Raw genomic sequence first — 72089 nt, forward strand, 5'->3', positions numbered from 1 at the left:
AAAAGGTCTATACTATTTCACATTGTTAGAAGTGTTTACTTTTAGGATAAGGGATATTAATGTGCAATTAATAGGCTTATGTAGCTTACCAGTGGAGAAGAAACTCAGAATTGCAGCAATAATATCATGTTTGATAATCTGTCCTGTTTGCTTAAAAAAGAAAGCATTGTATCCATTTATACTTGAGATTTTGTCATTTCCAATGGATTTTAACCCTGTATATATCTCCTCATCTGTAATGTCAGCATAGAGATTAATTATTTGTTGTCTAGACAATTTTGGTCCTCTCCACATTATCTGGACATCTATAGCTGGTAGGTTAGTTTCTAGGGTTCCCATAAGACCTTTATAGAACTAAACAAATTCATTTTGAATATCCTTAGGCTCGTACACACTCTGTCCTGAGAGGGATGTTATGTTCCTGATTTGCTTTTTTTGAGTTCTCTCTTTTATGATAGAACTGAAGTACTTGTTATTAACATCCCCTTGTTGAATCCATTTTATGTTACACTCGGTAAAATTATCAAAATACCGCTAGATGAAAGAACGCTCCTATAACGTATTATTCCTAACTTTTTTTGGCCAATTCGAGGTCGTAATATAGATCAAGGAAAAATCATGTGGAAAAGTGATATCGATTGAATTTTAGGCCAATCGGATGAAAAGATAATTTTTTGTGGCAAAATTTATAATTCGAGAAGAGTGCGCGACAAGTCCGCGGTGCGGATATGCCCCAGCATAGTTCATTTTATCATTTCTTCATAAAACGCATTCGTTAAATGTGATTTACCTTTTTCTTCATAAATTAATTACATGGAATGTGATTTATGTGTAATTTTTTTCGTATGTTTTTCAGTTTCAGTGAGGAGCATTTTAGTCTTTTTTCCATCCCTCCTATACTTAAGTCATGAATGATATATGCCATTTATGACCTTATAAGGGAATCTAAACACATTTCTTTGACTTTTAACGCATTCAAGCAAAAGAAACTAGGGCTAAGGATAGCAGAAAGCTAGGGTTCAAGAATTTCAAACCAGAATCTTGCTAGTTTGATTGTCCAATCTTCATCCCAGGTATGTAAGGCTAAACTAAATCATAGACCTTGTTTTTTCATGTGTCCCATGATTGTGATAGATTAATTTGTGAATGAATTGAGTCCCCATGATTGTGTTTTTTTTAGAATTTCCTTAAATTTAACATATTTTACATAATATTGCGAAATTGATGTTTTCTACAAACTTGTTCTTGAACAAATGATTTAAACTAATTATTTCATAAACTCTAATAGTATTTTGACTAATATTAAATGTATATGCCTAAGGATTGAGTCTAGAGAGTTGAACTTGTGAATGCATGATTGTGATTGAGATGTGAGTATGATGATAGTCTTGAGGAAACTTGATAGTCCTTTATATATTCATAATGAACTCAATTGAATGGTCTCAACTAGTGTTGTAATAAATGATTGTCCCAACTACTCTTAAATGATTGGGAATGATTAAAAGATTGATTGGCTTAAAGGATTGATTGGATAGAACTGATAAATTGATAAAAGTCCATATGAGACTTGTTGATTGGAATTGATTCTCTTATGAGCATTAAGTATTGGGAGGAGTATCGAGCACTGAATTGGGTAAGAGTAAGTAATAACTCGAACTCAATAACTACATAGCCAGTGTATGGGAGGATTGAGGTGTTAAAGTTGGATGTTTCCTTCTATTTGTCCTGAAAAGATAGGACTTGATTGATTGATTAGATGATTTGTCCTTTACCCTGAACGAGCATGTTGTATGATCATTGTCTCATAAATGATTTTTGTCGGATAAGAGAAACTCTCATATATGTCTTGATAGTACTCTGATTGGATTGAATTGGATATGATTGATCTCTATCTAAACCTTACTCTTGCTTTAGACTTATGACATCTTAATTGAGTTTCTTACTCTTGATTGAGGATCTGTTCACATTCAACCAATTGGTGAGTCCTCCCCTTTATTCGGAGGATACCACTTATGTTACTCCTACTTAAGTTCAGTCTTTTCATTCTAATTTGAGGTAGCCATAAACCTGTCATTGGCACCACTTAGACAGTTGATAGAGGCTTCATAGACTAGATTATTGATGTGTTGATTGGATATTATCTTTTGGCTAGCTTCATTCATACTAGTCTTGTTGATTGGATGAGATAGATTGTATGCCTTTGGCATTATTCTATAAGTTATCTATTTGATTATCATGTTGAGTTATTTTTTTTTGATGAGTTAAGTCTTCCATTGATAGAGTGTTGATTGAATGAATGTGTGAACAGGACAAGTGGTTCGCTTGGGGACTAGCAATAGTCTCTAAGTATCGACCACGCCTAGGGTATCCTCCCGGGGCGTAACATTTTATTCTTGACTTTTGCCTTAATGCACTCTCCTTTATCATAGACCATTTTTATAGCTTCACCAGGGTCTCATTTTCTTGGTCTATTAGTTCATTAGTAACTTGGATGGCTATCTTCTCTTGTATTCTATTAAGCTCGGCTATGGCCTTATCAATCTTCTGACTTACATAGTTGAATTCATTATTATTCAGCTGCCTTAACTCAAGTTATAAAGCCTTTAGTTTGGCCCATACATTCTTTATATTATTAGTGTCATATTTCTTCTTTCATATATTTTCAACCTTAGTTATAAAGGAATCATGTTCAACCCATACATTGAAGAATCTGAAATTCACCTTACCACAGGATTGAAGTGTTTGTAAGATAATCATTATAGGGCAGTGATTAAGCATATTAGGGTTTCTATAATCAATGATAACATGGCCCCATTGTACCCCATCCATTCATAATTTGGAAAGGCTCTATCTATTCTACTCGATATCCTATCTAATCCATGTTGCTTGTTAGTCCATGAATAGTAGCTTCCTTCCAAAGTAATTCAGTAACTCCAATATTTTGCACACATTTCCCAAAATCTCTAACATTATTTAGGGTAACTGATGCTCCAGCTAGCCTATCCTGAGGAGATATTAAAGCATTAAAATCACCAGCTATGAGCCAAGGTTGGGTAATCCCTCGTGTTAGTGTGTTCAACTCCTGCCAAAGATTTTTTTCTCTGTTCTATAGTATTTAAGCCATAGATAACAGTGAATTCAACCTTTTGATCTTTGGTTCTGTCTTTGATTAGCCAGTGTAGTAACTGTGAAGTACTTTTAATTACATTGGCTTCATAATGACTCTTATCCCACATCAGCCATATGCTCCTATTAGGAGTTGCATTATAGTTATTTAGTATCCCCCATTTTAGTGCTATGCCTTTTATTGTAGCTTTCATATTGTGTTCCTTTACTCTTGTTTCAATAAGGGCAACAAGGCTTATTTTATTGGTCTACAGGTCTTGAGCTCCTTCTGCTTATATCTTTTATTCACTTCCCTCAAGTTTCAGAATACCCACTTCATTAAAAAAAAATTATGGCTCCACCTCTATCAATAGGCAGTGAAGTGCTGTACAGGCCAAACTGATAAACCGCATCAAACTGACAAACCGAACCAAACCGGAAAAAAAACTCGACTAGTGATTTGGTTTGACTTGGTTTGGTGTTTGGAAAAAACAACCGACCATTATAGGGTTGGTTTGGTTTTAACTAAAGAAAGCCAACCCGAATCTAAACCGACCCGATTATAGATATATTACTTTTAAATTATGTTATACATAAAAATATTTATTAAAATGTAATTTATAAATATTTTTAAAAAAAAATTCATAGTTTTTTTTTCTTTCTTACATTTAGATTTGGACTTGAGAATCCATCTAAATAATATACAAAAAAACCCATCTTATAAAGTTATATTATAAAGTTAAACTTCAAACAGTGTTCTGCCTCCATTTTATATGTTGATATTTTGTACTAGAACTCTTTTTAAGAAGCATTGCTCTGTTCTTTTTATTAGATACTATGAAAAACCCAAAAAAACCCGAAAAACTTGAAAAATCCGAGAAAAATTGATATCGAAAAACCCGACTTTTATTGATTTGGTTTGGTTTATAAATTTAATAACCCGACACAAATAGTTTGATTTGATTTGTAAAAAATTCAAACCAACCCGATCCATATACACCCCTAGCGGCCTGCATAGGAAAGTTGGTAAGAATAAACTCTCGATTGGTCCTTTCTGAATTTAGTCTTAAATTGTACTGCTTTGTCCCTTCAGGAGTTTGTTTGGTAGTTTCTTTCACTATCTCTTGTTAGCCCATATTCTCCACTATGGTATTATATTTTTAGGGACCTGATCTTGCTCTATAGCATCTTCATTAGATTGCTCCTGCAATTGAATCAGACTTTTATATTGTCAAGTCTGAGTTACCTTCTTACTTGACCTTTTCTTCTTTGGGGGTTCTTCCTTGGCTATTATAGTGTTATGGCATTGATGGTCAATTCTCTGCATTTGTCACAGTACTGGGGTCTCCATTCAAGAACCACTTGTTGTTGATAAACTGAGAAAAAAAATTAATTTATAATTTTTTTAACACTAATTCTCCAACCAAAATTAGTTAGCAATAATTTAGTGAAAACTCGATTAATGAAATCCAATCAAATCAAACTTATCAATATTTAATTATTCAAATTTGTATATGTAATGATCAAATTATTCGATCATATATAAGCGGCTAAGTGAAGCATGTGTTGGACGACATGTCTGCTTCCTAGTCAAGGATAATTTTGATATTTCATTATTTTTATGTTGAAACAATATTGTACTTCAGTGCTTTGTAATTGTGCTTTACTTATCGTTGGAGATACCAACATGGGTTGTGGTGCAGTGATGAGATTGTTTCACCCTTAATCAGAGGTCTCGAGTTCGAGCTCTGAGAATGAAAAAAATCTTATTGGGAGCGTCACCCCCGAATGGGCCCTGTAGTGCGCGATCCGAATTTAATCAAAGCTCCACAGACTCCAGACACCGGGTGAAAAACCAACAAAAAAAATTTATTGTTGGACATAAAACCCCCTATTATTTCATGCTTTTAAAAAAAAATTGGCATTTATTCCAACTCCCTTTTAATACATATGGATCCCACCATTTGAATGCAATTCTATTTTTTTCTCTTATTTGTGCCTCACAACTTTTCTTTCACTTTGTTCATTCTGTAATTAGATTTTTGAATGTTAATTATTATTTTATTACATATTTAAAAATTACGTAAAGTGTTATAAATCACGATAATTAATAATTTAAAATATTTTCACTATCTAATAAGAGGCTACAAGCACACAACTATGAAAAGTACATTATATAATATATATATATATATATATATATATAAAGATTACTTTAAATTTATTATAAATCATAATAATTAACAGCTTCAGATATTCAATTGTCTATTTAAAATGACATTAAAAGTACTATAAATCACAATAATTAATAACTTAAAATATTTTTAAAAATATTAAAAAATTTAGTTGACTCTCAAAATTCTACAAGATAATATAAATTACAATAATTAACAACTGAAAATACTTAAAAATCATATAACAAATTTGATTAACGCTCCAATTTCATATGTGTCACTTATATTGGAATAAGAGCAAATATATTATTTTTTGAAAATGACATAAAAAATACTATAAATTATAATAGATTAACAAATGAAAATATTTAAGAATCATGTAAAAAATTTGGTTGACTCTCTTAAATCCATCTACGCCACATAAATTGGTACAGAAGGATTACCATATATTATTTGAAAATGACGTAAAAAGTACTAAAAATCAAAATAGGTTAACAACTTAGAATATTTTATTAAAAATACATAAAAAATTTAATTGATTATCCAAATTTGATTTGTGTCACATAAATTGACACAAAGAAAATAACATATATTAGATCTGTGCTGGCACGGGCACCTAATGTCTAGTATAATAATAAAGTTATATTTTAGTGTTGATGTGAGAATAAATTTTCACACTTGTAGCTAAAAAGATTGGAAAGCTACATATAAGATATATTATCTCTTAATGGTGTGAGTCAGTTTTGCAGAAAATCGTATTGGTTTGACAAAAACCAGACAATAACACACCTTGTGTATATTATAATATGAAAATCTAAATTTATGCTGAGGAGAAATTATTTGTTATTTCAATGTCAAAGACATTTTCAACTACTTATGATTTTTTTCACCTGATTTTCGATATCCACATTGAAGGACGATTAAATCTGGATTCGTTCCGAAAAGTCCACATTGAAAAGTAAAAAGCTCCTTAATGAAGACAACTTTGTACCAAGGAGGACTTGAAACCCAAGACCTCTAATTAAGGATGAATAAATACTTACCACTACAATACAATCGTTATTGGTCACTTATGTTTTTCTTAAAATGCCAAAGGATATTAAAGACCATCAAATTTGAGTACAAAAGTTAAAACAACACCAACCAAAATTGGGGCATTTGTGAATGACCCTTTCTCTAGTGCATCATTTTCTTAGATGGATTTAAAATAGACAGTATAATTGATCAATTTACCATAAGTAATATTTTTCAGTTTTAATTTATTTGAATTTATTTTCTTTTCAGTTAATTTTAAAATGAATGGTTCCTTTTTAAATTTAAAAAATAATTTGATTTAATTTTTTCATTCATTCGTAATGATAAATATTTGTAGTCACATAAATGTTGTGACATGTTAAAAAGATTTTAAAAAAATATTCTTTTTAAAATTTTGTGTCTAATCAAATAAGTTGAAGCAAAGAGTATATATTTTTGTTAATTGAGGAAGACACTGGAGACCAGAGCTTGAAGATTGCAAGAAACTTCCGCTCAAATTTACAATAACAACATATTCAGTATAATTTCACAAGTGGATTTTAAAATGAGTCGTGTGTATGTAAACTTCTTGATTATTTATCCATAGAGTCGTTTGTCTATTTATTTATAAGTACTGCTCCCTCCGTTCCAATTTTTTGTTCTATTTTGACTTGGCACGAAACTTTAAAAATTAAAAATACTTTATTTCTGTGGTCTTCAAATTAAAGACATGTAGAACGTACCAAATGTCTTTTAATTTTTTGATTTAAACATGTCAAGTGAAAAGTTTAAAATTAAAGAATTGTTAAAAGAAAATAAATATTCTTTTTAAAACTAACTTAAAAAAAAATTGAAACGAAAGAATGGAGAAGTATTAAGCATCAGAGTATGATTAGGTTCCTTTGTACCTAATTAAAAATTGACATGGAAGGAATAATATATATGTCCAAAAGACTACAAAACATTTTAGGAGTCATCGCCGTCCCCCTTCTGCTAATTAAAAGAATTCATACATACTATACTAGTTGTTTGTCACATTCATGGTTCACCCAATAGATGAAACATTAAGCTAAAGACAACACTTTTTAATTTCTCCTATTACCAGATTCTCAATTACACACTTAGATTTTACGGGAATCCTATTACACCACTGAAATACTCTAAAGTGGAATAAATAATCTTTTATTGATCGTGCAGCGATGGCGGAGAAATAATCGACGCAGAAGAAGAAACTAAAAGACTAAGAAGATAAATTTGTCGGTAACTTTTTCATCTTAGTTTACCTCACTTTCCACCGATTTCATATATACAAATCAATCTTTCAAGTTATCCAAAAATAAACGTTAAATCTGTAGCTTTATTTACACACAATTTACAATCAGAAAAGAAATAAAATAAACTCAATTTCTCGTTCATTCTTTGCATAAACTCAATTTCTCGTTCATTCTTTGCATAAAGATTGATTTTTTTTCTTCAACCCATTTGATGAATTTGTATTTTTAGCAAAATTAATTAATGATTTTTGTTCAAATTCATCATTAGAAGAAGATTCTTAATAAGATTTTTCAAAAATCTGGCCCTTTTTTGATATTTTTAGCCATCACTAGAAGAAGCTTTGATATTATTTTAATGGTGAAAAGATAGTGGAAGGTGATGAAGAGAAAAAGAATGAGAAAGAAAGTAAATAAAAAACAAATTTAAATAGAAAATACACATGTTAAATATAGATCGGTGTGTGTATTTCACCGCACACAATAAATCTGAATATTGCAGTTTAGGGTGCAATTAATATCACTTTGAAATAGTGTAGGGGGTAACAGGACCAGTGAAATATAAGTGAGTAGTTGGAAATCCGGTAAAAGAACCTTTATTTAAATTGCACATCTTCAATCTATTCTAGCAAACTTAAACACATAACACTTCTTAATATATCTCAACTTCATGGAGTTCTCTAAGATTTTAGTTTCATTTTTTGCTCTTCAATTCTTACTTTTTCTATCATCAATTTATGCAGCACCTGGAAATTCCAATATTTTCAGGGAATACATTGGAGCAGAGTTCAAAAATGTCAAGTTTAGTGATGTCCCTATTCACTCTGGCGTTGAATTTCACTTCATTCTTTCCTTTGCCATTGACTACACAACATCTTCTTCTTCTCCATCTCCCACGAACGGTCAATTCAACATCTTCTGGGATACAGATAACCTTACCCCTTCAGCTGTTTCCACGATTAAAGACCGACATTCTAATGTTAAAGTAGCGTTGAGCTTAGGAGGGGACAGTGTTGGAGGAAGCAGCGCCTATTTCAATCCTTCTTCAGTTGATTCTTGGGTTTCGAATGCTGTCTCTTCTCTTACAGATATCATTAAACAATACAATTTGGATGGAATCGATATCGACTATGAACATTTCCAAGCTGACCCTGACACCTTTGCAGAATGCATAGGCAAGCTAATTAAAACTCTGAAAAACAAGAGAGTTATTTCATTTGCCTCCATAGCTCCGTTTGATGATGATGAAGTTCAGAGTCATTACAAGTCGCTGTGGAAAAGCTACGGTCACCTTATAGACTATGTTAACTTTCAATTTTACGCATATGATAAGGGAACGACTGTGACTCAATTCATGGACTATTTTTCCACTCAAAGATCTAATTATGAAGGGGGAAGGATCTTGGCTAGCTTCGGTACGGATGGGAGTGGTGGATTATCTCCAGAAAACGGATTTTTCACAGCGTGTAGTAAGCTTAAAAGTAAAGGAGAGTTGTCTGGAATATTTGTGTGGAGTGCTGATGATTCAAAATCAAATGGTTTCAAGTATGAGAAGCAATCACAAGCATTACTAGCCATACCCCACTAGTGCTTTCAGTTTTCATATCCTATACAATATTGTACTATGTCACATCCTTTTTGTTTGCATAAAATTCTGAGAATTTGAATCAATATATACATACTGCTATTTGGTTTATGAATATATTGTGCATTAATCTGAAAAAGAAACTATTCTTTTGGTCGCTCCATTTCAGACTTTTCAGCAACAAGCAACTTAACACTCCTTGGAAAAGCTCCTTTTACAACCTCCCAGCTGCATCAGTTTCAATAATATGCAAGTACATAATGGCCTCCATGCCTGTTCCTCCCCAGCTACTCGTACCCTTGGTCAAATAATCCATCTCCAGCTCGCCTTCTTCATTCCCCATCTGTTCCCGGTGTAAGAGAATAGCTGAGAAGAAATGGAGGTGCTCAAGGAATGTAGCTCGGTATCAAAAGTATTTGGAGCACCATTCCCACAAAAGCAGACCCCATTCAAGAAAGCCTGTTGAAATTACACCACAACGACATGCTTGTCCCCCTTATGGGGTCAAATCAATACGTTATAAGAAGAAAGATTGGAATATCAATCTTATCAATTGATTGCAAATGCTATTAGTGGTTCTTCCTCCTTCCTATCTCATCTATATATAAGAGTTGCTTGATTCACCCCATCTTTAATAGGACTGATGGTCGTTTTTTCAACATCTCTTTTTATTTTATTCTTCTAATGTAATGCTATAAGTCATCTTAGCTAAACTCCTTCATACTCGTCAATCAATATCAACCAAATGTCATGACTACTTAGGCTTGGTTTACTTTGGTTTGAATGTAAACAGCAGCACCTCCCAAACCTTTCAATGATCACTCTCTTCAAATCCCATCTGTGCAACTCTCTACTCCTTACTGTGACGAAACCAGGTGCATTGAGTAGTTATGGCAAGGAAACAGGACTGGCACCATCCCTGTCGTTGCTTGTAACCAGCAACATTTGCAGCAACTCATCTCCTGGAAATGGGATTCAACAATAACCACATGACTAAACAGTACACATCTAATAGGAGTAGTACTGGCCAGCATTTGCCTCCTTACAAGACAGAACAACTAAGGACCTATTGGATTCTGAGAGTGTAGTGATGAAGTAACTCTGTTCTTGAATGAGTTCAACACCAAGTGGTCCTTTAGGTGAAGTAAACACTAACAGTCCCATCTTTTGTTCAATTCCAATTAAGTTTCTTTCACTCATATTGCAATGTTTTTCATTAGCTACCATCTCTTCTTCTCTTTATATATATACACACAACAGAATCTCTGTGATTAATTTCGAGGAGAAAACAAGACATTTGCACAGAAAATTCAACAAATTGATAGATCGAATAGAGAAAGATAGAGCAATTTTCATTAATTTAACACTAATATAATTACATCAAACAAAAACTCAACACTGAATTAAAATCCACATTCGCCAATTTCCGCCACTCATTTGTCTTCTCTTATGAACAAGAATTCTAACCACCGAAACCATAGAGAGTCCTTCCTTGCCTCTTGAGAGCATAGACAACATCCATAGCAGTCACCGTCTTCCTCCTAGCATGCTCTGTGTAAGTAACAGCATCACGAATCACATTCTCCAAGAAGATCTTCAGAACCCCACGAGTCTCCTCATAGATAAGACCACTTATACGCTTCACTCCTCCTCTACGAGCCAAACGCCTAATAGCAGGCTTTGTGATACCTTGAATGTTATCACGGAGAACCTTGCGATGTCGTTTTGCTCCTCCCTTACCCAATCCTTTGCCTCCCTTTCCACGGCCTGACATCTTCAATTCACTGCAACATACAATCAAAATTAACAAAATAATCAACAAGGGGTAGCTAAAATTATATTATTACATTTTCACGGGATTCAGAGAAAACCCAACAGAAACCTTAAACAATCAGATAAATTAAGGAAGAGGGTGAACCTGATGAATAATTGGAAGCTTAAAAGGCTGATTACTGAAGAATGTGGAAATGGAAGGGGACACGGTTGGACTATTTAAGGGAGAAGTTCGATCCCTGTGAAGTAATGGGAGATAATATTGGCCGTTGATGAGTCTATTCTACGGTTAAGATGATATGTGATGAAAATGACAAAGATCGATGACGTGTCTGTAATTGAGGTTCCAAAATTTGAGTTATTTCGTCATATGGGCGGGGACTAATTGGTGATTACCGCCATGGATGAATACTTAAATATGGGCCACAAGTAAGGCTTTACGTTTTGGGCTACCATAAGTACTTAAAAGAAGTTGAGTAAGAGCCCGTTTGGATTGGCTTTAAGTTGGTCAAAACCAACTTAAAGTCCATTTTCAACTTTTGGACGTGTTTGCCTAATGCTAACTTTAAGCCAGAAAGTTCTTAAGGTCAGTCAAAAATAAAAAGTTAGGATTCCTAACTTTTTTTTTCTAAGTGCTTAAAGTCATTTTCTTTGACCATGGAAATTACTTCTATATCCCTTATATTTTAACTAAATTCCCAAATTACCCTTTTTATTCTTTTAACCCTAAAATTCACATAATTTTCCTCATTTAAGCACTTTTATCCAAACACTCAACTGCTTATTTATAAAAATAACTTTCAGCACTTTAAAGTTCTAAAAGCACTTCATACATAAAAGTTACTTTTTTTAAGCTCATCCAAACGGGCTCTAAATCACTTAAATGTATCATATTCAAGAAATATTTATCACATATAGCAATATAATTATTTTAATTATATATCGCAAATTATTTGAATTAAATTAAATATGATCGTTACTCTTATAAAATTTTCACCCGTGATTTTCTCTTTTTCTGTTTCTCTCCAAATTTGCTACACCAATATTCTCTCCAATCTTCTCATCCACGATTTTCTCACAAATTAGGGTAATACTTACCTTCTTAGCTTCTCAACCGCGACTTTCTACAATATTAATACTCTAATTTTGGAATTCAGTGATGTGTATTCGGTGGTTATTGCAGAAGAATTGTGAATTTTAGGTGAACGCAGATATGAATCAGTTGAAGAATTGTGATTTCTGAGTACAGATATGTGATTACATAAAGTTTTGAATGGTTGAATGTTTAATTGTTTGAAGGTTTGAATTAGATTGCGCGCCTAATTCATTAGCGATACATGTCTTTGTCCTACGATTTTTATTCAGTTGTGATTCAATATGAAGGTTTATTTTTGTTTCTACATTTATCACAATTACTTTTTTTACTTGTTTAATGTGTGTGTAATACATTTGTTGTTCAAGTTTAATTCATTTTTGTGGCCTACAGACACTAAAGGCTGGTTTATTAGCTACATGTTTCATTCGTCTCTAATTCTCTTCTAATTCAAGTTTAATGTATGTGTAATATATTTGTTATTCGAGTTTAATTCATTTTGTGGCCTACAGACACTAAAGGCTGGTTTATTAGCTACATGTTTCATTCGTCTCTAATTCTCTTCTAATTCAAGTTTAATGTATGTGTAATATATTTGTTATTCGAGTTTAATTCATGTATAAATAGTATAATTTTCCGCCGAAGGGGGTTCGGATTAACCCCATCGGCACAAGGTAGGTCCGCCCCTGGGGCTAACCAATCAATACTCGATAAAGGAGTAATTTGAAAATAAACAATCTTAAAAGTCAACTCAATCTTATAAGAAATAGTTTTCATAAAAACAGACTAGCTGAAAAGGACCTCAACTCCAGTCTACTCAATCTATGTCTACGAAGTCTCTATTACTATCAAGAAGGTACTAAGACAAGCCACTGCTACCTTAAAGAAACTACTCATAAGCAATTAATGAAATAAATATGATTCCTCCAAAAGCAAAGATGTCTCAACACTATCAGAAAGGGAATAGATCTTCAACGGAGTGCCTATTAATGATATCTAGCACCTATATCTGCATCATAAAATGATGCAAGCCAAAATACGTTAGTACATGAAATGTACAAGTATGTAAAATAGCTGAGAGGAAAATACAATCAACAATAGTCAACCTCAACTCAAAGGACTCAACCCTGAAAATACTCAATTCAACTCTGAAAATACTCAACTTAACTCACTAAACATGTAGTTAAAAATTAAACAGTGCTTGAAAATGGTCTCAATAGTATGCAACTCAACCAAATCATCAATTCATTTTTAGAGAGTTTCTCTAAACGATAACCATCACTTATGAGCTAGTGATGATACAACGCTTTGCACTACCGTTGTCGTAGCTGTCCAATACCTTGCTAGGGTAAGGGATGCTCAACTCACTGGATCCACACTCAATCAAGTCCATTATTTTGGGACTTAAAGGCATAGCCTCTATCCTACGCCGGCTACGTAGTTTAGGGGCTCACCCCATATCGGTGCTCAATACTACTCCCAAAATACTTTATTATGCTCATATACATCAAGTGAGTAAAATACTCATTTAGTCTCTTTTGGAATTAGCTCAAAACTCAACATATCTCTTCTTTTTAAATTTTATACAATTTCAACTCAATGAATGCATTTAAAACATAGTTTTATCTCCTCAACTCAATTTCAAAATAGATGTTTAAATGTAATAATGCTCAACTCGTTTATACTCAAAATACTCATACTCAAAATAAAAATTAAGAGACTTCACAATCTCATTCATACCTTTCCAAAACTCCATCTCAAACAATCATTTATACTCAAAATACTCATATCCAAAATAACAAAATTTAAGAACTTCTCAAACTCAATTCATTCTCAAATATATGTTTTAAAAGAACATATATAAATTCTCAACTCTTTCATACTCAAAAATGATAGTTGTGGGAATCCTCAAAACTCAACTCTTTCACATTCATAAACCTTTACAAATCATATTTTAAAACTCCATCACTTCATAATATAACAAAAAATGAAATCTCAATTTGGGTTCATGTAAATGAAGACATGAATGTATACCTCAAATAGTCAACTCAAAGACAACTTCAATATATATGAATTTATAAGCAAAAACTCAATAGAAATTATAAATAACTAAAGAACCCATTTCATGGAACCTCAAAACGTAATCAACTCCCCAATAAAGATGTAGGGCACGAGATTGAACTCAATCCAACGTTATAAGTAGTCTTACATACCTGGAATGAAGATTATCTCACTTAAAATTAAGGATATAGCTTCTAGATCTTGAATCTAAGCTCTTCTTCTACTTTCTAGTCTCTTCTCTCAAAGCTCCTAAGGTGAATGAGAGTAAAAACTTTTTGGGAGCTGATAAGAGGTGGATTTTTGTCCCCAAATGTAGTGAGTTAGGTTGGGAAAGGTGGAGAAAAAAACAAAAAGCCTATCACAAAAAATGAAAACGGGCAAAAATTTGAACTAGGGTGGAACAAGTTTGCGTCCCGAGGTTGTTTCCTCATAGTTCATTTTTTCTCGAAATTTTAAGTTGAACCAAGATTGGCCAAATTCGCGATGCGGACTTATCGCTCACCCTTCTGGTTAACTGCACATAACCTTTTACGCCAAACTCCAACAACTATAATATTGGTGGCGTTGGAAAGAAGACTCCAAGACCTTTAATTTGATAGGTCATGTGACAGTAATTCATTATATGCTAGGAGATATGGTCATTTGAAGTTGATAATTATACGGACTCATAAAAAAATTTAGCCGATTGAAATTCTTTGTATTGGGCTTGGTGTTAGAGATCCTTTATGACCCTAAACCACTTAATGCACTTTAAATACTTAAGAATTGATCCTAACGCATATATACAATTAGAATTCATCGATTTCAAGCCAATACGCATATGAAGAATGGTTCGGATCTTGGCGGAAAGTTTTGGGGTGTTACAGAATAACTATAACAGATTAAAGGCAACATTTTTAGGATTTTATCTTGCGAAAATGTATGAAAAAATTCTACAGCATAACAAAACTTCATCGGAGAAATTAAGGCTATGGTATCTGTAAAAAAAATTTGCTAATATTTTTTCTTTTGATTCACATCTAACATCTTTCTTACTTATATTTATTCTTATTTTTCATTGGTTAGGAAGATAAATGAATATTTGTATACAGTACTTGATGATATTATATGATTCACGGTATGTCTTCAACAACGTATATGTACATGTGGGAGATTCCAATTGGATGAGCTGTCATGTCCACATGCTTTGACTTTTTAATAATAAAACACACTGATTATGAAAAATATTATTCTGATTACTACACAAAAGGGAATATATTGTTGACATACAAGTTTCACTTGAATCCCCTCTAGATAAAAGCACCTGCAATATACCAACACACGTTCTTGAAGAGGTTGTACTTCCACCATTTGAAAAGAGACCTCCCGAGAGGTCAAAATATAAAAGACACACGCAATTGAGAGAAGATGAATTCAAAAAATTAAAAATAACATGCAACAATTGTGGACAACAAGGTCACAAGAGGAAGACTTGCAAGAAAGTTAGGCCTTTGGATAAAGAATGACATTTGAAATAAAGAATAAACTTTGTTTGTTTTAGGTCATTAGTTTTCTACAAGAATTCATTTTTTAGTTCAAATTTAATTCATTTTTGTGGTCTATAGATCACTGAAGGTTTTTTCATTAGCTACAATTTTCATTCGTGTCTAATTTTCTTCTAATTCAACTTTAGTGTGTATGTAATTCATTTTTAGTTCAAGTTTAATTCATTTTTGTGTTTCTATAGATTACTGAAGGTTTTTTCATTTGCTATAATTTTTATTCGTATCTAATTCTCTTCTAAATCAACTTTAATATGTATATAATTCATTTTTAGTCAACTCTAATTTATTTTTGCGTTCTATTGATTACTGAAGGCTTTTTCAATAGCTACACTTTTCATTCATAACTAATTCTATTCTAATTCAAGTTTAATGTGTGTGTAATACATTTTAGTTCAAGTCTAATTCATTTTTGTGGTTTATAGATAACTGAAGACCTTTTACTTAGCTACACTTTTCATTCGTATCTAATTCTTTTCTAATTCAACTTTAATGTCTATATAATACATTTTAGTTCAAATTTAATTCATTTTTTTGGAAAATAGATTACTGAAGGTCTTTTCCTTAGCTACATTTCATTCGTATCTAATTCAACTTTAATGTCTATATAATATATTTTAGTTCAAATTTAATTATTTTTGTGGTCTATAGATCACTGAAGGCTTTTTCATTAGCCATACTTTTCATTCATGTCTAATTCTCTTCTAATTCAAATTTAATATGTATGTAATTCATTTTTTATTCAAGTTTAAGTCATTTCTACTTCAAGTTTCATTTTTGTTGTCTATATATCACTGAAAACGTGTTTTCAACACAATATTAATTCATAATGCAAGTTTAAGTTTGATAATATTACTGCAATACTTTAACATTAACGTAGCTATGTATTACATTATAAAAAAGATATATTTTACATGAACAAAAAACTATATTAAATGTGTATTTTACATGAACAAAAATTCACCTTAAAAAAGATAGCAGTACTCTCACTACCAACCAGCAGACATCATCTAGCTGGGTCTTGCCGGTATCAACAATGAGGAAGAAATAACCAGAAACAGCAACTAACTAGCATAAAACAATCTTCAAAACCTAACTAATATACCAGCTATAAACTATTTTTATACAATATAGTTTTTATAGACATATTAACTAGTATAACTATATTTCTTTATTTATGCGATTTTTCGTCTTCACTTTGAAGATTGCTCTTTTGCTTCTTCACTACATATTCTCATAGTAGAACCCTAAACCTCTTTTGGAGACTGTATGCACTTAGTTGTTGATTTGCAATATCCTGCCCATTGCTCACTAACTCCGCAAATACAATCATAAAAACTCCACAGTTCCTGCAAAATTTAAAATATAAAATTATTATAAAAATACTATTGAGTTTAATAAGACCAATACAAAAGGTAGTATCTATTTGATAAACAATTAAACTTGCAGTAAATCTTCTTGTTATCTAGGAATTCCTTCAATTATGAACTCAGATTCAATGAGCTCAAACTCATTTTTTTTTGTATTTAGGTGATGTCTTCAATTCAGAACGCTTATCATAGAACTTAACCACAGTCAAGTAGTATGGTAAAACTGATGAAATCATGCCAACAACGTTTTGAGCCAGATAATTTCCCCCCCAACCGAAAATGAATCATACACCTTCAAAGACCTTTCAACAATATCAACATAACAAAAATTCAATGATAACCCTATTTAATGTTTATTGGAAAGAAAACATAATTCACTTCGTCCCATGGGGTACTTGTTAACAAATGGCGTCCACATATATACTCAGCAATAGCATCAGAAGCTTGAATAGATAGGGCCCCACAAGTTTGAAATTCGCCGCTTGGGAATTCACACGAAAGGGAACGAGGAATTCTCAACGAAAAAAGTGCTCTCCAAATTTCTTCTTATTTTCATGAGTTTCATAAAGTTGAAAATAAGATTGATCAATCTTTGTCTTTAATGGACAATCAGTAGTTGTAAACTGAACATTATTGTTGGTTTCATACTTCCTTTTCTTTCTAATATAATAAAAATGACGTCACGTGTCAGATAATACTTCAAATCTATAGCAAGTATCAATCGATTGTTGCTACTGTTAATATGATTTCAATAGATAACAAAAATAAATTTGGAGATCCTTAAATGAACAGAGTGTTTTGCAGTAAGTGGAAGTTAAAAGAAGTAAAGACCACTCTACTAATAAACATGGGACATCTTTTACGATTGCTACAGAGTCCTAAAGATGAGGAGTTGTTGCAATTATTTGATGCACAAGTTGTTAGTATTATGGAAATATGCCTCTGAAATAAAATAAAGTAGTGCTAGTTTCTTTAGTTTAGCTTTATTACATATGTGCTACAATGTTAAAAACCTAATCATCTTGTGTTTTATATTATTTGCCTAACTTATAAATTTTAAGTCTGCATATGCCTACAAATCTATCAAACATAACAAATACATTATATTTTTCTATGCTAAGCATTGACTCTCAAGCAAAGGAACAGTTCTTTCCAAAATGAAATAAAAAATGTATTATAAATATGTTATAGATGTATTAAAAATATTTAAAGCCTCCATAGTAAGTAGCAATAATCGCCATAGATATGAATCGTGAAAGAAAAATGGGAGAAGAAGTTGATTCAGAAAAGTGAGAGTGTTCAACTAAAGTTTACATAATTAACCTCATCACTCCATGCTTGTCCAGAATGTGTCAATTTGAAAAATCATTCTTTTGCTTGTACATTGCAAATACCTAATTCAAATGCTGGCTTGAGGACATCAACAGTATCTGGATAAGGTTTCTTTCCTTTTTACAATAAAGAAAATGAAATTTTCAGTCAGTTAACTCATTTAAACTAAAGAACATTTATAACATATAAAATAACAAATATAAATAAATTACCTCTTTTTTATATCCTTATAAAGCCACAAAGTGAATGAATCTATCAAATCAGATTCATCATCTACTCCAATTACAAGTGAAAAGGGGATATTTTATCTCAAATATTTGACGTGTTACACATAAAGTCCCTCCAAATTTAAAATTCTGTACATAAGGAGATTTAATTGATTTTTCTGAAAAAGTTTTCTTCTACGCTTCTTCGGTGTCACCTTTTTTTTATTTTCATCAACAGTGACTTCCTTTTTCTTTTTGATTTCCTCAACAGTAACTTTCCTTTTTAGATATGATGTTTCTGCCTTACGTATCTAGGCAGGATCTCCAGCACACAACATGAAGTCAACAAGTGCTGGAGGAGCTTTTTGACAACCCTTTGCCGCATCGGTATCAGTAGACGCACCACTATCTAGTTCACCTTTTTTAGATGCACTACTATTAGGTTGCGGCCCAACTACGTTAAGATCAGTAGCCTCTTCACCTATATACAAAATAAATATTTTAGTAATGCATTAAGGGAGAACTAGGTAGAGTAATTAGATATCACATGGGGAAAAAAATTATTTGAACCTTTAAAATAAAACTAATACCATTTATATTAGTAGCAACCTTAGATAAAACTTGTTCAATAGCAATTCCAGCAACATCTTCATTTGTACATAACATAAACACTTTTAAAAAAGTGGAATGAAAGGATATGAAATATGTATTACATTTGTATTAAACCCTTCATTATCAATTTTGCTCTCAGAATTTCGAACGGCAGCAAATTTAATTGAAGCTTTAAGCACTTGAGAATTTTTCATATTGATTTGATTTCACAACTTGAGCGTCATGCCCTCTTAATACATGTATTGATGCATCAACACAAGGAGAAAATATTGTGTCTGTTACAAGAAAAATATGTGAATAAAAAATCAAGCTTAAACAAACTAAGTTCTTAGATATATCAAAAGAGTAAATAAACTACAACTTAGATAAGTAAAAAATCTAAATAATAAATAAACTACCATTTAACTCCCTGCCAGCAAGCAAAACAAAAAATCTACAATTATACAACTTGGATAGAAAAGTATGTTGCATGTTTCAAAACTTAAACAAATCAATTCATTATCCCATTTTAACTCAAACTCGGCCAAAGTCTTTAACATGGATTCAAGAACACCATTTTTTACTAATTCAGAAAAAGTAGAAAGAATTAAAAATATATTATAGACGTATTAAAAACATGAATAAGCCTTCATTGAAGTCTAATCCATCCGAAAATATCTCTCTAGCCTTTTTGTTAGATGATTCGCTGGCTTTTTGAGTAAAAAAACTGTTGGCGTCTCTCTTAGCAAACAACAAAGAAATATCCTTCAATAATTGTTTGTTGAAATTCATCACAATTTTTTTCATTTGAATAGATTGTAAGTTTATCTTCTCTTCAAGAGCTTTGTGATTTTCATTCGCATAGTATATAATCAAATATTAGAATAACATTTTTGAAAAAAGATAAGGCCTAAAGACATTAGCTTATACCTTTAAAAATTCTTTTTCCAACTCTATAACCTCCCTGGTCAACATATCTAGACAATGTTTTATTCCTTTCAGCCTCAATTTCAAGATTTTAGAATGGTAATCACAAGGTTCAGAAAGCCTGCATTTAGATACCTCATCTTCTTTTGCCACTATGTTCTCAAACTGAAATTAAAATACAAAAACAGATAGATATATTAACTTGAGTTGAACTAATTGTCACGACCCAAATTCGGGTGTGATGGCACTCATCTCAACCCACCGAGACAAGTCAGCCTAAAACTCAACGAAAAGTAAATACGGAAGTAATTGAGATAAAATAAGGTTTAAATTAGTCAAAAACAAATAAATAATCTCCAAAATCCCCCAAGACTGGTTGTCACGTATACAAGCCACTAATAAATTATCGAAGTACGAAAGAAAATACAGTCACAATGTCTTTGTCTCTAGAGTAGGACTAAAACATAATAAAAGAGTAAGAGGTGTCCGCTAGATTGATGTAACAGCTACCTCAACACTCGAAATGATAGCCTCAGATGTGGTGGAAATACTAGGAGATCAAACAAGTTCGGCCTCACAACCTACACAAGTGTGAAAGCAAGGGGTGAGTACCAAACAACACGGTACTCAGCAAGTGGATAACTAAAACTAAGCAAAGCTTAATAGATACAAGTACTCCTATCCTCCCAACCGAACCTCCTTAACTACAACCTGCATAAAATCAGCCTAACTATACACTTGTGCGATAACAATAGTAATACAGTCCACAAATTCTCATCAATGAATCATACCAAGTCAAGTTCAACATACACAGAGCAATATAGGGGTAAACACAAATTCACAAATGTCAGAAAGGTGCAATGCAATGCAATGAAATGATGCATGTCTGTCCTATCGGTACACATCCGCTGAATCACAGTCCGGAACCCATGGGGGACATTTCTGTCCATGTAACCTTCCACGGAATATGTGGCCCATCCCCTCAACATATATATATTGCCACGGAGCATGTGGCCCGACCCCTTTATTTCATAATACCTGCCACGGAGCGTGTGGCCCGACCCCTTTATTTCATATACCTGCCACGGAGCGTGTAGCCCGACCCCTTTTGTTTCATATCATTTTCAGTCTCAACACAATATGTCAGAACCAATGCAATCAATTCATGTTCATATAATTCACGATAATAACATGACAACAACAATAATTTTTCCTATCTCACATCAACATAGTCATTTCACATGTCCAAAATCACAACATATCAATTCCACCATTACATGTCATTAGATCACCATTTTATACCCCTCATCTCCATTTTTTAAGGTCAATCATACAGTCAATAATCCAGTCCAATTCTCATTACTTCCTAGTATATATGACACGGAAATACAAGCATCTATAAGTTTAAACTAAGGTTTAGAAATTCACTTGCCTTAATTAATCAAGCAATTACTCTGGTACTTGAGCCTTCTCTTTTCGTTGGGCCTCCAAATAAATATAATCTAATCAAATCAATAACCACAATAAGATTTCGAAACTAACAACACCCATATTATTATATGTCTAGCCTAGACCCAAAATCTACCCAAATCTATAATCAAGTTCCTAATGTTGATGTCAAATAACATGTCAACTCTCATATTTCCAAATTTTAAGCCTAGGGTTAGGTTCTAATTTCCCCAATATCATAAATTTAATAGAATTCATAAAATATGATATATCTAATATTTAACTATCTATCTCAACATATCAAAATTTGGGAACCAACTCATTCTATGTCATTGAAGTCAAATCTGAAATTTTCTTTCCGATTATATTCATTCATGATAAAATAAACTCACATGTCAAATTTCAGCTAAAATGGATCGTTATTCGACCCCCAAATCAAGATTGTATATGAAGAACCCTAGGATCATATTTTCTTATTTCAGCATTGTTTCTCTACCAATATACCCTAAAAATATGTTCATAATCATATGAAAATTTAATGGAAAAGATGAGAATAATTACCTCGATGCTTTAAAATGAAAATTCCTATTTTTCTCTTCTCCTTTATTTTTCTTTTCCCCTTTTTTTCTTTCTTTCTTCCTCCGTATTTTTTTTCTTGTTTTTTTTTCCTTTTCATCGTCGGCGTCTAGTTTAAATCTGATGGCATTTGCCATCAGATTATATATATATATATATATATATTATTTTTATTTTTTTTATTTATTTCCTTCTTTTTCTTATTAATTATGTACTAAAATAACAAACCCTACTAACCTATTTTATTAAATATAAGAAAAGTGGTATAAGTATTAGATAAATTAACACTTTAGCCCATCAATTAAATTAATTATTTAAAATCATCCATCAATTAATTAAATGAAGTTATCGAATAGTCTAAAATTTACAATTTAAATGTACGGAATGAGTCTTTTATGAAGGAAAGAAGACTAGTTCTCAAAATGACCTAACGGGTCATTACACTAATATATATATGTGTTATAAATTGTATTAACTTTGTATAGATACCTTGTGTTTAGTAGGCATGAAGATGCCATTTTCAATATGTTTTTTCCATTGACTTTCAGCAACTATTTTCCACCTCAAAATTCTTGGAATAGAATTAGAAATCCAAATAGCTAAATCTTCATCGACTCTAGAACAACACTCAAATATTCAAATTTAAAGCGCAAGAGGCAATCAATCTAATCTATAGTACTGATTGATTGAATTCAAGATAGAAATATCTATTACTAATTTGGTATTCATTTTTCTCATATGAGAACAAAAAATCATTAATAAAGAACAAAACAGCTAGTGACACTGCGAAATCATTATCTATGATTTTTTTTTGCTAAAAATAACTCGCATAGATGATTCTTTTAAACAATGATTTGTTCAGAAAAATAATTGCTCAACAACCGACAATGATTTGTTCAGAAAAATAATTGCTCAACAACCGACAAGAAAATCTGAAACATTAATAGAACAACCATCGCTAACACAATTTAAACCTGTAATTAACTTAAATTTCCTAAGCCCGAAAAATAGGCTCTTCTCATGTAATTCAATAGCAAATACATCATCTGCTGTGTATTTTAACTCCTTGTTCATAAGGCAATGAATAAGTTAAAGTTGTGTGATCACTTTCGAAAGGTCAAGAAAGTAACCAAAACAAGTATTCCTAAACAACTCCAGTTATTTTTCAGATAAAGAAAGTTTTACTTTCTCAATCACATCATTATTAGTATATGATGACCACTTACTTGAAGAATACAAAATATCTGAATGTCTTCAGAATTTACGATCCTGCATATAAATAATATCAATCTATCACTATAGATAATTATATCTTAACATGAACCCTCAAATAGGACTCAAAATCAGCAGCAATATAGTAAGCTTAATTAAAATCAGTAGTAACATAAAAAAAGCTCAATTAGAAAATCAAGAAAGTTTAAAGGCATATGAGATGTTCCATCAAAGCATTATAACATGAAGCTACAATTTTTAAAAAAGAAACCAAGCAGTTGATCATTAATAGAAACTAAGAAAAAACTATTGAAGAGAAAATATTAAAATAACTGTCAGGCAAGGAGAAAATGAATCAGATTATGACTAATAGATGAATAAAAATATGCAGAAAAAGGGCACAAAGCATAGGAGACAAAAGTAGACATGAAAAGAGCTCAAACTAAGCAAGTGATTACATATTTCAAGGTGGAATTATCAACAGTAGATAAATCAATGTTAGAAGAGTATAATATTTAAAAGAACCATAAACTCAAGACAAGCTACAATCCAATACTCAATCCTTAAACTATAACAAATTTAGAACAACATGTTTAAAGATTTTTGATTCCCAACTTTTCCAACGTAAGATTCGAAACATGTTTAACATCTGAATCAGTCACACAACAAAGTAGTCTTATTCATAGAAAATAAAAGGCTAACTAACAAAGTTCATAATACACCAAAACAATAAAAAATACACATCAACCAATAGTATCTGAAAAAATTTAAAATGACTTAATAGAAAAAGGCTAAAGAACACTAATTTCACTCCATAAGAAAAGTAAAGAATAAATTAATCTAAAATAGAATATAATGAAAGTATCAAATACATAAAAAAAAATCACTTTTGTTCTTGACAGATCACTGAATGCTTTTTTTATTAGCTACAGATTTCATTTGTCTCTAATTCTCTTCAAATTCAACTTTAATGTGTGTGTAATACACATTTTAGTTCAAAGTTTAATTCATTTTTTTGGTATACAGATCACTGAAGACTTTTTTCATTAGCAACAGATTGCATTCGTCTCTAATTCTCTTCTAATTCAACTTTAATGTGTGTAATACAATTTAGTTCAAAGTTTAATTCATTTTTGTGGTATACAGATCACTGAAAACTTTTTTCATTAGCAACAGATTGCATTCGTCTCTAATTCTCTTCTAATTCAACTTTAATGTGTGTAATACATTTTAGTTCAAAGTTTAATATGGTGTACAGATCACTGAAGACTTTTTGCATTAGCTACAGATTTCCTTCGTTTCTAATTCTCTTCTAATTCAACTCTAATGTGTATGTCTATAGATCACTAAAGTATAATAAATTTGAGCAAATAAATTTAGACTATAATAAAAGTATAAAATACACAAATTTTTCTTCAATATCTAGCACACAAGTTCAAAATAACGACTAACTAAGAAAATACACATAAACAGATTGAAAATGCTATCAGTTAAATAATGTGTTGGTAGAATAACATACCGGATATAGACTCTCCGGCAAATTCATATTTTTGCACAACATTTTTCAACTTTTTGGATTCTTCTCCTGAGCAACTGTAGATCTCACTTTTTTGACTGAAATTGATAAGGTAAGTCTTCAAAATCATCATCACTATCAACAATTTTCTTAGATGTATGCAACATCAACTCGTTTTCTTTTCGATTTAGATTTAGAACTCAACTGAGTGATTTTTTTCTTACTTCTACTGTCATTTTTCTTCACATGCATTGCTTGAAAATTTTGATTAACCTTCCACCAGCTTCTTCTAGAAATTGATTTGCAGAAATTCTCAAACTAAAACTAGGATCGACATTCACTTCGCCACCACCGGTTGAATCAACAATTCGAATTCGTGGGCTCTTCTATGAGATTTTTGACCTTCCATTAAAATTGTACACCTAAAACTACGAGTTCCGTGTGAAACAAACAAAAAGATGAAAGAATAAGGAAAGAATGATGAGCCAGAAAAATGAAGAAAAAGCCCTAAGAGAAAGAGAGAAGGATAATGACGCGCATTTTTCTTTTTCCCCAAATAAAAAAAGTGTATATAATATCTTATTTAATTAAAGTATTGTTATTGATTGTCAAAAAATAGTAATAAAATAAAAGTATGTTTAGAAATGATAAATAATTTTTTAAAACACATTCAATTAAGTAATTTTTCCTAAAAAGTTTTTATGGGTACTTAAAGAAGTTTTGATCCCTCAAATATTGGATAGGGCAAATTACACCTAGTGGTCACTCGGCCAAAGTAATTATCAAAAAAAATGTCCATTCGTTGTATAGACATTTATAGTGAGTGTATATTTTATGTGTAGTCAAGCTATATTCAGTTTTTGTGTGTATCATAATGTATATTCAGTGTATAGCTTATGTATACGTAATCTATATTGTATATGAGTGTATAGTCACTGTATATTTAGTATGATTTTGACTATTTTTTATACAAATAAAATATGGCTATATTTTTGTAAACTAAGTAGTTTATTTTATATATTTGAAATTGTCCCTATTGAATACTCAAATAATAAGGAATAATTAAGAGCGAAATTATGAAATATCCTTGTACGTGTTATACAAATTTGTACTAATTAATAATTTGAGAATAATATAATAAAAAAATTGTTTAAATGTCACTTTTTTAAAAAAATAAGGAGCAAAAAGAACACATTTTAGTTGGTTTAAAGCTAAATATATATAACCAAATCTTAAAAAGAACAAAACTACAATTCATCAATAATTGAGTGATCCAAAAATGTTACTCTACTAACTTTACTAGTCTCAATTGACATCCTCTAGCTTATTACTTTATCAGTTTTTAAAAAGAATGACATATTATTTTTTTAGTTTATTTTAAAAAATGATTTTTTTTAATTACATGTTTAAAATAATAAAATTAAAGGTTATTTTAATATATTTGATATAATTTTAATATAAAATTATAAAAAAAAATCTTTTTTTAATTTTTTTTTAATGTCAAATCAAATAAGGCCATATTTAAAAGTCTTGGATGGTGATACCCACAAGTTAAACACCAAGTAAAAACTTGGATTAGAATAGAAATGAGACCTTTTTTCTCTTAGCACATCCACCTTGAGGCTTAAGGTCACTCAGCCAATGAACACTACTACTTGCTATGCAAATGGATAACCTTAGGCTCTTGTTAGATGGTTTAAGAATCCTAAAGCAGTAATACTTTTTCTGTTTATTGTTGGAAAAATTTATCAACATAAGCAGCCAACTAAGAGTATACTTAGATGAACTTAAAAATAATAATTTTTAAATATGAAGTGTTTTTAAAACATTAAAATGCTGAAAATAATTTTTATAAATAAGCAGTTGAGTGTTTGGATAAAAGTACTTATGCCGAAAAAAATGAGAAAAATAATATGAATTTTAGGGTTAAAAGAATAAAAAGGATAGTTTGAAAATTTAGTTAAAGTATAAAAGATATATAAAAATAATTTCTATGATAAAAAAAAATAACTTTAAGCAGTTAAAAAAAATTAGTTATCCTAATTTTTCATTTTTAGCTAACTTTAAGAACTGTATAACTTAAAATTAATATTAATCAAACATCATAATAAACTAAAGGGAACTTATAAATTAATTTGACCAACTTATAATCTCATCCAAACGGGCTCTAAGTAACCCAAGTCTACAACAAGATAGACTAGATTTTGTAAATACAAAAATTGAAAGGATATTGGGCAAAAAAACAAAACACAATCAAACCAATATCAACACAAATTAAAGAGAGGAAGAGAGAGATGAAACTAGATCTGTCAATAGTATTTCATTGAATTAGAGCAAATTTCAGATCCAACTTACAAAAAACGAACTAGTAATACTACATTAACATAATCATATCCCCTTCATGAACCATAGAGTAATTACACCAGAATAGAACCACCAACCCAAACAAAAAGCAAAACAGAACCCTATATCCCTTTCTTGACACCAAGATTTTTGCAGGCAAAACAAAAGTCAGAACCCAAATCTCCCCCTTAACCCCCAAAACCATACAAAGTCCTTCCTTGTCTCTTGAGTGCATAGACAACATCCATAGCAGTCACCGTCTTCCTCCTAGCATGTTCAGTGTAAGTAACAGCATCACGAATTACATTCTCCAAAAAGATCTTAAGAACCCCACGAGTCTCCTCGTAGATTAACCCACTGATACGCTTCACTCCTCCTCTACGCGCCAAACGCCTAATAGCTGGCTTTGTGATTCCCTGAATGTTATCACGGAGGACCTTACGGTGACGCTTTGCTCCTCCCTTTCCCAATCCTTTTCCTCCCTTTCCACGGCCAGACATTTTCAATCAACCTTCAGTTTCTCTGCTTCAATCAAACAAATACAAACAAATTTAGTAACCCAAAACCACCATATAAACAAAACCCAGATAAAATATCAGTATTACTCATGGAATATAGCAAAGAACAGGATGAAATCAGAAAAATCTTGTCAAATAACATTAAATGGAGCAAGAAATCAAACTTAATTTAAATGCATGATTGATCAATGAACCTGAAATTGGAATCTTCTGAATTTGTACGAGTGATTACAGAAATTATGATGAAGAAGATGGTAGTTTGGGGTAAAGGGGGAAGTTAATTTATAGCTGGAGGACTGTTATTGATGGTGTTGGCTTCGATCCGCGTGATTGGTAAACGAAGCGATTGATACCGTTAGATAAATACAATATAAACGGTCAAGATGAAGTGTCGTAAGACTGACGAGGATTGCCAGTTTGGTTTTGTTTGAAATAAGGGTGAGAAAGACCCAAATCGATGACTACTGCGCGGGAGAATTAGCCCCTCTGTTTTAGTTTTAAGTTTTTAATTTTTCATTTTAATTTGTTTTAAAGAAAATAACTATTATATTTCCATGATTCTCTAATTTAAATTTTTCACTAGACTTGTTTAAAATTATAAGATGTAGGCATCATTTGTTATCCTTAAGATGTAGGCATCACTCGAATTCTTGTATTAATAATATTCACCATAATCACCAAACATTACCACCATCATAATTGTCAACCACCATTCGACCACCAACCAACTCTGTCATGACAACCATCATTGTTAATAACCACTATTGTCAGTTGATACAACATTAACCGCCTCCAATCATGATGATTATATTCGTTGTCACCTTCACCATTGTCTCTATAGCCGCCGCCACCTCCACCATCACTATCAACCACTATAGTTAATTTTTACTACCAACAAATTTCGCCATTACAACTATTATCGTACATTTTTCGATCACCTCTGTCACTGCCACCATCTCACCACTAATATCAGTCACTTATCACTACTGTTGAGTCTCCAGACTAGGTTTGGCTCCTGCACATCAAGTCCTTAGGGCATTTTCATCTACACTTTTTCATGGAGGTCACCATGAAGAAATGTATTATTGACATCAAGTTGAAATATGTCCCAATCCCTTTTAATAGCACAATCTACTAAGGTTCTCACAATAGTCATTTTTACTACAAGTAAGTGTGTTTTTGTATAATCCACTCCAGCTTGTTGAGTGTAGCCCTTCACTATCAATATGGCTTTAAATCTTTTTATGCTACCATCTGCTTTGTGTTTGACCTTATACACTAATTTGCAGCCAATTGCTTGTTTGCCTGTTGATAGCTTGACAAGGTTCCGTGTTTTGTTAGCATAAAGAGCCTCAAATTCTTGTGTCATGACCTTCTATCAGACAGGACTCAAATGCCTCTTCAAATAATGATGGCTCACTATCATGATAAATATTTTCAACAAGTGCATGAATATTGGATGCAGTGACAACATGGGGAACATGGTGATATTTGGTAAATAAGGCATTAAGTGAAATGATGGTATTGGTGGCATCAGGTTGTGAGGTGGTGACAAAAGCTTTCTAGGTGGGAATGGAAAAAAATGTAATCTTGTAAATATTGAGAAACTTTATTTTCCATCTAAGATCTTCTCTGTATGGAGTAGGTAATGAAGATGGAAATGCAATTAGTGGAGTAGAGTTCAGTAACACATCCGTATTTCTAACAATCTTATTTCTACAATCATTTACCAAATTATTATGAGTTCTTAATTCAGTATAATCAACAAAATCAATAGTAGGTATTGACTTAAGAATAGAAGGAAAAGTACATTTTGTGGAGTTTAGAATTAAGGGAAAAACATCCTCATGAAATGTGACATCTTTAGACATATATATCTTCTTTGTGATAAAACTCTTTACCTTTTAGCCTTTTATTCCAAAGAGATATCCCATAAAGATGTTAGGGGTGGTTTTAGGCTGAAATTTGTTTTTGTGTACTTTGGGTACAATGGGGTAACAAACGCATCCAAAGGAACTTAATTAAGTGTAGTCTAGCTTTTTATTATACAACACTTCATAATTCTTGAGGTAGTTTTAATAGATTCTATTTATAAGATGGGTAGCTGTTAAGATATATTCTCCCTAATACCTTAAGGGGAGTTTGGATTGAAACAACGAGGTTCTTGTTGTTTTTAACAAATATTTACGTTTTCTTTCTATCACACTATTCTGTTGTGGTGTATATGGATAATTTTCCTGATGTATGATGCCTTTGGTTTGGAAGAATTGGCTTGCTTTAGTATTGATAAAGTTTAGGCCATTGTCTAACCTGATACTCTTGACAGTGGTGTGAAACTAGTTTTTCATCATATTTGTAAAGATTTTCAGGACATATAAAACATTTATTTTAGTACTTAAGAGATGTGTCCAGGTAGATCTACTAAAATCATCTACTAATGTGATGAAGTATTTGTAATTGTCATATGTAGATAGATGGTATGGTCCCTATAAGTCAATATGGAGTAGTTCAAATATTTCTTTGGTATGGCTAGCACTTTGGCTAAAGGGCAATCTCATTCGTCTTGCCATGGGACGAATGGTACACAAGAAAGGTTGTTTTGTACAAAATATTGCTAGGAGTGTGGAGATATTCTTTATTTTAACAAAAGATACATGACTAAGTATATTGTGCCACAGTAAATCCACATTCTCTCTAGCAGATATATATGATTTATTATGCGAGAAAATAATCTTATTATTGAGCGTAGAAGTACACACAAAAAGAACAAAAACACGAATGGGAAAAGATTTGTTCTTGTTATTATTGAACAATCTACACTTATCTCTAAAACAAGACTCAGTAACATGATTCTTATCATTAGGAATCTTGTTTCCAACAGAAATTGAAAAATGACTGTTGTTGGGAAGACAACAACAAGTAGAAGTCATTTTGTCATGAATGGTATTCTTCAAACATTTGGTGCTTAAAAAGTAGAATCCATCCTTTCTATTACCAATCACTTGAGGCCTCTTCACTGAAGGGTCTTGTAATAGACAAAATGCATTAGTGAACAAGACTATGCATTTCATGAAAAAGGCTAGAGAATAAATTGAGACAAGATTATACTTCAATGAAGGGACATAAAATACTTTGTGTAGAATGATTTTAGAAGTAACTATTACATCACCAAATTCTGTTACCATAACTCTATATCCATTAGGAAGGGAAAATAATATAGAATAAAGCAGGGTCTTAATGTTAGTCAGGGAATTTCTATTGAAAGTCATATAATTTGATGTCTCTGAGTCTATAATCCATAAATCAACACTTGATTTAAAATATTTAAATGAAGGATTGTTAAAATCAATAGAAGAGGAGCAGACTACATTACTTGCAAAGTTGCCAACATTGACATTTGATGTGTTTGAATCTTTTCCCACATTCTCAATCTGGAAGTGTTGTAGTAGGTTCATGATTTATCCATACTACTCGTTTGTGATATTAGCATTATGGTGGTTATCTCCTTGTGATTGTTCTTCTCCATAGATAGATACCATGTCATCTGGGACACCATGTACGTTAGCTACAATTTTATTTTTCTTTGAAATTTGAGCAGTGTTTTTTCTATAATATTGGCCATGATAATGAGGATTTATTCTGTAGTTCTGATTGTTATTGTTCTGGGCATAATCATGCAATTTGTCGCACTTGTCGTTGATGTGTCCTGGTCTTTTGTAAAAATCACAAACTATGAAATTTTTATTTGCTTCCTGAGTAGTAATTGTTACCTGCATAATTGTTGTTGTTACTTAAGTTGTTGTTGTTGCTACCTCCTGCATAATTATTATTCTTAAAGTTTAATCTGAAAGTCTTTCCTATTGGATATTTGACATTGCTGTTAAAAGCATTCACATTTAAAGAAGTTGATTGACATTCAATTGGTAGGCCTAAATTCTCTTTGTTCTCCTCATGAATCAATAAGGAGAAGGCCTGTACCATGGAGGAAAATGGATTCATCATGAGGATATTACCTCTCATCATAGTGTATACCTCATTTAATCTAATGAGAATTTGAATCAAATGTCCAACCTGCTCCAACTTTGTGCATACTATCCTTAGCACCACAGATGCACAAGTAGTTGCACTGATTTTTCAAACTCAAGGTACTTAATTCTTTCCATAGATTTTTTATCCTTGTATAATAAATAGTGACATCTAAATCTCCTTATGTGAGATCATTAATTTTCTTATGAATTTGATATAGTTTTGCCCCATTGATTTGGTCATATCTATCCTCCAACTCCTTTAAAAGTTCCACAGAATGATTGACATGTTCCACACCATCTGCGATATCCTTAGTCAGTGAGGTTAGAATCCATGATGTTACCATTTCATCACACATTTGCCATTGACGAAATTGAAGTGAATTCACATATGGCTTTCCACAACTTCCATCAATTAAACCTAATTTGTTCTTCACAAATAAAGCTCGCAAAACTCCTCTCCTTCAGAATCGATATCCTACCCCATTGAAATGACCATGGACTAGCATCATCCCATCTGAGAGATGTCCATATAGAGCACTATTTGTGTCAATAGTGGTGTTGATTCCCTTAGTAGGTAGAGTATTTTCTATAGTTGCCAGGATCTATTCTTCGAATTGATTACATAATCCACTCAAGTAATGTATGCACAAAGAAAACTTTATGAACTAGATCAAACTATAAGTACCAAAAAAACTCTGAAAAGAAAAACAGAAATTCACAAATTAGTGAATGAAATAGAGTAGGAAATACAAATCAACGAACCTTGCTCTGATACCATATTAAGAATCTCACATCCATGGTGAGCAAGTGATCACAACAGAAAAAAAAAAGAAACCATAGTTCCCAATTTAGGAGAGAAAATGAATTGATAAGAAAACTAAATTTGAGTAAAAGAGAACTCATGTTGCTTGCATTGATTAGAGATGAGGTTTATATACAGATTTGTACACTTGACAATTGTATCTAGCTGAGCTAAAATCAAAGAAAAATATCCTAACTAACTACATGACTGTCCATTCTAACTAACTAACCGATTCATTTTCTAACTAACTATGTGTCAGTTAGGATAATTAAGCATAAGCATAACTCTAAACTTCAATACATGTCAAGACAGTTAAACTTGACGTCTTGTGCTATTCTCTACAAGTATATGTACTAAGTTCAAATTAATTTAAAGTCTTAGAGGGTGTTTGGATTAACTTATTTTGTAGTTTTTTCCTTTTAAACTCTTTTTATTTTTGAAAGTGTTTGAAAAAGACAAAAAGTGATTTTAAACACCTACTTTTAGATCAAAAAGTATAAATATAAGCTAAAAGTCAAAAGTTAGGTATGACTAAGGGTGACAAATATGCGGACTGAGTCGGATATGAGTCTATCAAAAATGAGTTAGGTGAAACTAGATAAAATATTTGATTTGGCTCATATTTAATATTGATAAAAAATGGGTAACCCCAATGGAATGAGTAACCATATTACCCATATTATCCATTGCCTCTTATTATATAGAGAAATACATATTTCCATTAGAATTTTTTTATTCTTTTTTTCCTTTTAGTGTGTTGTAATGACTCTCTAGGTCATTTTTCTAATACTACATCCGTTTTGTTGTTTAAAGCATTTCTATAGTGACCCAAGGTCATTCATGACCTGCTGGCACCGGTAGTGCGGTCGCTTGGTTGTTCATTTGGATTTTAGATCCGTTTTCCTATTTTGAAACCTTTATAACTTGAAAAGTTTGACTTTGGTTATAACTTCAGGAAAACGAACTCAACATAGAATTTTGACAGTTCCATAAGTTCTGGAATGGACAAATTAGGCTGTAGCATGGTCCGCACGAGTACCAAGATAATCAGTACGATTTTGAGGTCATTTGGTGCTTTTGCCTTTGGAATTTGGCCCATGGTCAACTTTGATCAATATTCTTAAAAAATGCGCTTGGATGAAAATTTCGATAGCGTGGTTAGCTCCAGAATGTCGAGTTTGGTCTAAAACGACCCTTCATTCGCTTTTCGAGGCTTCTGGTCTAATTTTGAGACCCATTGTGAAGTTTGACTTTAAAATAGCCATTGGGTGTGGAACCCACTTTTAGTCGTAAGGACCTCGTATGGAAATTTTGACTGTGCTATTGAGTTTGAAACATCAAATTTGGTGGGGTAGCATATTTTTTTTGCACGCACGAGATTCCGAGCGAATTTCGATCACTTCGTCGAAATATTTGATCTTGAGAATCTGCTTTTTAGCTGATATCTGGTGCAGAAGACTTCGTTCTCCGCGATTGTAGGCCCCTAACCATATTCGCGGAGATCTAGGAAATTGTGGCTGCATTTGCAGAAGTGTGAGAATTTTGCCTCTACATTCGTGAAGGCCAAAGTTTCTGACCTCCGCGTTCGGGGGCCACTTAGGTCGCGTTCGCGTAGGCCAAATCTTGGTCTATTAATAAAAGATCGAGTACAAAATTTCAGCATCACTTCTAAGTTTTAACCTGGATTTCTCCTTCAATACAATACCAAATTTGGTGATTTGAGGGTCATCCAAATTGAAGAGAATTTCGTGGAAAATACGTTAGTAAGCTCAGAATCTTGCGGGGAGGCTTTTATGAGGTAAATTTACGAAATTAGCTACTGATCTTAGTCATTTTCGGATTGATATTTTGTTGAATTTTGAAAGATTGTAACTTGGCCAATTTAACTCCATTTTTAGTGATTTTTTAGGCTAGATTGTGGGGGGTTTCGCATGAAACATCGTGGTATGTTTGGTTTGGGCCATGAGGGTGTTGTTTGTGAGAAATAACTGTGTAGAGGTGTTTTCATGTTCATCTCTTTAGCTTAAAATTTGGGAATTTATTGCATGATCGTCTTTCGTTGTTTTCTCACCCTGTTTTGAGATAAAGTTTGTCTCCTTCAATTTGGGTGAACCGTCTTTTGCATTTCTAAGACTAGCCAGTTGATGTTTATATTTTTGGTCCACTTTTGAACTTGTACTCGTATTTTGTTTGTAGCAACTCTGCACCTGTGATCTCCAGGTTCTGGGAGGGATCCTTAGTTGTATATATCAGATTTTGATTTTGCTTCCGCTTATCTATTTTCGCTTTTGTTAAAAATTTTCTATTCATGATTAGTTTCTGCCCTTAAACCCATTACTTGACGTTTTGGGTTACAGGTTGGTTTACCTACTGGTATGTTATAGTAGGTGTCATCATGACCTGATAAATTAGGTTGTGACATGTATGTTTGGTATGAAGGAAAATATTTTTACTTTTTCGTAGAGTTTTTTTTCTCTGAAAAATAAGAGGTCTTGAATAGAAGTCAAGAGGTCAAAATTCGAGTCTTGGATCAAGATTGAGAGTTGGGGTGGAAAGTTAGATCCCAAGTTTGGACTCGTTTCAAGTGGTGAGGTTTAAAAAAGTGTTGAAAAATATTTTCCTTATTTAAGGAAAAAATTGACCCCCCTCCCCTATCACATTATGTATGGAAGTCATTTTTTCTTAAATTAGAGGAAAATGAATCTATCAAAATATTTAAGCCAAACAAATGAGACAATTAAAAATATTTAACTAAAAAAAAAAAATCTCCATACCAATTGGTGGATATCCTTGTTTACTCATATTTTATGATGAATAATATGAGTTTATCTATATTTAACTCATTTTTAAATGATTGAATAACCGATCCATTTAAAAATGGGCCAATCAAGGAGATTACCATTTGACCTATTTTACCATCTAGCTATGACCAATTTATAGCTTTTATCCAAACATTAGAAGCCTCTGTTTGGTAGGGGTGTACAAAACAGAATCGAAAATTGAGTCAAATAAAAAAAAACGACTAGTGATTTAGTTTGACTTAGTTTGGTATTGAAAAAAAATCCAATTATACTAAGGTTGGTTTGATTTAAACTAAAAAAATCAATCCGAAATTAAATCAAGTCGATATTTTATATATAATGTTTAAATTTATTTTATACATTAAAGTATTTACTTTCATGTAATTTATAAATATTTCTTATACTTTTTCATAAGTTTTATCTTTTTAACAATTATAGCAAGTTTGAAACTTGAAATTTTAAGTGGTCTAATGAAAGTTCTAGTCCATAGATATTACTAACTCTAATAAAGCTCAAATCAATACTAATGATAGCGTAAAATAAATAAGTTATTCAGAACTAAAAGTGACAATAATGTTGAATATTTATTTTTTTAGTTTACATTGGGTTAGACAATTAAAAATATATAAAGTAATTTAGTTTTTCTTTAATGTTTAATCCTGTAATTAATATTTATTATAATTATTTTAGCATGATTTAGTATTTTTAAATTATGATCATTTTTATTATGGCATATATTTATTTTATGCGATTTTATTATTATTTTTTGTTGAATATTTTAGGATCATCATTTATCTCATATTTTGTGTTATTTTTTTAAGAAATACCTTAGATAGTTATATTGTATTTTGGCAGGACTAAAGAAATATTTAAAATACAAATTAATTATATGTTGATATGAATATTTTACCAAAAAACCGGATAACCAGATAAAATCTACAATTATCACAGACCATTATGAAATGGTGGACAACACCTTGCTGCCCGAAATTGAAACCCATATATTCATCAGTACCAGCTTTTATTATATGACATCTATGGAAGTGGAGGAACAGCCTAAAAAATGGAAGAAGGGTCTCCTACAACAGTTTGGTTCTCAAAGTTAACATGGAACTATGGAGACTGATGAAGATTCTATATCCTAGACTCCGTCATAACCCAACTGGATGGCCGGACATGGTTAACGTGTTGGAGAATTATAAGCCAAAGCTACACTTTTTGGCAGTAAAGTGGCAACTTCCAGAGAAAGGAATCCTAAAATGTAATGCAGATGGAGCCTCAAGAGGCAATCCAGGCAGGAGCTCATATGGATTTTGTTTGAGAGACTATAAGGGGGACCTGATATACGCACAAGGGGAAGAGATTCAGGAATCAACAACTATCGAGGCTGAGGCAGTGGCCATCAGAGAAGCTCTTTATCACTGTACCGTCATGAACCTCAATAGAGTCTGCATTGAAACCGACTCATTGGTTATGGTTAAGATACTATCTGGAATTTGGGAAATCCCATGGAATTTAGGGATTATAGTGGAAGACATAAAGGGTTTTGCTCAATTATGTGAGGTACAACTACAACATGTGTACCGAGAAGGAAATTGTTTAGCAGACTTCTTTGCAAACCTTGCTTTTGAGCATGAAAATAGGTTCAATTTTGCTACATTTACTGATCTTCCTACACATGCTGAGAAGATTGTAAATCTGGACAAAAAACAATTTGCTACACTAAGAATTCGCACCAAAGAATTAAAACACAGCAGCCACAAGGAAAAGCAGGAAGCATTTCACTTTCCAAAGCTACTCGGTGCCGGAGCAGAAGCCAAGAAGACCAAATATCTCCAAATGTGGAAGCCTCGACCAAATTCTCTTTTTTCTATTTAATCTCGCACTTCATCTATTTTACATCTTTAAGTATGGATTTTTGCTTAAATAAATAAAAAGTCCCAAGTGGCCAAATCATTTTTAAAAAAAAGAAGATAAAATCAAGGTTGAAAAAACCGAGTGTAATTAGTTTGGTTTGATTTATAAATTTAAAACCCTAACATAAATGGTTTGATTTGATATTTGAAAAATCTGAATCCATCCAGAACTCCCTACTGATTGGCATACGTATCCCGCTATTGAGATTTGAGGTGTGCCTTTCTGTTTCATTTTCCTAATGTACTGTGCTGACAAGGAAAGTGGAGAAGTCAATTTTTAGGATTTAATTGGGAAATGCAAGTTGGGGTCTTGAATCTTTTGTATCTCAACTTAAATTCAGTGGAAAAGGATGAACAAGAAAATGATAAGCTACCTTGAATTAACTATTTACTGATTTGTGGTTAATTTTCTTTTTCCAATGATATTGACACATAATTGTGTAACCATTTCATACAATGCAATGTCATATAACCTGGAGTTATAATTAGAGGCATAATCAGAAATTTAGCGAAGAGTGTGCAAATTACACTCATATTACTTAACATTTAACCTCTGTACACCACATAATTTTCTAGCTAAGGGCGTGCACCGGACCACCTTTCACCTAAGGTGGTTCCAGCCATGGTTGTGATGGATCACCTACTTTGGTTCCTCACACGCACACACTTACTGATACATTAAAGTATGTTCAGCCTTGGCATTTGATGTAGTCAGTATTGCATCTGAAACTCATGGGGAAATGATCTATTTGTTCGTTCAGCCTTGGCATTTGATTTGTTTTGTATATGTTGTTTCATTTTGTCCAGAATTTTAAGGTTTTGCCAAAAATTCTGCTAATAAGACTGTTAAATGAAAAGTCCCTAAGTTGAATTAACATGGAACTAGTTGAATTCAAGTAAAGTAACGCGGTCCATGATGGTGTATGTTCAAGTTATCCGAAGCTATTCATGCTCTTTATAAATTGCAGTCACTTGTGTTGTCTCTATTTTTCTCAAAATTTCGACCTGATATACGAACAATATATCTATGTTGACAGTGCTGAGTGTATTGTTGAGATTTCTTACTCTTGTCTCATTATGGATGTCCGAAAGTGGAGGCAACGATACTAGGGGAATTCTTGGTATACTACTTTTTTCTTTTTGATTAGTGTATAGTACATGGATTAAGCACAGACACAAAGCCTTATTCTGAAACTATTGGTAAAATGATTTTTTTAGTTTCTGGTCCCTATCTGTTTGAATTGTGAATTGTCACAGTGATAACGGTTGAAATCAGAAACTGTTCAGAGAAGACAATGTGTTTGGGAGATCGGAGGGGAAACCAAAGGCCTCTGCCCTTCCATCCGTTGGGTGGATAGAGAGGGAGGGCAGAACTTTTGTTTGTTTTCATGTTGTCGAAGATTTGAACAATGAAAATAGATTATGAGTGCCTGATCTAATTGATAATTGTTGCCAAGATTCTACTGACTTGGCCAAGATACATAAATTGGGAAATATAGGATTACACATTGCACATTCATTAAGTTTAGTTGAAGGAAATTGTTTGTCAAAATATTATCTTGAGAGACGTAGCAAAATATTGTTGAGAACAGTAGAAAAAAGTGTCAAAAGTTCAATATTCAGCGACTTTGGGAAGACTTTGTCTTTGTTATGGTATGTGAGATGAGTATAGGGTAAAGAAAGCATCATGTTCAACGAACTTCTGATATTAGCTTGTCGTCTAATTTCTAAACTGTCATTGGCTTCTTGCTGCATCCTTTTTCTCAGATAACGTGGTTGTGTCTTGGACCTTTTAATGTAGCAGGTTCTCCATTTCGATCTTGAATTTTGTCTCATAATATAAGAGTTGTGATTGTAATTTTATAAGATGTTTGATGTTCATAAGCTGAACTAAGTGCTCAAACTTCAAACTGCTCGCGGATTGGACAGACTTGAGGGAAGAACCTCCTTTTTTCAAGTGTCGCCCCTTGTGTAAGAGCGCCATATGATGTCGCAAACTTAATTATCATTTTTGTTCGGACTCTCCTTGGAACATACTAAAGTAGTTGTTTCCGAAAATTGTATGTGAAACTTCAGTTCTAATAAGTAGTGCTTTTTCTGACTGTGTTAGAATGTACGCATCCACTAAATTTTTGGGATCAGGTCCCATATCAGAAAAACAATGCAGAAAACTAAAGAACAGAAATATAAAATCAGACACAAGATTGTACGTGGAAACTCCTTGCTCAAGGGAGAAAAACCACGACCTGTTCCACATGATTTCACCTCCAATATTCACTAAACAACTGAGCCAAAAATTTAGATTACAAGCTCTTGCAATTTAGGAATTGCACTCACAATCTCTTCCCTCTCTATGTAACAACTCTATTACGTTCAGATTTGAAGTAATAACTCTATTGCTTGCTAAATCACTAGACTCCTAGCTGACTTAGACTTCAAGTAGTCTTCATAACTAACTCTAGTTATTTTGACAAGAGCAGCAAACAAACACAAAATGATCTAATTCCTTTATAGATTAGGAACATATCTTACAAAGATTAAGACCACGAAATCAAGACTCTAAAACAAGACCAAACTATTGATAACTCTATCAGGTCCTTCGTATTCTTCAAGAGCAGATTTCAGAAAGTATGAGCTTTAATGGTTTTCAATTTCAGTGATTCCAAAAAGCCAAATGAGAAATGTTGTAAGAAATGTATATATAAATGATATACATTATGTTGGTCATTTTCTATTGGATAGACAACTATCTCCTGCATAGGGACTTGGTCGCGCACACAACAGACCTGCAGATTTGGCAGGATCTGTTTTGTACTATTGTCTACTATCATTTTCAACTTCGAGTCCTCAAAGGGATCAAATCCCTTACCTGTTCCCTCAGTTTGTTCAATCATCAAAACCAATCACAACTAAGCATTATCAATTTCACCTTTTTAATGATGACAAATTCCTTACAACATTCTCTTTTAAAACACATTCAATTTCCACAACATACAGAACAGAACCAGAAGCAATTCCCCCTATCGCTAATATTCTCCCTTTTACCAATACAGAACCAGAAGCAATCCCCCCTATCGCTAATATTTCCTCTTTCACCAACCCAGTTCCCTAGTCCACGACAACAATACTAATTCTGAATCATCATGCAACTTTCGATATAATCCCCTTTTTAACATCATAAAAAAGGAAAGGCAGTAAACTACGATCAAAGCATGCACATTCTCAGAAAAGTCATGGCCACTAAGGGAAACACAAGCACAATGTAATCAATAATGAATTAAGAACTTAAAGGAGAAACAGAATCATTCATTCAAAACAAGATAAGGATAATATTCAATATATTGCAAAACAATTGAAAATGAAAACCATTGTGAGTAAATTAAGGGAATTAAAGGAATTTTAGAAAGAGACATTAGGAGGATGGTTTTTTTTTTATTGAGGGACTTGAGAATGAGGGGATAACTGATCAACGAAACTTTCATGATGTTGAAGCAATTTATCCTTGAGATTAGTGACCTGTGCAGCAAGATTAGCATTTTCTTCTTTAAGTGCTTGCAATTCAGAAGAACCTGGTCCCTTTGATCGTACTTTAGCTAGCTGTGCCTTAAGCCTTGCAATCACATCATCTTTAGCACTTAACAGTGCTGTCATACCTTCCAATTTGTGCTTTAACTGGGTTTGCTCGAACAACAGTTCTGATATCCTGCTTACTTGCCCAGTCTTTCCCTCCACACACTCACACTCAACTAAAGTGTTAATAGAAAATGACTATTTAACAGTCCCTCATACACCTGCATTTAGAGGAACCCTAAAATGGTTGAACACTTTAGTAAGGAAGTACCCATACCCCATTCCATGTTTGTCATCCTTAGCAATGATTATCTTATGAATGTGTTCCAAGATAAGGGCTGGCAAATTAATGTCATCAAACTTGCTCAATGCCTCCATGATGAACAAATCAGCAGCAAATGCTACTTTCCTCTTCTCAGACCTAGGAAGCACTACTTTGTTCATAAACTCAAAATACAATTAGACACTTCCTTTAGAAACTTCTTTGGAATGCCTGTTGTATTCAGTTTTTGGAGTTTCCTACACTCCTGAACAAATTTCTTTGAACAACCCATTCCACTGATGGATTGATTCCCTCTGATTTTACTTTTAGAATTTTACCAAGAACATATTCATTCAAACAAATATCCAAACCTTCAACTTTGGTGTAAAGACACCCATTATCATAAAACTCATCATTGTAGTAAAAATCTCGAACCTTTAATTCATGCAGCACTGGAACATGGTCTATGAACAAATGAGTCTTTCCTTAAATCTCCACTGCATCAGATAACTCACACATCCTTGGTTTGTCCATGATGTCAGTGTCAAACACCCTGCCATTTAATATTGAGTCTTCAAAATGACGACTCTTTCTTCTTTAGACAGTTCTTTCTCAACCTTCATATTTTTATTACTTGAACCTGGTCCTTTGTCAGGCTCAGGTTTGGATGCAACAAATAACTCATTTGTATCCATTTCATCAGTATTGGGGGAGAAATCTCTCCTTTTTGAGGATTGTTCTGGGGATGACTCTCTTTTCTGCTTGGTTTGCTTTTTTTCTTCCTTTACTTCTTCCCATTTTCTTTTCTTGTTTTTGCTTACTGGCTTCCTTGTAGAGTTCTTGATTGTGTTTGGATTTGTGACCTTTTTTCCCTCTAGGGGAACCCTTTTTTTATATTTTCTCAGCATTTTCATCACCTTTCTCTTATTCATTCTTATTGCCATTTTCTCCTTTAGACACTTTAATGATATCTTCTTCATTAGGCATGGCAGTCTCATCAATACTTGACAACCTTCGTTTCCTTCTCTCAGTGGTTATTTTGTTGCTCACTTTCATAGCATTACAAATCAATTTCTTAGAGGAACTCCTTATATTGGTTTCGAGCCTATAGTCTCAACCACTTTCTACTTCCCCTTTCTTGAAATAGGCACCATTCTTCTTTTCATTCCCCAAGATAGGGGCATATTATACTCATCGTCTTCATCGTCAAGAGCACTTATGAATGGTGGAATAATTTTTGGAGTTTTTTCCAAGTTAGCAGGAAGTTCTTCAGAGGGAGGAAGATTGGCATTACCTAGTTCTTCTTCTGAGAATAAAGGTACAACTTTGTCTTTCATGGTTGCAAGACTCTCTGTAGCCAAGTTTTCCACTTCCAATTCTTCACTCATTGCTAGGATGTTTGACTAATTTCCTTTTCTTTCAGGAAGATCCCCTTCAAAGTGTAGCTCTGTAACATCATTTAAAGGCATACCAGGTAGAGACAGGAATAACTCAGGTTCAAAGGAGAGTTTGGGCTGAATAAACTCATCTGGGGAAATATTTTGAGGCTCGTTCAAGTCCAGAGTAGGAGAGACTATGGGAAATTCTTGTTCATTGACTTGAATAGAGGCATTAAGAATAGGGTTTTCAGATACTTCACCCGCAGGAAAGGTTGAAAGAGGAGTAGAAGAAGATGGAATGTTAGAACCACTAGAAAATATAATAGGATCAATGTCTTGAAGAGCATTTCCTGAATTTTTGAACTTGGGTTAGACATGTTAGGATCCGAAGACAAGGAATAATAGATGGAATTTTAAAGAGAGATAAATTTGCTTAGAACAGAATATGATTTTGATTTTTGAAAATGAAGAACTTGTGAAGGTATATAAAAGGAAAAGAAAAGGTGTGTCAGGTCCCTTCAAAGGGTCACGACGATTGAATTTTAACTGATAGGACAACAGTTAGAAGAAAGATGACTGACATATGGTAATCACAACGGTTCACACAAGCAGTTAACAATTGCAATGTAAAGAATACTAACCTTGAGATAGGACCAGGTCCCTCTTTACAAGTTAGGAATGATTTATCCTGCTCCTCCAATTCTCCTTTTGATCAAGCTCATTTCTTGTGAGTGTATACCTGCACAGGTACAAAATTGACCTTAATAAAATAATGCAATGCAAGGATCATAGATAATTACATCCTAATCTTAGTCAATGAGGGTTGTGAGCTTTAGGAAAACCCAGATCAGTTTGGCTTCGGCAGTTGCAAGAAAAATAAAAATAACATAATTCTGTTTCTAAGTATCCGAAGAATTAAGAGACTAATCCAAAAAATAAGCCATTCCTGATGTCCTCTTTCCTATCAACCTGGTACCTAGCATACTTTGCATTTGCATCTGATTACTAAGCCACTCCTTGCCTCAGTCCCTTGGATCACTTCTTTCTTTAAGTAGCCATTATCAAATGAGACACTTCCTCCTTGAAGTGCCTTGAGTGAGAGGAAGTTTTTAATCTTTCGGGTCATGTGTTTTGATCATACACTTGTCATTGAATCAGCACTGGGTGCCACTTCCCTCACTTCCTTGCATCACATAACAATTCTTAGATTTGGAAACCCATTTCAATTTGAGTCCCCAATAGTCAGATAGAGGCACAATATGAGAGTTTTCGATCCAGTAAGGCAAGGTCTCTTTTCTCATGCTACTCTTGTTTCCAGAGTTAGGGCCAGGTCCCTTGCTCTGTTTGTCTTTCTGTTTAACTTAGTTTGAGAAGTTTTCTTGAGATGTTTTCCAAGCTGAACAGTCATCCTTCAGATGGCCATTCCTTTCACAATGATGACACATGAGATTGTCAGCTATCAATACGTACTTGCTTATGAGGATTGTGAGGAGGACTGATGTCCAGGCTTCCTAGTCCTCTGGCTATGGCACTTGAAAGAATTGTTCAACTTAAAATGATCTCACTCAGTCAAAAGAAGAGCTGAACAAGTCGCTAAAATGGACTACCTCATCAAAAATACTTGAAAACCTTTCTAGTCCTCTTCCACCACTATATCCCTGACTAGTGAGCTTTTCAAGTATTTTTGATAAGGTAGTCCATTTTAGCGACTTGTTCAGCTCTTCTTTTGACTGAGTAAGATCATTTTAAGTTGAACAATTCTTTCAAGTGCCATAGCTAGCTTCACTTTAGCTTATCTTCAAGTTCCAACTCCAAATTACTGGCTCACCTTTCCCTTTAGAGCAGCTTTTGTTGAATTTCTGAAGCTCATGATTAAGTTCTGTATTGTCAGTCATTAAAACCATTATTTGCTCTTCTAGATCAGATAGTTTCATTTCAGCCTCATTCAACTTCTCTTCAAGCTTAGCCTGTATATTTTTAGCTTTATTATTGCAATTTTCACTACCTTTGTTCGACTTCTTGAGTTCAAGGTCAAGCTTTACATTATCAGCAACTAAGACCATTATCTGCTCTTCCAAATCAAACAGTTTCACCTCAACCTCCTTTAGTTTCTCTTCAAGCTTATCCTGTACACTTTTAGCTTCAGTTTTATAATTTTCACTACTTTTGTTCAACTTCTTGAGCTTAAGATCAAGCTCTACATTATTAACTATCAGAGCCATAATTTGCTCTTCCATATCAGAGGTTTGAGAAACTAGGGCAATCTTTTCATCTTGAAAGATGTCTATAGTATTATTCATCATATCCTTCTCATTTGTTTACTATGTGACTAATTCAATCAACACAGCTGCTAAGCTTCTCAATTTTTTAGTGGAATATATGTGTAAATTCTATCTAAGGTCAGCAAGAGTTACCTCTATTTCAGCTTCTACTTCGGCTTCCTCATCATCAGACTGCGCCATGAATGCAAATAGTAAATCGAACACTTCTTCATCGTCTTTTACTGCTACCATAGAAGCATATTTAGAATGAGTAGACTCCTCAGAGTTGCTTGAGGAATTTCCCCAAACAGCAAGAGCCTTCTTGACAACAAAGTCAGCCTCAGCCTTTTTTCCCTTTTTATCAAGAACCAAGTCTCTTTTTTTGTCTCCTCCAGTTTTGACATAGTCTTTATGCTCTATCTTATGCATTGGACAATCTCTGATAAAGTACCCTGGCTTGCCACATTTATGACACAAATCTGTAGCATTTGCAAGTCTATTAGAGTTGCCCTTCTTAGCAAACCCGCCATGTTTGCTCACTATCTTATGAAATCTCTTTATCAAATAGTGAGTCACTATTGATATCGACACATCTGAGATCACCAAATGCCATGTCTTCATCTTCAACTGAAAGTTCACTTGTAGTCACCTTTAGAGCAAGTGATTTCTCCTGCTTGGTCTCCTTCTTCAGACCATCCTATACTCGGTTCAGTTCATGGGTTTTGAGACTCCCAATCAAAGCATTCATTATGAGAACCTTTAGGTCCTTAGCTTCAGTTATGACATCAACTTTGCTGGCCCATGACGTGGAAAGAATTCTGAGAATTTTTCTAACTTGCTTACTAGGATGAATGGGTTCACCCAGACTTCGAAGCTCATTTGTGATAGAAGAGAACCTGGTGCGCATGTCATAGATCGACTCTCCTTCTTTCATAGTAAAATTTTCATATCGAGTGGTCAAAATGTCCACCTTAGATTCCTTTACTTGTTCAGTCCCTTCATGAACAGTCTTCAAACAATCCCAAATTTCTTTTGCAGACTCACAGACAGAGATTCTGTTGTACTCCTCATCTACAATGCCACACACCAACAGTTTCTTAGCCTTGTGTTCTTCTCTATCTTCTTCCTGTCAGCCTCATTGTACTGTCTACGAGTTTTAGGGACAATCCTAGTAATCTTTCCTTCTTTCTCCTCTATGGTGGGAACATAAGGACCATCAAGAATAATGTCCCGAAGTCCACTGTCTTCAGCCATGAGGAAATGATGCATACGAGTCTTCCACCAACTGTAGAATTGACCATTGAATCGAGGGGGTCTGGTTGAAGACTAACCTTCTTCCAAATTGAGTGGAGCAATCATTCTTAGAAGAACTTCTTAACCAAATAAAGCAAATCCGCTCTGATACCAATTGTTAGAATGCATGTGTCCACTAAACTTTTGGGACTTAATCCCCTATCAGAAAAACAGTGCAGAAAACTAAAGAACAAAAACGTAAAATCAGACACAAGATTTTACGTGGAAACTCCTAGCTCAAGAGAGAAAAATCACAACCTGTCCCACATGATTTCACCTCCAATCTTCACTAAACAACTGAGCCAAAGATTTACATTACAAGCTATTGCAATCTAGGAATTGCACTCATAATCCCTTCCCTCTCTATTGTAACAACTCTGTTATACTCAGATCTGAAACAATAACTCTATTGCTTGCTAAATCACTAGACTCTTAGGTGACTTAGACTTCAAGTAGTCTCAATAACTAACTCTAGTTACTTTGACAAGATCAACAAATAAATACGAAATGATCTAATTCCTTTATAGATTAGGAACAACTCTTACAAAGAATAAGACCACAAAATCAAGACTCTAAAACAATACCAAACACTGATAACTCTACCGGGTCCTTCGTAATCTTCAAGAGTAGATTTCAGAAAGTATGGGCTTCAATGGTGTTCTATTTCAGTGATTCCAAAAAGGCAAGTGAGAAATGTTGTAAGTAATGTATATATAAATGATATACATTGTGTTGATCCTTTTATATTGGATAGACATCCTGCACAGGAACTCGGCCGCTCACACAACAGACCTGTAGATTTGGCAGGATCTGTTTTGTATTATTGTCAGCTGTCATTTTCAACTTCGAGTCCTCAAAGGAATCAGGTTCCTTACCTGTTCCCTTAGTTTGTTCAATCATCAAAACCAATCACAATTAAGCATTATTAGGATGCGCCTGCAGTTCTCTTCTATTCATCAGCAGAACTGTTATAAGTGCTTTAAGGAATAAATTCTATCATAAGGAGACAACTAAGATTTAACTGATAACTTTTGGTGTCAAGTGACCTGAAGTTGATGATTGGATCAAATGGATATGAAAAATAAAGGCATTTTACATATACAATGTACTTTTTTCAAGACCAAAAAAATGCATGATTTACAAACACAAACAGGAAATAATTCTGTTAGTTCTCGTTTCTCAAGGATATGGCACCTTGCCAGCAAGGACGAAACCATGTAAGGCCAATGGGTTCATCCGAATTTCCATTGTTTATATATGGTTTAAATTATTGCTTATGTATATAATAGTAGATGTTGAACATCTTTTGACTTTTTAATGTGTTTATTTTTTCATATTTTGAATTGTGAAAATTCTGACTCTGTCACTGCTTGTAAAGTCACTCTTTTCAGTTCTGATCCTTAGCATTAGCTTCCGCTCTCTTAATGAAATCTACTGCGGCCAATTTACATTGTACTAGCAGCTTTGCACCAAAATGTTATGGTTGGTGAAGTGCTGATGTATAGAGATACAACATCATAATTGTCCTAGGGAGGATGAATAATATAGTGAATCAGATGTGATTTTTCTACATTAGCTGATGGATCATCTACTAATAGGTTTAGTAATCCAATGGAAGTAGAGAAAGCAGTATTTGGCTGCAAAATATGTCCATGTAATAGACAATTTAGAGGGGAAGCTGAAACACACACAAGTTAATGTAGAGAAAGCAGCATTTGATGAATCATAGGCAGGGCAGCTCAACAGTGTTAAAAAAAAGGGCATGTGCCTTAGGCCCCCAGATTTGGGGGGCCCATTTTTTTTTAACAACAATAGGTTATAAATTATTTTTTAAACAAAATTGAATACTATGTGTAGAAAAAGCAAGATTTTCATATAAAATGAAAGAATTATTAGAAGAAACTTGACATATTTGAAGTATTATGTCTCATGAAAAATAATTTAGTATAAGAATGGTTATATATCAATTGAAAAAAATAATATTAGAAGAAATCAATTATATAAAAGTTATTAACAATTTAAGTTTAAAGCCTTCATTTGATTTTGGGTTTAGGCCACTAATCTGCTTGAGCCGCTCCCGATGATAGGCGGTTCAAGTGCAAGGCTTAGAGATTAATGTAGTTTACAACTTTATGAGGTTTATAAGATTAGTTTATTTGCTAAGTGAGTTTAATTCTTGTGAACGATGAAACCTTATAATTGATGGTCTTAATTACGCTACTTATTTCTTGTACAATTTCTGCTCGCAAATTGTTTTGCTGTAATTCCAATTCCTCTGTTAATTTGACTCGATTATGAATCATGATTATGTATAGAGACAGATTCAAGATTCTAGAAATTGATGGATACTGATTACCTTCACTAAATTATTCTTTTGTGATAATCATGGTGATTTTAGTGTGTGTTATGCGCGCATTGATGATACATAGAAGGATTGTTGCCTCCCTCTTTGTGGCTCTTGAGGAAATCAAAGGTGCATAAAGGAGGTTTTAGAGTTTGTATCTTTTGAAAGTAATAATGAACCATAGTACATGTTACAATGATGTTGAAGTTGTTAAGTTTATTAATTCCCCTGAGGACCCATGCGCGCCCCGCTTTTAGTATTACTATATGTCAAGAGAATAGCTCTGTTGATGCTAAAGCTATATATATCATGTGCTTCCATTTTCAATTATCATGGGAATGACAAGGATTTGTCTGTTGTTGCATGGCATTGTAGACGGTTGAGACTGCGCTTGCTTATTTGTTTTTTTGATGTGCATAGGTTTGGACAGTAGACATGCTTTTCCCCCCAGATAGTAGGTGTCTTTAGAATCTTGCTGATAGACATATTAGCTTGAAAGTGGTATCTTTCTTGCTTGCTTAAATTATTATTGTTATTACTTTTTTTTTAAAAAGAAATTTTGCGATGAACCGGCATTCAAGATCAGTTTTCTTTTGGCTGGGATTTGCTGTTTGCAAGGGACTTTTGATTTTGGAGGGCTGCTGAGAATTTGTTATTTAAGGTTGCATGATCTACTAATGAGAACCTACTTTGTTTTCCTTCTGTTTGTGGACAAATGATGATATTCAATCAGACTTACTTATGGGGATCCTTTGAATTTTATGGACAGAGAAATGAGAGTTCATAGTACTCTTTAACTTTCTATTATTTGAGTTATCAAATTATGTCATTTGAAGTGAGTTTGTGAATTGGTCTTTGCTTAACTCAAATCTAAATGATAGCTCAAAAAGGTGAGGATTGTTCAAGATTATATATAAAGATACAAATGATCCAAGTTCTAACCAATGTGGGACTCAATTCTTGCATGCTCAGGGTTGGACATTTGAAACATGAACCATATTAGATGGGGGTCTAGTATCGGGAAAACCATGAACAAGCTAGCTCTTATATCATGATAAGAAAATGGACATCAACATTAACTCAACCCCTAAAGCTAGATCAAAAGATGAGAATTGCCGAAAACAATATAAAGATAGAAATGATCCAACTCCAAACGGATGCGGGACTCAATCCATGTCCGCTCAGGATTGACCATGTGTAGCATGAACGATATTCGATGGGGTCTAACATTGGGAAAACCATGAATGAATGAGCTCTTATACAATGATAAAAAAAATGGACACTAAATTTAACTCAACACTTAAAACTAGCTCAAGAAACGAGAATTGTCGAATACGGAGAAATGATCCAAGTCCAAACGCCTGTGGGAACCCAACAAGTTCACCTTAAAATTTATGACTCATGCACCACCAGACCAGGGGCAGGGGAAAAAATAAAGAAAAGTTGGACTATGATGAAGCTATAAAAAAAGTTTAGCATAAGTTACAATTGAAAAAAAAACAAACTCAAACATGAGTATAGGTAGCTTATTTTATTAGATTTTATGTCTCTTAAAAGTCTTAATGTAATGGTCAGTGGGTAACCCACCGCCGTCCGACCAGTCTCCCTACTTGTAGGGGCCAATTTGACATTATAAGATAGCCTTTGATTAAACAAAATCCAGATTCTGGTCTCTCAAATTTGTCTATGATTATAATTATAAATAACTATGATTATAACTTAAACTCATCATTCCGTAACATGAGAAAGCAAATGATTAGTGCAAAAGGGATACTTATGATAATGGTTACATTTATAATTAAGTACTACTAGCATTACATAGTTATTATTAAAGCCAAATGTGTTCTTTCGAGTTCTTAAGATGCAGTAAGAAAAAACCATAGTCACCATCAGCTATTAAACAATTAACAAAACCAACTAGTTGTGTAGTAGTTTATTTATATCACTCATCCCTCCAGGGTTAACTTTTCCTTGATGGTGGGGGTTTCTTTTTTAAGGTTTTCGTATTTTTAATTGTTGGGAGTCTCTTGGTCTTGAAGAAACATAGATAATATGTTTCAGAGTAAAAAATATATTTGGTCCGAGGCGGAGCTAGAATTTTCATTAAGAGGTGTCAAAATATAAAGCAAAACAATATATGATGCTAGCAGGAGTAGAACAATCAACCTCAAGAATTTTTCACAACAACTTAACCACTACACTAAATCTTAAACTTGTATTAAGAAGTGTCAACAGTTGTATATATATTTATTAAATCAAATTTTGACCTATAATGTAGTTTTTCGACTAAGGGGTGTCGCTTGACACTCCTAAGGCAAGGGTAGCTCCTCCCTAGTGACCGACCTACTTTCTTAAAATTATGAATTTTGTTATAACAAACAATAATAATATTTCTGAAAAAAATGAACCGTGGAGATTCACCTCAAATCTAGCTCACGAAGAGAAGAATTGACCATATAAGGAGACAAATAACCCATCTCTCAATCTATGGTACACCTAACACTCTCTGCACGCTCAAGCATGTCTACTGTAACATGAATAACATAAGAGATAAGTGTCAAAAATATATCTAAATTATCCCATTTTTTTGAGTTTCTTACTTGAACTATTGGAAGTATGAGTTTCATACATAAATTATCACTTCTTACTTTGAGTTACACACATCAGTGGTGTATGTAATACACTCTCTCTACTCTCTCTATTTTTTGAAAACACCTTGCCACATGGCATTCCATATGGATAAAATATTTCACCTTGACAAAAATTAAATAAACTATTAATAATAGTAAAGTCAAAGACTAAAGTATTTCTATTCCCCCAAAAAGAAATTATTTTTTAAAAAAAGAAATATTTTTTTTAAAAAAAATTAAAATATTTTTCTCACCCACTCCACCACTTCCCCCCGACAATCCTCCGTCCTTTTATTTTTTACATTTATTTTATTAAATATTTTTAAAAAAATCATACTACACCTCCTTCCTCAAAAAATGTTATTATTTTTATTTTTTTTAAATGTTATTATTTTATTTATTTTTAAAAAATATACATCCACCCCATCTAACCTTCCGTTCTTAATTTTTTTTTTTTACATTTTTCTCATTTTGTGTTAGATATATACATATATTTTTAGAAAAATATTTTTTTTCTACTAGCGTACCGAATATAACAACAATAAAAGTCTTGCGGCAAGTAAAAAATACTTTTCTAAAATCATATGTATATATCTAACACAAAACGAGAAAAAAATTTGGAAGCGAAAGTTTAGGTGGGGTTTTTTTAAAAAAATTAAAATAATATCTAAATTATTATTTTAGGGGGGGGGGATGAAGTAAGATTTTTTTTAAAAAAAAAAATTTATAAAAGAAATTTATAAAATAAAAAAATTGGAGAGGAGGGGGTATGGTGAGAGAAAGTGGTGGAGTAGGAGAAGAAAAATATTTTATATTTTATTTTATAATTTTTAGGGGGTGGGGGGAGGAGGGATGTCACATTTTTTTTTTTACATGAAAGAGAGAGTGTAGTACACATATCATGATAAGAGTGGGATAAAAGAGAGAGATGACTTCTCAAACTAATAAGTGATAATTTAGGTATGAAACTCACAATCTCAATAATTTAGGTGTGAAACTCAAAAAAAAAAAAAAATTTAGGTATGTTTTTGACAGTTATCTCATAACATAACATGAGAATATGAAGAGACTCAATATTGAAAAATAAAAATAACAAAAACGGACATCACTCTAATACCATATGAAAAATGGACCTTAAACCTAACTTAATTAGAAAAAGTAATTACCTCATTAGTTAGTTGGCTCTAGAAAACATAAGCAATGTTGGACTAGATGAGATGAAAGGAGCACTAAACTTTTGTTTGCAATTCATGACTATCAATTTCATTTGATCATTATAAACACATTTGAAGCATCCAAAGATGTAGAAATAGACCTACACTAATCAAGTCAAAATTTGGTTTATTTCTTAAAGGGATTTGAGTTGAGGCACTTATTCCATGTTATCACGTTTAATTATCAGGTTATTAATTAATGATTATAATAGATATTTATATATAATTATAATTACTTTATTATTAACCATTTTTATTAGGTTAGTGATTAAGCTTATAATAGAGATTTATATCTAATTATTTAATAAGTAATATAATTTTGTAATTTTGTAAAATTTAAACTCAATAATTATTATGGTAGATGGGAAATAGTGTAGTTTCCCATGGAGATGTTGCCTCAATGAACTTGTCTGCCTCGAAAGTGATGGACAAATATTAATTAGGCAATAAGCACCAAGGATGAATATTTTCTTGATATCAATGAATAGTGCTATCCATTGAATTAAGCAATTTTATTTAATTAGCTGCCATTCTTTTATGGCCACAATTATTTTTGAACACAAATCTTGAGTGGTAAGTAGATTTTTGCTTGCCAAAATTAAAGAGAGATTTAAATTGAAGTGATTGATGTTGACTGATTAGTGAAATAATATTCGAATTCGAAGTTAATCAAAGTAAGATCTTTGTTTATAACAAATGTATAATCAAATTAGGATCATGATCACATATATATATGATTTACAAGTTGGATAAATATATTACTATTATATATTATTTTCAAAGACTATAAATTAGTTAATATAAATTCAAGTTCTTATACTTAGTGTGGCATATATATAGTTTTAAAAGTTTCACCTACAAATCGAATCATGAGAATTTGAATTGTAATATAGTTGTAATTTCACTTTGCATATATCACACTAATATAGAATTTTAATCTTATAAAAGATGTTCTCTTCTCGTCTATATTCGCCTTTTTAAATTTTATTTCTATCATCTAATATTTGGTACTTACTACTAAGTACTAATCCATTATAAAAGAAAGCGCTCCCTTCACTACTAAAAAGAAACTTTCAACATACTACTTTCTGAAAACGTTTTTCAAGGACTTTTCGTGGTGTTCGGCAGAAACATTCGTCGGAAATTCACTGTTATTAGTAGTACTATCAAACGTTTCTTCATTCATTATACATATTCAAATTCGCGACTTCTAATTAAAAATGAACATATTTCATTTATCTCACCATATTCCTCGATGGTATTGTTATTGTTGATGAACTTACCTGATGCCAAGCAGGACCAGAGCTAGTAAGGGCTCATGGGTTTATCCGAGATCCTATTCGATGGAAAAGTTTATACATAGTTAATTTTTTTTATATATATATAATAGTTTAGTAAATGTTAAACCTCCTTCTACTTTTTCGTGTGTTTGTTTTTTCATATTTTAAATCCGTTAATAAAAATCATGGGCGATGCCAAGATCCAAAAGAACCCCAGGCATATTGGTCCACACTAATAAGTCTTCAATGGACCCGTGAAATAAACAACTCTAAGACTTGCAAACAGAAGCTCCAAATAATAAAGGACATTCTTTTTAATCATTATGCAAATAAGCCAAATGTACATAACATCACCAACCTAATCTCATAAATCCTAAAACAAATTCTTGATTAAACATCACTAATAAATCTAGGAAACAATAACTACCACACAATCAAAGAGTTCCTTGACATTAAAACTTGAGGAACTCCTCTTCTTTTTTTGTTTTAATTTTTTTTCCTCCCATTAATTACATATGATTATGGAACAAAGGCATCAAGAAATCCAATCCAATTCTCATCATCCTCTTCTCCTAATTCCTCTAATCTTGATTTATTCCAATATTCATTCTGAGAAGTCCTTTCAATTTCATCATTTCTGGCAAATCTTCCTCTTATCCGAGGTCTACTATCTGCCAAAGTTTTCCTGCACTCGTACTGACATTTTACAAACAAAAAATAGGAATTAGAGAATATAGGAGTTATCTATTGCTAAACAGCAACAAAACATCACTAATTTTATTTAAATGACATAATAAAAAAGTTCTATAATGACGAATTTCATAGCTAATTTTTTATTTTTAAAAGAGGTGTGTGAAAGATAATTTTTATGTCATTTGGAAGTCCTTATAGTGGTCCCTAAAGCGCAATATGTTTTAAAGGACATATCACACGTCTTGTAATGCACATGGTACGTGATATATAATGCATATTATCCATAATAATAGTATAATGAGTCATAATCATGAGTAAGTATTTTATACAATGACAATATAATATTTTTTTTTTTTTACAATTACCTGTGCAATTTAACATGTGGTATATAGTAGTAGTAGACATATCAAAAATATCAATACATCCTTTTCATAATTTTTTTAATCTGTAATTACTTTATAAGTATATTTAAAGTATATAAATATTTTGGACATATCGTTAGTATATAGAACTTAAACTCTGTTAATTACCTTGATCTTCTTGTTAAAATTTCTTTGATTTCTCTTGCTTCTGTATCTTTCAATGCGTTCTTTCTTCTCTTGTGGACTGTATTTGCAAGCTTTATTCATTCCTTCAATTATGCTGTTACTCTCACTTGATAAAGGACTTTCTGAACGATAATTATTATATTGCATCAGGTGCATTACCTGTAAATATAAATGTAGGAATTGTTGGTGAGTTCAACCAAATAATTAATCAACTACTTATATGTAATTAATTTTTTTTAAAAAGTGGAGTAAACTTAATTATACATATTGACAATATTATTAAGAATGTTTTCTATATCAATATATTTTAATCTGGTGTAGCGAGTAACAAAACCTATTTTTCTAAAGGTTAATTAATAATCCTATTTTTTTATGGATGGTTAATTGTTTTATCTTTTAGTTGACTTAATAATACAATTTTTACATACACTTACATTTTTTTACTATGAGATCATCTAAGAGATAACTATAAATAGACATCTGATACTATATAAGTATAAATATCATATACGATACTATATAAGAGTTTAAGTTATATACATACTAATAATGTAAATTTATTCTTATACTATCAAGTCATCCAAAGGATATCTACAATGATAATTAAATATAGATTTGTACGTAATCTTGAAAACAAAATAGATTTCTCGCTACAACAGTAAAAGATGACGTGATAGTGTAAATAACGTAGTTCACCTGCAAATCCCCGGTACTTAAGACTTTCCTTACGGAGCTTGGCGTTTCGGAGTCATGAAACCCAGTTGGGGAAGAAACCATTGGACAAAATCCCTCCATATTCTTGACAAGTAGTGAGTGACTACTTATGCTTCTTTGCATCAAACTTGCTGGATCATTAGTATTATAACTTGTAACTGGAGAACCATAACTACTACAACTACTACTACTATTATTGTTACAAAGTTCTGACTTCAACGGGGATATTGAGTCAAATTCAATAGTATTATTTACTAAAGGAATTGACAAAGGTGGAGGTGGTAAATTAGAGACTAGTGGCAATGTTTGTGATGTAGTAGTAATTGAAAAATGATTATACAAATAATTACTACTAGAAGTGTTCTCCTCCATATGATGATGATTATTGAATCCATACATAGTGTAAGATTTTTTTAAAAAAAAAATATTTTTTTTGGGAGAGTTGTGAAGAAATGAAAGAAAGTTGAGATTATTGTTATGAGAGGTAATTGGTGTGTGAATACCTTCTTAAAGGAAATGGACATCTTGAAATGTGACGTGGAAGCTGATGTCATTTTCTTATTTTCAAAAGGCGTTGACTTGATACGTGAATGTGACCTATATATGATAGTATTTGATATTTATTGAATAGATTAATTCAGATCAATTGATCACCCCTCAAAGATATTGTTATAGTAGTAGGATTAAGAAGTCACGAAGAGAATGCGAGGTGGAAAGGGAAAAATAAACTTCTTGAATACTTGAGAGAGAGAGAGTATGAGTGTGTTTGGTATAGGTAGAAAAATATTTTTCATGGAAAATGTTCTTTAGAAAACTAAGTTCGTTTTTTACATTTTTTTTGTTCAATACATAAGTTAAAAAAAAATTATATTCAAAAAATAATTATATATAATTTAAATAAATATTATGAAAGGTTGAGTAGGGATGGAGGTTGGGGTGAGGGTACGGGTGTAGCGTGGTGGGAGTGAAGATGAGGTGTGTTATTGGAGGGTGATGATGAGGACATAATTAATGTGTTATGTTACTTGTGAAATTTATTTATTCTACGAAAAATGTTTTTCTTATTTTTAATTTACATTCCTAAAATAATATTTTCTAAAATTTTGATCAAACAAACATGAAAAAATTTAAAAACCTCCCTAGATATGGTGGATCAATGTCAATGAGGTGATCCAAATGGTTAGAACACAATTTCGCACACTAGCAAATTGTAGTACTCATGATGTAAGGACTTTTAACATAATTAAAATCTATTTTTATGGTGATATTTTTTCTTAACACTATTAGCATAACTACACCAACTATAACATGTAATTTTACTATATTATTTTATTGGTTAAATCAAATTTGATATAAATACTTACCATCAAAATTTATAGTCTTGTGCCATATGTTGGAATTTCCCGTAAAATAGAGGTGTTTGGTTCCTTTTTTTTTTTTTGAGGTGGTGGTTTCACCCGATATTTAATATTTGTATTGAAATTCGTTTAATTTTAAATTAGCTTACTATAAAACTCATTTTTAAAGACATACTTTTCATAAGATTTTTTTATTCTCGAAAACTCAAACTTTAAACTTTTATTTATGGATGAGCAATCCTAAGCGCCACACAGCTACCCATATTGGTGTTTCCCTTTCCACTTCCTCATGTAATAGAAAATTAATAGTATATAATTAACAATGTGGTAAAACCATGAAGCTCTAACTTCATAAATGCACTTTTTATTCCTCTCTTTTTTGGGGGAGGAGGGAGGTGTGCATGGCGAAGCTAGTTCTTTAATTAATGGTTCGGTTGAATTTCATAATTTTAATTTAATTTTTTTATTTAAATAAAAAAATTATAAATTTTTTACAAATTATTAATTTTAAATTTTATATTATAAAAAATAAAAATTTAAACTTATAAATTTTAAATTCTAATGATAATTCGAAAGGTATGCCATAATGGTCGTCCTGTATGAATCTCTTGGAAAGTAGCTCAATAATCTGCCTCCAAGAGACATCAATTCCTACCCAACTTGCGTCTTGAAAATAGATGCAATAAGACCCCACCACTTAAGTCCTAAGCTTATTTAAAAAGAGATAATTCTTTTTTTGCAAAAGGATAAATCAAATCATATCTTTTAATCTTTAGACATGTGAGAGGCAATATATGATCTTAATCATTTTGTTATGTATTAGGTTAGGTATTATAACATCTAGGGTAGCTATTAATCATCATTAGAGCAACATAATACGGTTCAAACTTCTAATTAGATATGTCATTAAAGGACTTTCCACATGGAACCCTCTTCCAAAAATGGCTAAATTGACTAGTGACATGGTTACACGTCACACTCATGATCATTTTTGCCTTTACTCAAACTGCACTTTAGATAAGTGGTATATAATATTTGGGTTGGTGCTTGCGGTAAAAAATTATTCCTATAATTAGTACAAAAGATGTCATGTTTCTCATGAAGAAATTTAGTATTAGATTAGGGCATAATTGTCAAATTATATTTTATTTACTTTAATAAAAAATAGATTAAAAACATTGTTACAAAAAAAAAATCAAACTAAAAGAGGTATGCGTAATGTCATAAACCGCGAGAAAAGCTGGTGTGATGAAGCACGTGAAGGGATGCACATGGAATTATTCCTTGTATTTAATGGGCGTTTGACAATGAAAATTAAATATTTTTTACTTTGTTTGGAATTTTTGAAGTTTGAGTTGTGGTCGTGTTTGGCCATATTTTTTGTAGAGAATATTTAGAATATGACGATTTATATCCCAATTTCTAAAAACTAACAAAACTATCTAACTTGACTAAACTATCTGAAATATACAATCAACTCAGCGCTAAAAGAATAATATCTCAAGATAAATAGTCACATAATGTTATAGATTAGATCCCATATATGAGCTAGTGTGTTTTAAGAGACAAGGGAATGAGGCTAGGCGTTTTACGTAGCACAAGGCAATGCATAAGCCCCGAGACACAGGGTGTAGATCACATAGATGTTCAATTTTATAATTTTATTACTAAGAAAATAAATAAAGGTAAAACTTTCAATAATTCTTTAAATAAATTTAAATAAATCTCTAATATATAAAATTTATAATTATTATTTGAGAAATATAACAACAAGAAAAATGATAATATTGAGATAATCTTTAAAATAAGATCATCATCCATTTTCACATCTACTAGTCCTCCCATCTTCAACTAATGTTTTCACTGATTATTGTTTATATATTTCAAAGAAGAAAAGGATAAAAAGTGCAAAAGTAATGACAAAAATGGATAAACAAAATGGTATGAAATCTCTATTCTAATAGTTCCAGGCACGATATCTAAAAAAATTTATTTATGACAATGTTATTTTTTATGAGAGTTGTTTTATTTTATTTGTATATTTTAGAAAAAATCACTACAAACTGAAAAATATGATAGCATAAAGTATAAATATCATTATACCAATAATAGTTAATATGATTTATAGCAAAAATACTTTAAAAATAATAAAAATTAAAGCCAAGGCGTACGTTTTTACTCCCTGGACTTACGCCCTATGAATCTACGCCTTCAATTTGCGCCCAACGTGTTTTCGGAACTCCCCGCCCCGGGACTCGCCTTGAAAATGCATTTGAAAACACTGTGCGCTACTACATACTATTACAAATATATTTTCACTTTATTTAAAATTTTGGAAGTTAAAGTTGTGTTTGGTTGTAATTTTTGTAACTAATATTTGATTGTTGAATCTACTTTTCTTTAAAAAAAAAAACATGAAATGTGATTTAAACATTATATATAATTTTAAAAATAGGATTTTGGGTGTTTTTTAAATTTCAAATATAATTTCAGGTTGTTTTTAGATTTTTAATGATCAAATGTTGACTGTCAAACAAAGTGAAAACGCAATCCAAAAAAAGTAAAAATTCTCACAGCCAAATGAGTCCTTATAATTTTAAATAGACAGTAATCACCCTTTCCGGTATGATTTCAATCTTTTTCTTGAGTCGATTAGTGTTCTCAAAGGTGATCGCTTTTGTGCCTTTGGCGAATGGCGAGGCGAGGTGCAACCTTTGCACCTATTACTGGCAAGGCGAGGCGACATTGAAAATACGAGAAATGGCGAGGCAATGGCGAGTTGCGAGTGGCGATGCGAGGCGCTAAAGGCATCGCCCTTTTTAGTTTATTTTAAAAACAGGCCCAATTTAATAATTAAAAGACAATACTAGGGTCTATTTGGAGTTTCGAACAAAAATCGACTCTCTTCTTTCCTTTTTCTCTCCAATTCTCGCAACTCTTTTCTCAAGCTTTGTGAATCGTGACCTTCAGCACTCAACAGGTACTTTTTCTTCTCTCTTCTTTTTTCTTCTTTCTCGGTTTCTCTTCTACTTCGCGACCTCAGCAGGTACGTTTTCAACACTTTTTTTCTAGTTTGTCACGCCTCGAGCCTACACCCTGAACGTGGATGACACTTGGAAACTATTATTGGTCCCAAGAAAACCCTTACCTTTAAAACATTTAAACAAAACTCAAAACATCTCAATCTCAATTTATGCAAATTCTGAAAATAGCTCTTAATATAAACAGTGATTGTGTTTAAAAATCAGAATGAATAAGCTGAACTAACTCACTAATTCTGGCTATCTATGAAGCCTCTACTAACTGAAGATAGGTGTCGAGACAAGATCCAAGGCTACCTGAATATAAATCAATTACAACAGACCAGTAAAATAACTGAACTCGAACAATTAAACTGGAGCCCTCCAAAAGAAAGGAGGCCTCACCAATTGATGATAGGAAAAGATCTTACATAAGTATCTATAATCGAGAGTACTTGAATCTGCATCAGATGAAAATGATGCAGCGCCAAATGGTGTCAGTACATGGAATGTACGGTATATAAAATAGCTGAAAGAAAACTTACTCAAAGGTACTCAACTCAACTCAAAGGACTCAACTATGAAAATAGCTCAAGTCAATAAAGCATCCAATATATGTAAAACAATGCTTTAAAAGATATGTATACCTAAATGCAACTTAGTATATAAAAATATAATATTTTACTCTTGAGGAGTTTCTCTAACTAACAACAATCACTTATAAGCTACGTGATGATGTAACGAACTATTGTCGTTGCCACTGCTGTCCAATACCTTGTCAGGGTAAGGGACACAAACTCGTCTCTAGATCTAATAAAAATCCTCTTTTGGGACTATGAGGAGTGGCCTAAATGAAAGGTACGATCCTATTCTACGGTGGCTTCGTAGTTTATGGAGTTCGAGTTGTTCTATACTCTTACCCAAATCGATGCTCAATACTATTCCAAAAAATATATTTATTATGCTCATATCTTAAGTGAGTGTATTTACTCAATTAACTCATTTAGTCTATTTTGGACTTAGCTCAAAACTCAACTTTTCTCTACTCATGTCTTCTCTTTAAGATAATAAAATCTCAATTCAATAATGCATTTAAAAGCATACTTTAACTTTTCAACTCAATCTCAAAAATATAGGTTTAAGTATAATAATACTCATTTCATTTATAATCAAAATATTCATGCTCAAAATAATAATTAAGAGACTTTTCAAATTTGACTTAACTCATGCTCATCTCTTTCTTAATTAAATGCTATAAATAATTATTCTTTAACTCAAAATAATGCATAAAATATTTAATGCTAAACTCAACTAGGGTTCATGTGAATGCAAACATGAATCCATAATCTCAAAAAAAGACTTAACTCATCAAAGTATAATCAAGTATATACTATAACTCAATAAGAAATTATATAATTAACTCAAGAATTCACTTTATCGGAATTTCAACTCAACTTTGACTATATGAAGAAGTAGGGAACAAGGACAAACTTAGTCCAATGTTATGATAGCCTTACATACCTGGAAGAATTTGATTCTTGAAGAAACTTGAAAAACTCAATGAATGCTCTTTAAACCTTAGCTTTTCTCCTCTTGGAACCTCGCCCTAAGTCTTGGAAGAATTTATGAGAGAAAAGGGTCAAATTATACTAATAAGGGACTTCAATTTTTCAAAACGTCAAGACTTCGACTTGGAAAGGGTGGAAAAATACCAATCTATCCTTCATTAAAAATTGTGCGAAACCTTCTACGGGTACCTCCTACGGTCCGTAGAAGCTTCTACGGGCTGTAGGAGCCCTTTCATAAAAGATGGGCTCAATTTTGGAGCTTTCTGAAAATTGTCAAGATTGGGTATATGGACCCTTTCTATGGGTTTTAGACCCATATTTAGGTCATAGGGCCCTGCTCATAGAAGATCTAGGGGAATTACTAAAGGTTTGGGTCTACAGACCCACCTATGGGTTGTAGACCCTTCTACAGCTCATCAAAAGGGGGTCATGGAAAGCTATTGGGGAAGGTCTTGTTGGGTCTACGAGACCCTCCTACTGGTCGTAGAAACCCTTACGGGTCATAGACCTCCTCATGGAAGTATCTTAGGGAAGAACGATCAAGGACGTGGTCTACAGGATCTTCTATGGACTATAGAACCTTCTACGAGCCATAGACTGGTCTGTAGACTTCATCATTCAAGAACAGAAATTGAGGTTGGATTCCACGAAGCCTTCTACTGTTATACCCTAAAAAAATTTAAGCTAAGACCCGAGCCATTCTTCTTATACATATAGGCCCAAGCCCGATGAATTCTAATTGTATATATATTTTAGGATCAATTCCTAAGTATTCGAGGTATATTAGAGGTGAATTAGGGTCATAAGGAACCTCTAGTACTATATCGAGTTCGAAGATCATTTACCGATTGAGTTTTCATATAAGATCATATAAGGGTCAACTTCAAATGATCATATCTCCCATAATATTAACATTTAGGTAGTTTATGACTTATCAAATTAAATATCTACATGTTCTCTTTTCAACTCCACCAAGTTTTCCTCATTTGGAGTTTGGAGTAGAAAGTTATGGTCATTTTACTGAAGCATATACAGATAGGATAATTCAGCGAGCTCACTAGCCAATTTGGTGACTCGCCAAATAGTTCGGCGAAACCCCGATTTAGCTTGCCTAATGGACCTGAAAACCTTCACAAACTATTATTTTTGACAATCTAAATGATGTAGATCAAAGTGACAGTGCTTCAAGAAGGCCTTTCACAAGGAGTCAAGCTAAGAAACTTCAAGCATTGCAAGCTTTATGGATGAAGACGGAATCTTTGGAAGGCTCCAACATGGAAGACTTGAAGATATTTAATATATTAAGTGCACTATCATTTTAATTACCTTGTAATTTTAGTGAGGGGCAATTGGGTCTTTCTTCCCTATTTTAGCCTTTATATATAGTAGATATTAGGGCTTCATAATTAGTTTTTGGAGATAAGAAAAATTGTGCCTCTTGTGAGAGCTTGGAAACCCTTTGTTGAATTTCAACATCTTTCCTTAGGATTTTCAAGTAAGGTTACTACCTTATTGAGGATTCTAATAGATTAGGTGCTTTTATTTCTCAATTAAGTGGTGTTTTGGTTAGTTTCACCATTACATCTTTTAATTGTTTGAATTTAATTGTGTCTATCTCTCTTTAATCTATCTTCCAATTTCTATTTTATTGCCTCATCTACTTGTTTCAAATCACTAAAGCACCTTTTGGTGACTTGCCGAATAGTTCGGTGAGGAGACCTCTAGCTCGCCAATTTGGCTTATGAGACTCATTAAAAGGTCTTTTTTTAATTTTAATAATTTTCTTACGTTCCTAGAAGGCTATTCTTGACCTTTTATCCTCAATTAACTTTCCTAAGTCTTTCTTATAGTCGTCTAACCTCTCTATTCATTCCAAACCCTCAGACAAATCAAAATTCACACGTTCTAAATTATTTAAAGAGGAGAAAAAGCTAGGGTTCCAAGAACATTCGTTGAGTTCTTCAAAGTTCTTCAAGAATCTAATTCTTCTAGGTATGTAAGGCTAAACTAAAGTATGAACTTTTTTCTTCCATGTGCTCCATGATTGTGATAGGTTGATTTGTGAATGAATTGAGTCTCCATGATTGTGTTTTTTGAGAATTTCCTTAAATTTAACATAATTTACATAATATTGCGAAATTAATGTTTTCTACAAACTTGTTTGTTGAACAAATGATTTAAACTGCTTATTTCATAAACCCTAATAGTATTTGACTAATATTGAATGTATATAACTAACAATTGAGTCTAGAGCCTTGAACTTGTGAATGCATGATTGTGATTGAGATGTGAGTATGGTGATAGTGTTGATGAAACTTGATAGTCCTTTATATCTTTATAATTGAACCTAAGTGAATGGTCTAAATTTAATATTGTCAAAAATGATTGTCTAAACCACTCTTAAATAAATGATTGGGAATGATTGGATAATTGATTAGTTGAAAGTATTGATTGGATAAAACTGATGAACTGATAAGAGTCCATATGAGACTTATTTGTTGGTTTGATTGAGATCGTCTTATGAGCATTGAGTCTTGGAAGGATTATCGAGCACCGACTTGGGTAAGAGTAAGTAACAACTCGAACTCAATAACTACGCATCCAAACGTAGGATATGATTGAACTGTTAAGTCGGATGTTCCCCTATTTTAGTGTCTTGACATGATAAGACTTGATTGATTGATTGTGGATCCAAGATTGATTGATTCATCCCCTACCTTGGTAAAGTATCGGACGGATGTCGGCTTTTGTACATCACCGGCTCATAGGTGATGGTTTTCGAACTAGAGAAACTCCCATATAAGTTTTGATAGCACTCTGATTGGATTGGATTGTATATGATTGGTCTCTGTTTAAACCTTACTCTTGATTTAGACTCATGACATCATGATTGAGTTTCTCATCTTTCTGATTTGAGATATTTGAACTGATATTATCCTACCTTGATACATGTTTCATTCTGTCATACTACATACTCGTATATTTCACGTACTGACGCCCATTTGGACTTACATCTTGATGATGCAGGGACAGGTTCTAGAGATCGTCAATAGACGCATTGTTGAGGATCTGTCAACATTCAGCTAATTGGTGAGTCCTCTCTTTCATTTAGAGGATACCATTTATGTTATTCTTGATTTGAGTTTAGTCTTTTCATTTTGATTTGAGGTAGCTATGAACCTATCATTGACACCATTTAGATAGTAGTGATAGAGGCTTCATAGACTAGATAGAGATGGGCTGATTGAGTTTTTCTATTCCTTGAATTGTTCTTATCAGGATATTCTCATGAGTCATTACATAGATTCGAGTTTGATTTGTTGGCCTTTGACCTTTCTTCCTTGAGTTAGATTGTTAATTGGATTTGCCTACCTATTTGTCTCTTTATTTTAAGTCTTCCGCTGATTGAATGAATGATCGGATGTGTGACCAGACAAAGTGGTTCGTTTTGGAGACATTAATGATTTCTGATTATCGGACACATCTAGGGTACCCTCCTAGAGCGCGACATCTATGGCCTGTTGACCTTTTTACGGGTTGTGGATAGCTTCTGTGGAAATTCACCTGAAGCAAAATTTTAACTTTTTATCCGAATTTTAGGTTGCGTCTAAGGTAGAATATTTCAGGGTGTTACATTCTTCTTCTCTTCTTCTACTTCATCTCTTCTTCTTTCACGTGCAGTTAGCAATGTGAAGTGTGCACACTCTTTGTTTATTTTATGCTTTTTTTTTAATTTCTGGAGACTACTGACTATGCAATCCGCGTATTTTTTTTGTTTTTTAAAAAATCTAGTCCTTCTATATTTAATTCTGCCTAACTCAATTTAGTTTTATACTAATTAATATAGTATTTACTAGTCCATAATACTAATTATAAATATAATTAAATATTTTAAGATTTTGGTATTAATTAGCGCCTAAATTCAATAAGGCGAGTGCCTCGCAGCGAGGTGAGGCAAGCCTTTGTCACCTTTTATCGCCTTTCGCCATCCAAAGCACTGGTATCGATTGATGGTGGAGAGACTCAAGTTACAACATCTATTTTTCTCTGATAGACTATTGAATTATTTTTTGATTTTCCATCCGGTATTCGGTACTCACATTAGAGTCCAACTATTTCAGATTTGCGCCGCGTAGGGCCCTATTCGGAGGAAAGCGCTTCCTACCAAGAATTTTCCTTGTCCAGGGCTCGAATCCGAGATGTCTGATTAAGAGATGAGCAACCCCATCTACTGCATCACGTCATTTGATGCCTATTGAATTGTTGATCATATCGTATCTAAAACTAATTAAGTCTGAATTGTCTAAAATAGAATATTTTTATTTTGTTTGTTCTCTCACCTGATGTTTGGTATTCTCTTTGAAACTCTGAATAATTTATATTTGTGTCATATAAAGTAGCGAAAATGGTCAAAAATGCGCTTAAACTATTTGAAATGAACAAAAATGTCCTCTGTTTATAGTTTGGTCCAAAAATATTCTTTTCATCAATACTTTGGTCTAGAAAACTATTTGAAATGAACAAAAATGCCCTCCGTTTATAGTTTGGTCCAAAAATATCTTTGCCGTCAATACTTTGGTCCAGAAATGCCCTTATTGTTATTTAATGGGTCAAAATGCCCTTTTCAAATAAATATATTATTTATTTTCTTTTTGAACACATTTTTTCCTAATAATAGTTCTTTTATTAGCAAATGTTTATTCTACTTCAATTAGAAAAAAATTAAAAAATTAAATATATTTCTTATTTTATTATAATTATTTTTTATCGTTATCTGAATAAGAATTAATGATGGATTTATTATGATCTTATATATATGACATATATTATCCGTTAAAACTTAGAGTACATGAAATTATTCTTTTTTAATTGACAAAATGAGGTTATGGAAAATAAATAATTTCCTACATTTTTATTACTTAAATTGGTTTTAAAAAAAAGTAAACAAGAATAGCGTTTCTTAAAAGAAATATATATTCGAAAAAAGACATTTTTGACCCATTTTGTAACAAAAGGGGCATTTTTGACCCATTAAATAACAATAAGTGCATTTCCGGACCAAAGTATTGACGGCAAGGACATTTTTGTTCATTTCAAATAATTTTAGGACATTTTTGACCCTTTTCCCATATAAAGTATAGTAAAAGATGAAAGCGCTTTCTGTTAGGATTTTTTCAATTTAAGAGCTGCAATGTGTAATTAACTTTCCCTATCATATTGTTAATATTTAAAATCTCATCTTTTTTGTGTAGTTAAACTTTTCATTTTGGGCGTCATTTCAAGGCTTATAAATGAATTTATGGAACCATACAAGGGAATATATCATTGACTCAAATTAAATCATGGATATGATGATGCCCCCATTGACATTTCTTGAATTCTTGCAAGACTAATTGCATAATATACATATAGGCAATATCACCATGAGAATGAGACTGGGGACCTCTAAAACATCTTTTATTTGTTGCTCCATGCACTGAAATTCCCCTAGAGGGGGATAAGGCTAAGCGGAGCGAAAAGGTTTTTTCATGAGATGGGAAATGAAAACTATTTTCCCCACACGAAGTAAAGGTGGAGGCAGAATTTAAAGTTTATTGATTCTGAATTATAGTATTTTTAATAATATGTACATGGTCAATGGATTTTTACGCTAAATACATAGTTAAAATTAAAATTACTGAATTCAGATCAAAATAATAGTCGACACTCTAGCCTTGTCCCTAACTGGGGAAGGGGTATATAAACATAGTTATATGTAGGTCCTGAAGAATCATCTGCATCACTTGTCATGAATTGTATCTTTCTGTCTGCAAAATACATGATGATCTTTTAGACTTTCAAAAAAAATAATTCTGCATGTTGAAATGCATAAAAAGTAAAGAAAATAGTTCTACTTTTTGACGTTTCGTTGGTTGGTTGGTCAATAACTAAGTGTATAAGTTTCAGTTCCAATCAGAAACCTAAACATTTTAGTATGATCAGCTCTGTTGCAATTGGAACTTCCATTCCCCAAATTTATTATTGCGTACCCGTATCAAACGCATTATATGTGTTGGCAATAAATATATTCCGCACTCGAAACTGAAAAATACTATAACAAGTATGTTATATATATTTATTTCAGAGTATGATTACTACGATCTCTAGAAATTTCTGCTAGTCTTGAAAAAGTATTCTATCTGATTCTTCTTTTCAAGAGTTGGCTGGTTCAAGAGCTTGATGCTTATTCTTGATTTTATTTGACTTGTAAACTTAAATTTAAGAACTAATTATAGCTTGATATTGAATCTGAATTTTACCCTAGATATATATGATTAATTGCCTTGGTAAGTCACCAATCAGCTAATCAGATGTGAACTTGTCTCTCCTCAGGTGAATTTCTCCTTTTCTCCTCAGCAATTATTTTCGACGGTTGTTCCGTCATGAACATTTACGAACAATAATTATGCCACAAATAAGTAACATCAATCTTAAACATCTTGAGATTTGATTCATAGTCCTTCTTGATCTTGATTACTTGAAATTTATGTAAAAATGCTTGAGTGTTTGAATATAACTTTGACAATAATCACTAAGCTAAACGTACAAAGCACATACACTAAACTAATTTATAGAAGAACATGACCTTCGATTCACTATTTACCTTGTCGGGGTGAAGTAAACTCCAAAAAATGCAATTGGGTCATTGAGGTTGCTCTATATGGGTGGATCATCTAGAAGACCAATTAAATGGGTTTTATCTAATACATTATACTCTTAATTAAATTCAGTTAATTAGACTTAAATAAATAATTTGATTGTATCATCCCATAATACTTACTTGACCTAATTAATTTAGGATATAATCCAATTTCTTTATCAAATTGATTTTATAAAACTTAACTGCTTACCTGAGTACTATTCAAACTTACACTATTACTATAATTTAACAAAATATAATAGATTGTTGTTGTTGTTGTTGTATAATAGATTGTTATATTTTTATTATTATATTAATCTTGTAATAAAAGCTGGTATTTGTTATAACTTGTAAGTCAAATTAATCTGATAATTATGATTTTTATATATATTACTCGTGCACAGAATTTAGATTGCTTTGGCAATGTTACGTGCTTCTTCTCTATCTAGGACATAGAATTTGTTCTTCAAAGGGGTAAAATTCACCTATGAAATTTAAAATTCTATATAATAATACTTATATTTCAAAGTTTCTTTCCTTTTCGATGCCTTGCTTCTTTCTTTGGGATTTTTTCATTGCTATTTGCAACGAAATACCACATACGATTTTCTTAAATACTGTATGTATATATATTATTGACTTTCAATTTGTCAATGAAACATCATTTACAAAATCTTTTTTCCCCCTTACAAGTTGCATAAGCCCTCTCCATCCCCAATACTATAAGACGTGTTATAATTAAAAGTCAACTATAGAAAAAGAAAAGTCGAGAGTCAACAGAAAGTTAACTGTAGAAAAGAAAAACCTACACCCTAAAAATTACCTAAACCTTTTTAGGAGATTTTATTCTTTTGTGAACATACTAAAATGATTATTTTTCTTTGCTTTAAAATGAAGAACCTGAAACCATTTTTTTTAATTTGTACGTGTTATTCTTGTACAGGGCCATGAGATGTTGCCTCAGACTGCAACTTCAAACTGCACTACTTAGATGCAACATTTAATATTTCCACCGATAGCTGTTTCTTCTTCTATCTTTTCTTTTAACAACTAATTAAGACATTATCAATCCATATAATTTCTAAAGTACCAGTAGAAAATTCGACAATTATTATTGACCGTGCTCTTAACGTGCAACTATATGTTGACGAGCTACTCAAAATGCTACCAATATATCATTATCCTGGATATTGTACATACCTATGAGTATAATTATAAACACTTTTTGAATTCAACTCTTGATTTAGTCTCAATTATGATAAGATTATTAGTAACCCTGTGAATTTCGATATATTCTCACAACTATAAGGTATGTTCGTCATTCATTTCTCCGTGAATATTTTCATAGCCGATCGTGTCACCTCAAAGATGGACCTATATATATATATATAATTAATTAAAGTAACAAAAAAATACTATAGTAAATTAAGATGAAGAGAAATTGAGGAGAAGAGCATCCTATGTAGTCCTAGAGCTAGAGCACCAACAAATAATGCATACACCTATAAAAACATTAATCATAAATCCTACTAGGTGAAAGCCACTCATGTCTTTTTCTCGTGTGCAATATGTAAGAAAGAATAGACAAAGTTAAAGGTCCCATTTTTAATTTCTTCTAGATGAAAAAGGCAGCCTAATTGCAATACAACGATTCTTCTACTGTTTATTTCTGATTTTGTCAACAATAAAAACAGTTTACTCCACCTAGAATCATTGCTTTTAGAATTTTTGGCTTTGGCATTTCATTTCTGATGATAAAATGATAAGAGAAATGACAATAGATAAGTAGTTATTCACACTCTTTCAAAAGATTATGATCATTATTAAAACAATGTACATGTTGTAAAAGTTGAAAATATACTCAAAATCATGATATAGTATTGCCATGATTGCAAATTAAAATCATAGCAATATTATATTCTAGGAGAAGTTGCACATTTGGCGGGACAAAAATATTACGACAGTTAACTAATATACATATTTTATACATTAATTATACATATATTATTTATTTGTCAGCTATATTTTTAGGCAAGCAACTATTTAAGTTAGTTTCCCTTCTATTATCAAAGCAAAATCTATTTGCAAGATACAACAATATGCTTTTCCCGCAACAAAATTAATTGGGGGCAGTTACATATATTATATATTTATTTGGGTGATGACTATTTATGTTAATTTCTCAAATACATTCTACAACTGTCCTTGATCTTTTTTTAGGACTTTAATTCATGTGTTTATTTGAAGTCATATGCGATATGTGGAAGGTACAAAATCTCGTTATAAGTATAATAGTTACTATCACTCAAATTTTTTTTGAAGTATTGAGCACTGGCCTAACATTCAGTTTTGATATTTAAGAAAAAAATAAGTTTCCCCCAAACTTTTTTTAGGTCAATGGTGTAAAGTAAGATTTATACAAGCACATTAAATATGAACAAATTCTTTGGAAGACCTATTTCTGAAATATTCTGAACCAATAGAGAAATTCCAATTAATCTTTTTTGTGACTTATTCACCCCCCATTCAACTTTCACTTTCTTTTTTTTCCTTTATCACCAACAACACTAGCTAGATAGATGACTAAAATTGAACGGTCACATAAAACTTGTTTGTCCCATAAAATTTCTCTTACTTGACATAAAAGTTTAAATATTCTTTAAAATTAATTAAACTTTTTTATTTATCTTTAATGACATGCTTTTGTACCTACAAAAAAAGACATGATATATCTAATATCACGAGTTCTAAGATTAGTCTTAATATACGTCCTAAGTCTTTTGTCGAAGAGGGCCACATCGAGCTCTTATGTGTGATGAATGATCTTTTTATATAACTTCAACAATGTTCACCTCTTGAGCTAACTTTTAGGGTTCACAAATTAGGCTCAAGGTGGGAGAAATTGGTTATGGATGGTTTTAAGAGAGGTAGAGGTAGACCGAAAAGTATTGGGAAGAGGTGATTAGAGAAGACATGACATAACTTTAGCTTACCGAGGGCATGACCTTAGATAGGAGATTATGGAAGATGCGGATTAGAGTAGAAGGTTAGTACATAGTTGAGTGTAATCTCGCTTATCCTTCAATACTAGTAGTCGTAGTATTAGTGTTGTAGGTTCTTGTTCCTTGTTCAATTTATGATGCTACATTTTTCTTCCTTGCAATTTGACATCATACTATTTTGTTGATATTATTCCTTTTTCATTAATATGCTTTGTCATGCCTTGTTTAGTATTTATGTAATGATATAGCCCGTCATTATTAAAAATATTTGCGGTAAAGGTATACGAATCTCATTCGTCATAAGATTAGGATTAATTCCTTGGTATGCGAGTGCATTAGTTGTGAATTAAGGTCGTACGATGCCTCTAGCATAAAGTTAAGTTGAAAGTGTTTTTTCGATTTAGTTTCGGACTTGAGTTTAAACTAGGGTCAAATTCAAACAACCATATCTTTCAACCTATAATGAATTAGGTGGCCCATGACTATCAAAATTAAAGGTCTATGAGTGTTATTTCTAACACCACCAAATTTGCCTCATTTGGAGTTTAGAGTAAAAAGTTATGCTTATTTTATTGAGCATTGTCCGTGTTGAGCCGCTAGAGCAGGATTTGATGGGCCAGAATGAAAAGAGGGCATATTTTTATTATAGGATAAATACACAAAATAGACTATTTAAATAAACTATTTACCACCCCATACCCCATCCCTAAATAATTCCTTTCTGTACCCATTCGGTCCAAACTAATTACCCCCTTTAGTCAAGGCCCAATTCGCATTTATGATACCATCACAGTATATATATACTATGATAGTATTATTCAGTATTTGTGCAATTTTTCCTAAATGTTTGATTCCTTAATGATACCATAACATATGCAATATATTGTTATGGTATCATTGATGATTTTAAAAGTGTCTCATTAACGATTTTCAATATCATGATAATATACAAATATACCGTGGTAATATTATTCATATAATATTGAATGACTTAGGAAAATATTTATGATACCATCACAATATATATATATACTATGATGGTATCATTCAATATTTGTGATGGTATCATG

The 72089-nt window shown here is 32.3% G+C and overlaps 4 protein-coding genes across 5 annotated transcripts; 1 reads left to right on the plus strand and 3 right to left on the minus strand.

Moving 5' to 3' along the window:
• The first annotated feature begins 7926 nt into the window (after positions 1-7926).
• Positions 7927-10142, plus strand: LOC129903219 (chitinase 2-like). The gene has a single exon (XM_055978728.1). It carries the CDS (start codon positions 8235-8237, stop codon positions 9150-9152), a length of 918 nt encoding a protein of 305 aa, XP_055834703.1. The 5' UTR covers positions 7927-8234; the 3' UTR covers positions 9153-10142.
• Positions 10143-10480: 338 nt separating this feature from the next.
• Positions 10481-11156, minus strand: LOC129903405 (histone H4). Its single transcript, XM_055978957.1, has 2 exons — positions 11068-11156; positions 10481-10933 (listed from the first exon to the last, which is right to left on the minus strand). The coding sequence occupies exon 2, from the start codon at positions 10921-10923 to the stop codon at positions 10612-10614; it is 312 nt and encodes a 103-aa protein (XP_055834932.1). The 5' UTR covers positions 10924-10933; positions 11068-11156; the 3' UTR covers positions 10481-10611.
• A 15935-nt stretch (positions 11157-27091) lies between these two features.
• Positions 27092-27947, minus strand: LOC129903404 (histone H4). 2 transcript variants are annotated; one of them, XM_055978955.1, is made up of 2 exons: positions 27852-27947; positions 27092-27661 (listed from the first exon to the last, which is right to left on the minus strand). In XM_055978955.1, exon 2 carries the CDS (start codon positions 27637-27639, stop codon positions 27328-27330), a length of 312 nt encoding a protein of 103 aa, XP_055834930.1. In that variant the 5' UTR covers positions 27640-27661; positions 27852-27947; the 3' UTR covers positions 27092-27327. The 2 variants fall into 2 exon arrangements, with proteins under 2 accessions (XP_055834930.1, XP_055834931.1); XM_055978956.1 differs by having other exon boundaries at positions 27092-27664; positions 27852-27936.
• Positions 27948-53739: 25792 nt separating this feature from the next.
• LOC129903403 (zinc finger protein HD1-like) lies at positions 53740-55801 on the minus strand. The gene is made up of 3 exons (XM_055978954.1): positions 55375-55801; positions 54661-54837; positions 53740-54133 (listed from the first exon to the last, which is right to left on the minus strand). The coding sequence occupies exons 1-3, from the start codon at positions 55789-55791 to the stop codon at positions 53957-53959; spliced, it is 771 nt and encodes a 256-aa protein (XP_055834929.1). The 5' UTR covers positions 55792-55801; the 3' UTR covers positions 53740-53956.
• Positions 55802-72089: the final 16288 nt, after the last annotated feature.

Source organism: Solanum dulcamara, chromosome 9, assembly GCF_947179165.1.
Source record: "Solanum dulcamara chromosome 9, daSolDulc1.2, whole genome shotgun sequence".
Classification (NCBI taxonomy): Eukaryota; Viridiplantae; Streptophyta; class Magnoliopsida; order Solanales; family Solanaceae; genus Solanum; species Solanum dulcamara.

Excerpts from the sequence above, each read along its gene's own strand:
- LOC129903219 (XM_055978728.1), top strand. The coding sequence starts at position 8,235 with ATGGAGTTCTCTAAGATTTTAGTTTCATTTTTTGCTCTTCAATTCTTA.
- LOC129903405 (XM_055978957.1), bottom strand. The coding sequence starts at position 10,923 with ATGTCAGGCCGTGGAAAGGGAGGCAAAGGATTGGGTAAGGGAGGAGCA.
- LOC129903404 (XM_055978955.1), bottom strand. The coding sequence starts at position 27,639 with ATGTCTGGCCGTGGAAAGGGAGGAAAAGGATTGGGAAAGGGAGGAGCA.
- LOC129903403 (XM_055978954.1), bottom strand. The coding sequence starts at position 55,791 with ATGTATGGATTCAATAATCATCATCATATGGAGGAGAACACTTCTAGT. Across the intron at positions 54,838-55,374 it reads TAAGTACCGGGGATTTGCAG|GTAATGCACCTGATGCAATA; the intron begins GTGAACTACGTT and ends TTATATTTACAG. Across the intron at positions 54,134-54,660 it reads ATTTTAACAAGAAGATCAAG|TACGAGTGCAGGAAAACTTT; the intron begins GTAATTAACAGA and ends GTAAAATGTCAG.